The sequence below is a fragment of the Poecilia mexicana genome, unplaced genomic scaffold (assembly GCF_051168715.1).
Source record: "Poecilia mexicana isolate PSO_F unplaced genomic scaffold, ASM5116871v1 scaffold_13, whole genome shotgun sequence".
Lineage (NCBI taxonomy): Eukaryota > Metazoa > Chordata > Actinopteri > Cyprinodontiformes > Poeciliidae > Poecilia > Poecilia mexicana.
The window spans coordinates 4200198-4272286 of record NW_028263382.1 but is presented as its reverse complement, the minus strand read 5'-3'; the positions used below and the strand labels follow the sequence as shown (position 1 = coordinate 4272286).

Genomic DNA, 72089 nt, shown 5'->3' with positions numbered 1-72089 from the left:
CAGTGAATTCCGGTCTGAAATTATCACAGTAGCTGTAAACAAGAGTGTAAAGTTGATATCTATTAACAAACTGTCGAGTTGAAAGCCTAAATATCTGTGAAAACCCTCGTTTCTTAATAACTCCGCCACGTTTGTTCGGCGCGGTTCATTTCTATACGCCACCCGTTACTTCCTGTCTCTCCACTGTCCTATCCCTTCCGGATCCTCCGCCAACCACGGACCAGTAAAGTTGCTTTGCTCTACACCACTTCCTCTTACAAAAATCAAACATGGTGAAGATTACTTTTCTATAAAATGGTTTTAAGTACATTTTCCAAATTCTTTTAACTTATCAGGTGTAAAGCAGGGCGTTACGGTCGGGTACTGTGTCCCCCTAAAAGATTTAGCGGGGGTTCGCAGTACCTGCAACAGAGGAGCGGCTGTAAAGAATCAGCAGGTTCACTGTGCAGCCGTGAGTTCAAAATAAGCCTGAAAACCTGATATCATGACGGACTGAATGTTTTTAACCCAATCTCTGCTCAGCTCAGCAGCTCGGCTCATGGCGGTTGCCATGGCAACTTGTGTGCTTAAATGACAAAGACAGACGGAGAGTAAAAAGACTCAATGCTCCATGGTTTAGAGTTGATCACCTGTTCGGGTTATTTTACCTTTGCTGTGGCTCATCACAGCTGCTGTAGTTTCTGAACGTTCAATAAACGACAAACTTGGACTAATGACCTCGTTGTTTGTGAGCATACGTCATTCACAACAAACATCAAACACGGTAAATATGTTTCATTAAGTATTTAACAAACAAATGGCTTCTACCGCGATAATTATGTGAAATTAAATTGTCTAATTTAATATATATATATATATATATATATATATATATATATATATACACAAATGGCAACATCGATGAGGTCACAAGGAAAGGAGCCACAGCCAAATACCTCCAACGAATAAGGCAAGTCCTGAGAAGCCAGCTCAATGGCAAGAACAAGATCCGTGCAATAAACGGCTATGCCTTACCAGTAATCAGATACCCTGCCGGAATAATTAGCTGGCCAAGGGAAGAGATGAAGGCTACGGATGTTAAGACTCGGAAGCTACTAACCATGCATGGAGGGTTCCACCCCAAATCCAGCACCCTGAGACTGTACACAAGCCGTAAGGAAGGAGGCAGAGGACTAGTGAGTGTGAGAGCCACTGTCCAGGATGAAACATCCAAGATCCATAAATACATCAAGGACAAAGCCTCAACGGACGATGTGCTCAGCGAATGTCTCAGGCAATGGGGAACAGAGGACAAGGTGCTGGAGGAACCATCATGGGAGGACAAGCCCCTACATGGGATGTACCACCGACAAATAACTGAAGTGGCTGATATCAGGAAATCCTACCAATGGCTGGAGAAAGCTGGACTCAAGGACAGCACAGAGGCCCTCATCCTGGCCGCCCAGGAACAGGCCCTGAACACCAGAGCAATAGAGGCTCAGATCTACCACACCAGACAAGACCCAAGCTGTAGGTTGTGCAAGGAGGCCCCTGAGACAGTCAAGCACATAACAGCAGGGTGCAAGATGCTGGCAGGGAAAGCGTACATGGAACGACATAACCAAGTGGCGGGCATAGTGTACAGGAACATCTGTGCCGAATATGGACTGGAAGCCCTGAGGTCAAAGTGGGGAACACCCCCAAAGGTGGTGGAGAATGACCGAGCTAAGATCCTGTGGGACTTCCAGATCCAGACAGACAAGATGGTAATGGAGAACCAACCGGACATTGTGGTGGTGGATAAAGAACAGAGGAAAGCCGTTGTGGTGGATGTAGCAATACCAAGTGACCACAACATCAGGAAAAAGGAGAAACTGGAGAAATACCAGGGCCTCAGAGAGGAACTGGAGAAGGCCTGGAAGGTGAAGACCACCGTGGTGCCTGTGGTCATCGGGGCCCTCGGGGCAGTCACCCCCAAACTGGAGCAGTGGCTCAAACAGATCCCAGGAACAACATCAGACATCTCAGTCCAGAAATGTGCAGTTCTAGGCACAGCCAAGATACTGCGCAGAACCCTCAAGCTCCCAGGCCTCTGGTAGAGGACCCGAGCTCAGAGGATGAAAGAGACCACCCGCGGAGGGTGAGAAGGGAATTTTTTTTTTTTTTTTTTTTATATATATAGTTTTATTGTTCTCTGGCATCTTGCTTTGAGCTCAGAGTCTGAGAGGCTTTTCCTGTATCAAACTATTTTTTTCTTCTTATTTAGTGGAAATTAGGGTTGCCACCCGTCCCGTAATTGGCTGTTAAATGTTGCGTCCCGTGTTGAACCGATACATGACGCGACTTGATCCATATTCTATAAATGTAAATGTATAATTCAATAGAGGTGGTCCCCGAGTATTTTAGACTCCCCAGTCATTGTTAGACTCACGGTCCAGGTGTTGATATTGGACCCAACTGCTTTCTGGGTAACAGACCAACCGACAGGCTGCCGCCGCAGTCCCCCTGCCCCCTTCCCTCCTTTACTTATATAAGGACTGGTCCCTTGTTTTAATTTGTGAAAGGTGGCAACCATAGTGGAAATATTGGTGTTGATTAGATTTTCTCCAAAATAACCTTTTTCAACCTTTATAGCTCCACTGTTGAAAATGAGGCTCTAACATTCACAAATGACAGTGAAATAAAATCCAGTCCCACATCTGGTTTGAGGTGTGTTAAGAGAATAAAATAAAAACTTCTGGCTCGTTATATTCTCTTGTGTTCCCAGATTCATTGATTCCATGCGTGGAAACAAAAGCCACACAGAGATGACAGTCAGCGCTCCACATCATACATTTTCAGAGCTTATTCTAACATTTAAAAGCATAAAATCACATTGACAACACAGATACTTCAAACACACTAAAACAGACATTCATTTACCTGAGACACAGAAAGAAAGAAAGAAAGAAAGAAAGAAAGAAAGAAAGAAAGAAAGAAAGAAAGAAGAAAGAAAAGCAAAGACGTCTGGAAAATTGCAAGAGCAAATCTAATTTGTTACTCCTGTGTAGAAGCTTTTATAGTAAAGGCGTATTCTTGTCTTTAATATATTCAGATAAGGCGTATCTTTGTTCATCCAACCTGGAACTGTCTCTGACCCTCTTAAAAGTTAGAAACTCCCTGCAATTTGTTTTCAAGATCAAACTCCAGTTGTCTCCTTTATCTAAACAAAGTGGAAGCAGAGCTTCTCCTGAACTCCTGCTGTTTCATGGCTTTTCACAGATCAGTGTGAAAAACTGGAACTTCTCCTGATTGTTTCCCACACAGACAAAAGGCACTTTCAAAAAGATCTAGCAAACCATCTGCTGGAACTACAGGTAACATAAAGGTCAATAGGGCAGAATAAGTTATTAATCTGAAAACTATAATTAGGCTATTTCAATCAAGACATGTGAAGTTTTAAAACTAGCATATTTTAACCCTCGTATTATGTTCGCTTTTGAGGTACAGCAATAATGTTCGCGGGTCAATTTGACCCGGGAACATCTATCGTGTCAGTAAAAAAAAAAATCCTCCAAATCTTTTTTGTGTCTGATTATTAACTCCTATACTAACCATTTCAATCAATATTTGTGCAATTATGTTTTTTATTCCTCACAAATAAAGGATCAATGACAACAATTTACTCATTCGGACATAAAAAAATGTGATTTACATATTTTTATGGCCACTGAAAAACCTAAACACAAAATAACACTAAGTATCTTTGAAAGTGATTTTTTGTAAATTTTTTTATATTACATTTAGATTTTTTTTTGAAGGGGTCATCTTTATAATTGAACTTGAGACACTATTCTGCCCTGGGTCAAATTGACCCGCTGACTAAAATCAAGACAAATGAGTCCTGAAGATGATCCTCCAGGTGGATTTCCAGTTTAAACCTGCATGTCCAAAACATAACTGGGTGTTTCATCACATGCTGCCCAGATTTTTATGTCACATTTAGCTGGTGTGGAAGGCATATATAGTGTAAATGAGCAGCGACCTCTGAATGCCAGGGGTGATCTTTATGAATGCCACAAATCTTCCATCTACTGTGACATTGGGGCCTGTTTTATAGGACAGGAGAAGTTACAACCCACATGTTCCACACTGATCTATTAGCTGCTAGTTTGTCTTGTCCATCGATTGTCAAATCAGATTACTCTGGAGAAAAGTCTCCAGAAACATTATGGCCCATAATATTACCCTGCCTGTCTCTGCATCCCTTAGACTGGCTGTTGATTCATCCTTTGACTTGAAAACTCTGGTCAGAATGAGGACCCCCCTCAAATATGCATCTAAATGCATCTGGTCCAGCTCCTTCCAGTTCTCTCCAAAAACTCACCTTCCTTTTAGACTTGTCATTTCAACAATGATTTTCTGTTTTGCACTAGGCATGAGTAGCTCAGACTGACTTGATGTTTGTGATGTGAGTTACTGCCATCCTGGCATGATCAACAAGAAGTTTCAGAGCTTCCAGGGTTGTCATCTTTTTATTTCCCTGCTGCTCATTTCCTGATCTCCAACAGTGACAATATTACATGTACCTTCAGTGTGTAATGCGTTTAGGAATCCCTTGCAGAGAGTATTTATGTACCCCCCCCCACTTCTGCTGAGTGTCCACTCAGTGTGGGTGGAGTTTGTCCACAGGAACAGAAAAGGTTCCTGTCAAAAGTTGCATGAACACCTGCTTTCTGGCAGCTTCCTAGTGAAGTAAAGAGACTAGTAGTGAAAGAGTGGGTTTGTGTGCATGCTTAGGTGTGTGTGTGTGTTCATGCATGTGTGGTGTGGTGTTTGTGTGTGTGTGGTGAAATATGTCTCATGGGTGCAAGGAAACAAATAGAATTGGACATTGTTTTAACCTTTTTACCCTTCAACTTGTATGGTGGGTCAAATTGACCCGCAACATAATAGGAGGGTTAAATTTATTTTCTTAACAGGTGATTCCTCTAATATCCCAACTTCAGAAGATGAGCTTTAACCTAACAGAGCTCTGTGCTTCCTCCTGTCAGTGTGAGAGTCAGGGTGAGGAGGCGCCATGTTGGGGAGATGGAGCTGCAGGATCTTCAGAACAAACAGGGCAACTGATTCAGCATATGCATGCTCATCAGTGCGCAATAATGTAAATGGGACTTTTAGATGGAAATCGCTTTAACACAGAAGGTTTATTTCTTTCAATCAAGTTATATTTTGAGATGAATATTGGTTTAGAACACGACTGAACTGTGCTAGTTGATTCATATTTTACTGATTATCCCTCTGTCTGGACACAGGATCAGTAGAACCAGTTTAAAAGATAAAATTAATGGTTATATGCCAGACATGGAAAACTGGGATGACTCCATGATGTTCAGAGTTTAGGTCTCCTGGCGTCTCAAGGTTCAACATGGCAGCCAGTGGGCTGGAGGAGGAAATAAAGCTTTATTTTGTAGCAGTTCAAGAGCTACCAGCTTTTATCACTTTGCAATAAAAAAAAAATCAGCACAGAAACTTTTTGTCATAGTTCCCCCAAAAATTTAAAACTACTTTCACTCCTGCTTATTATACCATATTACTTAAAGTACCGGTAAGTACAGCTTTTTGTTAACACTCATTTATAACAATTTTAACATATTTAAGCAAACATGTTTCACACATTCTAAATTATTACACCTTCCATGAACTTAACCCAGTCCAAAATATCTTTATTTTGGACTGGGTTACACCTGTATAATTTTTACTGAAATGTTTGCAGATTAACGCAGCTTTCTGTTGCTTTCCTTCAGAACATCTTCTGTTTCAGATGGAGGGACAATCATGGAAGGATTAAGTGCTGTCATAGTTATCACTTCCCTGGATAACATTTGAATATTCATACTTGGAAATTTCCAGGTTCTCAGTAAAAAAATAATTTTTGTTACCATTTGCTGTAAAAATGTTTTAAAGTTTGTTCTAAATTTAACATCAACATGCCCTTTAGAAAAGCAGAGAGAATGTTTGTTCTATAAGTTAGGGTTAATTTGTTAGGGTTAGTGACTGGCTAAAGTGGCATAGCTGCTGAATGTCTGTCCCTCTGTGCATGAATCAGAATAGAGACAGATTACTGCATCCTCTGTGTACTGAAGAGCGTTACAATAGATCCTTCCTCTACTGATGGTTTGAGACAGTTTCACCTGAATTTCCCCACTGAGGGACAATGAAGGACATTTCTATCCCAGCTGCTACAGCTTGTAGCTTCTTCAGGTAGTCATGGCAACCCAACATCCTCTCTGTTCTTCAATATGTATAAAATATTCTGACACTCACTTTCCTAGACCAGTTCTTTTGTTCTATTCTTTATTCTTCACACACATGAACTGCAATTCATGTTCAAATTCATAAACAAACCACAAACAGATCCTGTTTAGATTTTCAAGTTTTTTAAATATCTGTGAGACATCAGATGCTTTAACCTTGACCCAATATTTTACAAATAAATACCTAAATTAGAAAAAAATCAAATATTCCCAGTTTGCCAACTTGAGGTTTGCTTTGCTACATTTCAGAAAACAGTCAAAGCTGCTTTCTGACATTAAAAATAACTCCACCTCTGACAACAAATTCCTCAAACAGGTTTATTTAAAGTGAATACATGGAGGATTATTCCCTGAAACACATCTGACAGCCTTCTTGGCTCGGCATCATTTAAAACAGCCAAGCAGACTGGAACAGCGCCACTCGCAGCCTGATTGGCTAAGTGACAACTTGGCTACGCATGACGGGCGAATGTGTCTTAGTTAAGTCGGGCACAGTCAAAGAATCAATTAAGGCAGTAATGGGAAGAGGCGTTCCCTGACCTTCCTCTAGGGGTAATTTGTCTTTGATGGCGTCCTTCAGGAAAAGTTTCACTATTTTTACTTCTGCCTCCTCCGGTTCGTCCAATCTGCAGGTACAGTAGCGTTCAGCTGTCAGGTAGGAACCGGAGCTGGGCTGGACTGTTGGCCTGCTGTTTCTTTTCCCAACATGTTCTGCAGACTTCAGGATTGGTCAGCCAGCGGGGTAATGAAGAGCTCGTTGGTTAATTAAGTGACAGGAGAGCCTGAATGAGGGCAGCGGTGCAGAACCAGGACTGAACCGCAGAGCGACATGTACATCACAGGTTTGGTGGCGGCAAAATGAAGAACAGTGAGAGACGTGTATTAATCAGAGTTAATAAATGGCTCGTGGCAGACGTGGTGATGTGGCTCTGGACCTGGGCCGGTCCTCCAGGGGCGGACTTCCCTAACCCCTCTATTTCTGCTTGTGTTGTGGATTTCTGCAATCAACAGTCAGCCAAGTAGATCATTCGTACACCTGCTATAAACTCATTGCATGCCAGGATTTGGTTTTCTCTGTGTTAGTTAGTTCCTGTGTTGTCCATCTACGCCTTGACTGCTTACAGCTGTCCCTCGTTTCCCCTATTTTCTCCCTGTGCATTTAATCCCACCTGTGTCCCGTGCTCCCTGTTGGATCCTTGTTATGTCTCTGTCATTGTTGGCTAATTCTGTTCCAGTTGCTACCAGTGTTTGAGTTCCTGACCTTAGTGCTCACCTGTGCTGCCTGGGCTTTCTGCACTCTTTGTTGTCACCATTAAAACTCCCATTTTCTCCAGAACCTGGGTCCACCGCATCCGTCCTCACCCGCAACAAACCACAACTCATGACACTGCATCTTTGACTGCTCTAGATCTAGAGTCATAACAGCTTCAGTTCTTCCAGCTGTAAACTAGACATCAGGCTGACCTCTGACCTCTGACCTGAGCCTCCAGAGCCACATGAAGCCGGTTCCTCAGTGGTCCTTCTAGCAGCTGCAGAACATTTCAGGACCAGAGGACTAAAGTCTGAGACCAGAGAAACTCATCCAGGTGTTTCTCTCTAGTGGCTTTGATTACTGCAGCAGAAAGAAAGGGGGAGGGTCTGAGCAGCATGTACATGAGCATAATTGACAGCACTAAGACCCTAATCCTGACTGTTTCTGCAGATGCAGCAAGAGAGGATCAGATCAATCTTTTACAGATGGATATTCTGTCATAACAGTTTCAACAAATATGTGAAAAACATTTCATAACTTATACCGCTACTAAAAGAGGCACCTCATCTCATGTCGGGGGAAGCACTGCCACCTTATGGTAGACCTCGGCATTCCATCTAAATTTAATATACTTCAATACTTTCATCCTTATTAGTTCAGTCAAAAGTTAATCCATGTTAAATTATCAGTATAACAAAACAATGTGATCACACCTTTGTGTCACTCCTATTAGTTTTTACCTGTTAGATTCATGTTAAAGTGTATTTAAAAACATAAACTCATGCCGACCTGGGTTGACTTAACTTTAGTCTCATTTGGATTTATTTTCCCAGTTTCTATACTCTTCCTCACTTATAATGCCACACACACCCACACTCTCTTTCTCTCTCGCCCCTCACACCTGCAGCCCGTTAGCTAATCAGTCTGGTCTACTGTTGCAGGATTTAGTCTCCCAGTGTTTAAACACCTCTCTCCATCGCTGGGTTTTTGTTATAACCCAACACATTCTCACTCCTACTCGTCATATATGGAGGCTTGGTCAGGTACCCTTTGTGTCGCATGTTGATGCATTGGAACCTCCTTCTTGGTACCAATGCATCTCGGAACCCTGAATTGGCGTTCAGGGTTCTCTTGTTGAATGCCTTATTGCTTTGTAAGACTCATCCTCTTCGTTCCGAGGTTACGGAGCACTATAGCATTCAACAAGAAAACCCTGAACACCAATTTGGGGTTCCGAGATGCATCATTACTGAGAAGGGGGTACCGATGCATCAACATGCGACGCAGAGGGAACCTGACCAGGCCGAGTGAGAGTCGTCTCTGGATCCTGTTGGTTCCTGCAGACTTCCTGAGGCCTCCCTGTTTTTCATTTTTGTTTACTTACCGTTTTCATAAATTCTCATCATCTTACCTGCTGCCTCAGTCGGCTCTGCATTTGGCTCCTCCATCTCAACAAAGACGTCTGCTATAAACCTTTAAAGTGAAGCTTTTTAGGCCAGTAAAAAGCTGGCCTAAACTTTCAAATCAGCTCCAGGCTGCAGAGCTTTTTCACAGAAAATGCCTTTAAAAATTGTTTGAATAAATGTGAATTTATTTTCATTAAAACTCAAACTGACATGTCGTCCCCCAGCAGAGTTCAGCAGCTTTTCAACCTGCAACATGTAGGTTGCTGGTTCCATTCCCTCTGCCTCTCAGTGCAACTTAGTTTCACATATTTGTTCACATGTAATCCTTCGTATTTACCGTATTTTCCGCACTATAAGGTGCACCTAAAAACCTTCAATTTCCTCAAAAGCCGACAGTGCACCTTATAATCCGGTCCTTATATATGGACCAAAATTGAGCCACAACAGGTCTAGCATCTACAGTAAGCAGCCCCCGACTTCATTTTCACCTGTAGAAGAAGATGCGCGCGGTGCATGCTGGGATAGTTGTCAGAGCGCTGGTTTGTTAATAAAGTCTGACTGACCTATCTTTTTTTTATCATCTTCACATACAACAAACATGGTATCGGCATCAGATGTATAGAAATCTAAAGAGCCTGAGGAAACGACCCAGGCTGCTTCCATACATACAGAAGAAACGAAGCAAACCAACAAAAAGCCATCAGGGTTTTCCAGCAGTTCCAGATTGTTTGTCATATGATCCAGTTCTGCATCTTGATGTTTGTCCATGAATGTTAGAGATGAGAAGAGGTGGCAGAGCTCCTTGTTAAAAGTGGGGAAAGATGGTTTGGCTTTAAGAAAACGACATTTGTGAATGAAAGACTTGCCCATAATAATGATTACATTTAATAACCTTTTGAATTTATTTTCTCAGAGTCCCATAAATAACATCTTTCTTAGAAAATTCAGGTAAGTTTGGAGTTTTAGGGAAAAGCCAGTGGTGCACATCATGACAGGTTTACACATTCACATAAAGATGTTCAGTCGATCCAATGTCACAAAGTGAACAAGTTTTATCATCGACAGCAGATCCAAGTCTCAGGAAAAACACCTGGAAACATTTTGAAGTGGACTCCTTGGCTTTGGAGGAACAAGATTTAAATCATTTGTTCTGATTTTTTCCCTTTGAACCTGTGAAAATAAATGTGATATAAAATTTGGATTTGGTACAAAAGGAAACCAAGCACTAGTAAAGCATTCCCTAATTTTTGAGTTCTTTAGTTTGTTACCTGTGACACTGGGCCCATTAACCAGACGTCCAGGCAGATCCGGGTTCTGTAATCTGGGATCTCAGAAAAACATTTAGCTGTACATCAAATATTTGGGGCAATATCTGTAATAACTTTTTGAAATTCACTTTCATTTATTTGCAGGTTGTATTTAACACTGACGTCTTCAAAAGACATAAAACCTCCATGATTTAATATCACAGACGAGGCACCTGAGTGAAGTTGGCCCCCCACCTTCTTCAAATCAGACAAAATGGGTGTCAATCAACTCGGCTACGTTTGTGCTTGTTAAAGATATTAATAGTAGTTTATAGAGGTCAACCAGCACAAATGTAACACAAACGTTTGACACCAATTTTGTTTGATTTCATAAAAGTGGGGGGGCTGGTTGACCTTTTGACCTTTACACTTTCATTAATATCTTCAAAGCCAAACCAGCACAAACGTAGCCGAGTGATTGACACCCATTTTGTCTGATTTGACGAAGGTGGGGGGCCAACTTCACTCAACTAGACCAAACGCCTTGTTCTGGCCAGTTATGTGCAAAGATGGATTATTAATTTTTCTGTACCATCAGTTCCTTAGCAGTGCTGTGTGGGCTGCAGTTATAGATTCATGTCCAATATAATAAAACTTGCTGCTGAGAGAAGGAAAGTTTCACAGGCAGTTTAACGTCAAAGTCACATATAAGGAAACTAACTCCGCCCAGATTAGAGAATATCTCACCTGGAATATGGAACCATAATTCATTTTGATTTGATAAAAAGACTGAAGCCAGTTTATTTTCATGCTGTCAAATTCAACAGCTGCAGTCGTCCATCTTCAGACTGTTTGATTAAATGACCTTTTCTGATAGTTTTCTGTTTCCATATAAAGTCAAAATTCATCCTGTTGATAGATTTGATTGCTGATATTCTTCATGTATATGCAGGACAGATAAATCTGGAAATATTTCCATCTTGGTGAGAAATATTCTTCCCAGAATAGATAAATCTCTCTGTGTCCATTTATTTAAATGAGTTTTACATTTTTGAAGTTTCTCCCAAATATTCAGATTTATGTTTATTAATATGCACCCAGATATTTGACGTTGGATTTTACAGGAATATTAAAAGCAGTAGATGAAGGACAGTCTTCTAGAGGCAAGATTTCACATTTGTTTAAATTTAATTTAAGCCCTGAGGCCTTTGAAGACGTTTCAAACTGAGAATTTGGGGAATTTCATTAGGTTATTTAGCACCACGTTCTCCACCAACATGCTGTGGGCGAACGGAGAAGGGTGACCATCATGTGGCCCCGGCCCAGGAAGGCTCTCCTCACCGACCGGAGTCGGACTGTTTGGTTGACATTCTTTATGTCAACAGAGTACAGGGTTTCCCCCAGAAAACTTGTTAAGCCCGGTGGTCGGGGCATCAAGGCGGTCCACCGTGTTTTTATATTAAAAGATGTTAAGTTGACAGAAAATATTAAAGTATTACTGTGTAATTATATGTTACAGGAAAATATCTCCAGTGAAATGCTATTTAAACCCACAACTAGTCTAAAAACAACAAATTTGCTCTTCTGTTTAATCCAAATTAAGTCAGCAGCTCAGTCGGGCCCCCAAGAGCTTCAGGGGCCCCATAAACGCTAATATTTTAAAACAGACCACAGATACTTAAATGTCACACTTATTTATTGAGATTATCAATGCTGTTAAACTTGATTCAATTTCAGCATACATAAATTAAAAGATTTTAAATTGTTTAATATTTAAATCAGGCACGTGCAGAGGGGGGGCCTAGGGGGACTTGAGCACCTGCCCCTCTTGCTCCTTGCCCCCAAGGGCCCTTTTGGTCAAATTTATTTATCTTTTGTATTATTATTTCTTAAGCCCTCTTCTGACACATAACAACATGTACTAAAATTATTAGTTTTTTGTTGGGGTTTTTGTACAACATAATAAGCCCTCCGGTCACCTTGTTACCTTTGACCTTTTGCCTGTGACCCAGTTGCCTCTCCACAGTGAGATCAGGCGGCTAACTGGAGCTGAACAAAATTATTCTGATCAAATATTTGTCTGGCAGAAGTTCAGACAGACTGTCACTGTTATTCGAATGCATCATTTAACATATAGTTTCAGGCGCATGAATGCATCTTTTTACTTAATGAGTATTCTAAATTATTTCTAACCAGATACTCTAACTTAGGGTTGTTTGTAAGAAGCTTATTAATAAATAAATAGATTTAACACCAGTTTTCGTTGTCTAAAACGTAACTTAACTCAGCTGGTGAATGTTGATTCCTGCTCCCCATTCCCCACTTACCTGGCTGTCCCACCCCACTTCACATGGTGAAAATATTAACACAATAACGACTTACCTAATTTTCTTGGGGAATATTTCATCTGCTTCTTTCTCTTTGGTCAAATAGGAACTTCTTTCTCTGGTGGCTGGTCCTTATTATCATCCTCCACACTCGTAGCATGTCTTCATTAGCCAACTTTGTCCCCCCACCATGTGTCCTTAGGCTAGCCTGGGTCTTCATGTGGCTAAACTTGCCAAAGCAAAGAACACAAACTCTGTGTCACATCAGCCAAGTCGCTAAATAATGCACATGAAGGATAACTTTGACTAATATATTAGCTTTTAATTTGCTAGATTAAAATTGGAGGGAAAAAACAATTTGCCTGTCTTTAAAATATATTTAATATTAAGGGCTAACGTTACAGTAATTGTGTTTAATAACTTTAGCTAACATTAACTTACAGCAAGGTAGGTTTGGCTTGAATTGCTTATAGCTAACATTACAGAGAAAGAGAACATAGTCAATGTTATTTTCTCAAAGAAAATGTAAAGTTAATAAGACACATACCTCATATTAGGTATCAAACTTCGGCTTCTTTTTAAACAGGAGGTCTGGCCGTTATAACTTGTTAGGTTTGCCCCACAATATGGAAGATTTCTTCTTCACCAACACACTGCACGCCTGTTCGTGCACTGCTGCCTCTCACTGGTGGAGATGGTGTATTGCACTACTTAGCCCTTGTGTTTAGAAATGGGGTCCATACCAACTGACCCCACACACGTAAAACTTTTATCATTTGCCACAGTTCTCTACGTTTGCCTCAGTCCTCGCACGCACAAGGGTTAAAACAGCCTTAAATAATGTTTCAAATGCAAAGTTCATAAGTGCTTTTGTGGCCTATGTGGTTTTGGTGGCTTCTATCGGTGTGGTAATGAGTGACAAGGAGCTGCTCAAGTTGCCATCAGCTGTTTCTTTAATTCTCCATCTGCATTTCACAGAACGGGCATGGAGGTAAGGTCAGTCTCTGGCATAAAACAAGCTCCTCGTCAGTGATCCTCATGGCTCTGAGGATTACCCATAATACAGTAACCACAATAAAATAATTTAAAATTACAGTGATCGTATAGTGGATTTTGTTTTACAATAAAAGGACAACCAGTGAGTCTCCTTTTTAGAGAAAATAAAGTAACTAATTAAAATGTTCTGAAAAATAAAATAAAATGCTGACATTTTATTTACTGGATGCCATTTTTATGTTTTAGTTTATATAACCTTGCATTTTAGAACAGTGCAGAAACATAAATTAACCACATCATTGTATAAAACTGTTAATATAAAACTCAGTGTCATGCTAACCATCTGCTACAGGAGATTTGGTAAAACATACCTGCATTTCACAGAACGGGCATGGAGGTAAGGTCAGTCTCTGGCATAAAACAAGCTCCTGCAAGGAGGAGCCATAATGTTACCACGTGGGAAATTCCCACTGCACTTTCCCACGAACTAAACATTCTCAAACACGACAAAAACGACATAATAACAGAACTAGCGTGACCCCGACCGAACATATTTCAGCAATATGCAAAAACGACAACCACAACCGCACTTCACAAAATGCATTAATAATATTTCTTTAACACATGACAGAGACACGTTACCTCGTCAGTGATCCTCATGGCTCTGAGGATTACCCATAATACCTCGCTCTTTCTAGGGTGAATGCAATACAACTTTTTACCAGCAGATGGTGCATTTTAGCAGGATTTAACCTCAACCATTTTAACTATGTTACACTTTGTAGACATCTTGCTGTAAAACTTTAGGATCGATTAAATTAAGAAAATTAAGACTAAACAACATGGCAGAGCTTTATACTATTACCACATAAAGCTAATTTTTAAAGTTTAATCGGTAATACTTTTATAACAGATTTATGTCAGATCATGATTTCTTGGTTAATGACAAGTTGTCATAAGGAAGACATTTTGAATAATGTCAACTTTGTATTAAAAGTGTCATAATTTACCGAATGACACTTTATGACAACAGTCATAAATATTCATGAAGACTTATTGATGTTCATGACAGGTGTTATGACATGTTTATGACAGTGTCATGACAGTCTTATTCAACCCCCTTCAAATAAAGTGTTACCATAAAATGTCTTGCATATGCATAGTTGTATGATCTATATAGAGATTTTCCTTAGCTTTGATTGTATATGTCACAATTTTGTAATTTATCATTGTTTATTAAACTCTGAAAGCTGTGTGGCTTTAATATTCTGTCCTAGAAGGCGGTTAGATGGGCCCTTTTTTTGAGCACCTGGCCTTTAGTGGTCTCTGTACTGACCTGATTTAAATGTAAGATTTTAAGGAGCTTTCAAGTTTACTGTGTAAAACTTCAAAGAACAATATTCATAGTGTCGTGAAACCTGGTTGGGACTGATTGAGATCTTTCCAGAACACACAGAAAACGGGTCGGAGGCCGAGAAGCAACAAGTTATGAGTTATGTGATTAGATTAGATGTGGAAAAGCAGAGATCATAAATGAATAAAAGTAATGACTGTGGATTAGATGAAACTTAGAAGTGTCTTTTACTCTGTCGCAACAAGAGGCTGGGTGGAGGCAGAACTGTTAGCATGGAAGAAAAGGAAGTTCAAGAGTTGGAAAGGTCGGCAGTTAATCGAAAACGCCCAACGCCCAGGAAAAAGGGGAAGTTGGGTGGGGAGGATTGTGCAAGCCGCTGAGGCGTTCATCCATCACTAAATTAAGAAGAGCATAAAATACATGAGAAGGAAGAACTGGTGTTCTTTGTTCTGCAGCGTTCGAGTCAAGATCACACGAAGATGCAGAATCAACTGAGGGCTGCGTACTGATACCCCGGGATGGTGAAGACTGTGCGCTGCTCAAGAAAGGAACAAGATCCATTTACCCACAACCCGGGATTCTGATTTGACAAAGGCCCTACACTCAACCCAAAAGATTTCAACTATGCTGCAGTGGACATGGGGGATAGACAAAGATCGCTTATGGATAAAGAACTGAGTTTATGGAGGATACTCATCAGTTCAACTTTGGATCTATTCTAAAAAGGATACTGCCATGACAAGACAGGACTCCAACCATGGATATTAAAGTTTTCTGCTGCCAAGACCATCGGGGGACGAGTGGGTCTGCATCCCAAAGCCTCTCTTTTAGATCAGTGACACAGTATAGGGACTGGAGGGAAGTGTGATTATTAAATTTCTTACATATATTAATCTCTTAATTCTTAATTAAAGAAGCTGTATGTCATTTTCCCCTGCTAAAGCTTGCTATTAAAATATTAAAGTCTAATTGATGATGTGGACAGTAAAATTAATTGAGTCAATTGAAAATTAATCCTTCTGATTAGTATAAAACCAATGTACATGATCCTAGTAATCTGGTGGCTTCAGACGTTTCTTTGGTGAGGGTAAAATAATGACCTTGGGATTCATGCCGAGTCTCTAAAATGATCTAGACTGTAACAAGTGCACGTTATTAATAGAGAATGAGCTACCGTTAACAGGAGTGGTTTCTGAAAGTAGGCAACTACAGGCTACTTAGATGTCTGTTTCATTAACTGAAAAGGGTCATACCTTCTGGATCTGAAGGTAGTTAGAGTCTAGACGCATCATTTTCGCTTCCAGCTTAAATAGAATGTCCTCTTTATTCTCGTCTGTAGTAATACTCAGGAGTTAGGGGCTTCTCGAACCCGTTAGGCGGAGAGCTGGACAGTAGTCAGTCTGCTAGAGTCAGAGGGGTGGTAAGGGCGCAGCTGACTATTGGGTAATAACAATAGTTAGATTGTTTCGTTACCATAGTAACAATCTGATGCTGTGAATTTAATCTTTGAATTTAGAAATACAAATGAGTAAACTGCGATTATAACTTATTGCTTTTTAGGCTGGTCAGTTAAACTTCTGCCATATTTCACTAAATCTAACACAGAAGCTGTTAGAGGTGCTGATGAATGTAGCAGCTAGAGGGGCCCCTAAATCAAAGACTGCACAAGGCCTCATGCAGCCTTGGACCGGCCCTGCATGATGAGTAAATCCCCTGCACTGCGTAGAGATGTGCAACAAACAGGAGATTTGGCTTTACTAGTTGTTCCATTTCATATCTGTTGAGTTTTTAATTGTCACAGAAACTATTCTGGTTGGTCGAGTTTATGGGACTCAACCGTGTCTGACGTCACCAGTTTCTCAGATCTCCGCGCGCATTAACTCTAAGTAGACGACGCATTTGATAAGGTTTGATGCATGGTGTAACCGGAAAAATAATACTAAAAATAATAATAAAACAATATAAAATCTGTGTGATGCGTGACTCCGAGGAGAGCGTTAAAGCTCCTCACCGGGCTGAACCTGCATGATCAGGTTAGCGCTGCTCGTTATCCACAAACGCTCCGGCCAACAGGGACCAGACATGAACTCTACAGGGAAGACAGACACAGAGCCACACGCTGGGCAGCGTGTTGAGATGGAAACGCCGCATACAATTGTTCGTTCACAAAGATAAATCATTCTCACCGCTCCACAACGCGCCTCTGAATTCACTACAACTTATTCCTGTGGTTCACATTGAGCTGCAACCAGAGCTACGCGGCGGGTTTTAGACTCCTACCTAGAGTTTCTCCAGAGGATCATAATTCCTCACAGTAAGTTGATGTAAATATCCTTACAGGTCAGCCTGAGTCCAGTTTGAGTGAAAGGAGGCGCCAGCGGTGTGATTGGTCCACGCTGTCGGCTTTTAAATGCTTAAACTACAAACCTGTCTATTATAAACCTAAACTTAAGGATAAATCTGCTCTGTTAGTGAAATACTCAGAGCAACAGATATGCTTGCAGCCCGGCTTTAAAAAAAAAAAGCGATTTTTTTTTATTTTCCTTGAAACGTAAACAAGCAACGTTTAGCCTGGCGGCGAGGCTAGTAAAGCATGGCGGGCTGCCAGGCTTATAATACACGGGGAAACCCTAGAGTGGGTTTAGATATTCATCCGGGGAGCTTTGACTAGGGTTACCAAGGGACCAGCCCCTATACATTTAAAGCCGGGGGAGGGGTGGGGAAGAACTGCGGCGGCAGCGTGTCGGTTGGTCTGTGTTACCCAGAAAGCAGTTGGGCACACAGGGACCACTTTATTATTACACATCCACATTTGTAGAGTACGGAACAAATCGCGTCCCGTATCGGTTCAATGAGGGTAGGATAGCAACCCTAACTGTAGCATCTATTCTATGTGCCTTATAATGCGGTGCCCCTTATATATGAAAAAGTTTTAAAATAGGCCATTCATTGAAGGTGCACCTTATAGTGCGGAAAATACGGTACATGGGAAATGTTTCATTTTCACAGGTTTCACTTTTTTAACCATGAAAATATTTCAGATTCATTCATAAAGCATGTTCAAAATGCAGATGGCCACTTTTGTTTAAACACATTTTACGTTTTTGACAAGTTATCGAATATTAAATTTCACAGGGCTGCAGATCTTTCACATGTCAAATCTGGTTTTGTGTTGGTTCCTCTCACATTCCTACAATATTCAGCCACTCTGACAAACTGACCAAACCCGTAGACTGACCCAACCCCCAGACCGACCCAACCCGCAGACCGACCCAATACCCACATTGACCCAACCCCCAGACCGACCCAACCCGCAGACCGACCCAATACCCAGACCGACCCAACCCCCAGACCGACCCAATACCCACATTGACCCAACCCCCAGACCGACCCAACCCGCAGACCGACCCAATACCCACATTGACCCAACCCCCAGACCGACCCAACCCGTAGACGGGGGCAGAGTCATGTATGGTGTAGTCAGGTGAAAACCAATCGGTTTCGTATTTGTTGTGTTGCTATTAACCTGTTTCCACTTTCATACATTCTGCAGTAAAATGAAACATGAAAGCTTTTTTGTTCCTGTGCAGCTCAGCGTCACATGAAGCTCTGTTAGAGGGTGTTGCAATGACATATTTAATGAGCACCTTGGCTTCCAGCGAGCTCTGCATTTGGCTCCGCTCTGAGGAGTGTTGCTCCAGATGTGACAGCTCTGCACAATGCCTCATTTATAAAAGCCTCATGCATAACAGACAATTGGCTGCTATTCCTGGTTCCCTCATATTAACATGGAGGGGAATTTATTCTGTTATTTCTCTCTCTAATAACGTCCAGCCTGGAACACATCTGCAGAAAACTGCAGAATCAAATCCAAGACCCAAAGTGTTCAAATCTGTTCAAATGAATCATGAGGCGTCTTAGAAATACATCAGCATGCAAGTAAATTGTTCAAAAAGAACAAGGCAATAAAAGCACAGCAGGCAGAATGTCTGATCTGCTCAGGATGTAAATATTAAGATGAAAAAGCCTCCAGAGAAGCAGATGATAGAAACTCTTAAGTTAAAACAGGTTATGGATAACCCAAGCCTCTATAAATGGCTGGTTGCCTTTGCATTTAGCACCCCTTTACCATGTTGCCCTGGAATGAAACAGACTGAGCAGAGACTTTCAGACGAGCAGGGCACTAAAAGTCCATTTCACCCTGTTCATTTTTTGTCGCCAACAGTTTCCAGTTTCACTCAGATTCTCCTATGAAGCTGAATCCTGATGATAAATATTCCTCCTTTGAACTTGTGTCTCATAGAAGTGGCATCTAATCACAGACCTCCTCCCCCCTCACACACACACACACACACTTGTTACCTCAGTCTGTTTGCTAAATTTAAATGCAGCTAGCTGCACAGCTTGTGAATCTCTAGTGGATGTGACTCATTGTTTTTCCGGTTTCTCCAGAAATGACTGGTTGCTATCTGGGTCACTCAGGTTCTGCCACACAGAACCTGAGTGGGTAATTAAAACGGCTCCTTATCTGTAAAGTACTGCAGAAAAACAGTTTGACTTCACCCTAACAAGCCATTCATGTTGTAATATTAAACGGCAGGTGTCCAGAAATGGAGGAGATTAAATGTGAGCCAATCGGAGCGATTTGTATCACGGGTTTAGACCCGGGGCAGTCAGTCCAGATCCAGCAGAACCGATTCCTAAAGCTCCAAGCAGAACAAGGAGCTCAGCAGACAACTCTGCAAAAGAACAGCTCCTTATTTTATTCTCCATCAACTGGTCCTTCACACGTCGTCTGTAGTCAATTTTTCACAACATTCAAACTGTTTGTGGGTTTTACTTCTTGCCTGAGTTGTCATGGGAACCAGTAGTTCAGCAGCCCCCTAAACTCAGAGAGGCCAAATTAAGGAACAGAGTCTCTTGGAGGAATGACCTAACATGTAGCAGGAGGCGGGGAGAGAAGAGGAAGACAGCCGGTAAACGGATCAGAACCAATCAGGACGGCTGCGCCTGCTCTGCCACCGAGTCACCAGGAGCTGGAGGAAGAATCGGTTTGTAAACGAAACAAGAAGAGGAGACGCTCTGGACGTTGGGAAGTCAGAAACATGCCTGTGTTGGGACGGCTGCAGCCTGATGGCAGCTGTCAGGTTAGATGATGTGATGAAGAGCGAAGCGTCCAGCCTGTCAGAAGTCAGGGACTCTGCTCAGCTGAGATAAACTAAAGCAGAAGGACTGACGGTCAGCGCTTCCTGCTCAGAGCCACTTACGCTCCAAAACATTGACCATAGGAAAACCTGACCCATCACCTACGATGCAGTATTTACTCATCTTACACTGCCTGATACGTAGACATGTATTCCCTCCATTCAGTTTTCCATATGTTTATTTATAAATATGTAAATTACATCAAATACGAAATATGAAATACGAAACCAAAGAAGCAAACTCTGGTCAATCCTAAAACCCCTAAAATCTGACGCCTCCATCTTGTTTCCACCTGGTGAAGAAGGAAGTTGCCCTCAGTGTCTTCAGAGGATTTTGTGTCGTTTCCTTCAGTGGTTCTTGGTGCAGCGCCCCCACAGGCCAGGAGGGGAACAGGCTGGTTTGACTCAGAGCAGCTGGAGGTGGAGCAGATGATGAATCTACCAGAAAATCAGGTGAAAACAGTTTGAAATGTGATTCTGTTTATTCTGATTCATGACCTCAGAAGAATCGGAGCTATGATTTAGTCAAGGTTATGAATGTGGTTAGACAGTGGAGTACTCAGAAGAATGTGGACATGAACTACTACTTGTGCTTATTTCATGACTTCAATGGGGATATGAATGGATTATCCGAATTATAGTGGCTGATTATTCACCAGCATAATCAGAATCTTGACCTTAGAAAACGAGCAGCAATCAAATTACTGTGTTTGACAGAATTTGGGATTTTAAAGTGAAGCACTTTGAAGAGCAAAATGAAAGTTTCAGAACGTCACTGAGGACAGTATGTCAATGTTAATTTTATTTATAAAGCACTTTGAAATCAGATATTAACTGCACCAAAGTGCTGTACAGTATTTATAAAAAAGACAAAACACAAAATAAAACAGGGTAAGTGAACTACAATGTCAGGCTTTATGGAAAAGCTAAATACCACCCAGCTTCTTTGTACTCATGGTAGTATTTGGTAATCTCTGGACTCACTTGCAGAACACTCAGGAGACGAGGAAAATCAGTGAATAAAGCTTATTGTACCGATGATAAAGAACGTGTGTCTTTGTCCAGGAACCAGGGATAATCAGGACTGGTGGGCCACTGGAGAGGAGGAAGACGAGGTGAGGAACGGGTTGGTGAAGAAGTTTCCACCAACCCGTGGAGTAAGATGTCCAACTCACCAGTAAGAGTTGGACATCTTACTGGTGAGGTGGGAGACATCCACCAGGGGGCTAAGGCAGGAACAGGATCTACGTGGGGATTTGCGTCCAGAGAGGCTTGGTTCTGTGATTGGAGCTCCGGATGGAGAACGGTGGAGCCTCCCTGGGTGGCTTGTTGGAGGGAGGGCAGGTAACAGCTCCGCTTTGGAGTAGAAGGTCAGAGAACGTGAATCTTTACAGGAAGCTTTGACACGAGAAGAGGAACCCAGACAACAACAGGGTAACACCCAGCGCCACTGAAGAAACCTGCAAGGAGATCACAGCAACGGTGAGTAGCAGAACACAGAAGCTCAGGAGACAAGAACCTGGAGAGGCTCAGAGTATCAAGAAAGGTAAACCCTTAGGCCCAGACGGACCGGCGCCGAGTCCTCTGAAGTCTGACTGACCAGAGTAACGATCGGTCCAGAAGCTGCTGCTGGAGTTCTGACTAAACCCAGGAATATAGAGACACCACCCAGATCTACACCACCTAGATCTACACCACCTAGATCTACACCACCCAGATCTACACCACCCGGTTCTACACCACCCAGATCTACACCACCTAGATCTACACCACCTAGATCTACACCACCCAGATCTACACCACCTAGATCTACACCACCTAGATCTACACCACCCAGATCTACACCACCCAGGTCTACACCACCCAGATCTACACCACCTAGTTTTACACCACCTAGATCTACACCACCCAGATCTACACCACCCAGATCTACACCACCTGCTTCTGGATCAGCCTGCTGGTTCTGGTTCTGCTCTTCATCAGAACCAAACATGGAGAAGCAGCTTTCAGCTTCTATGCACCACAGATCTTCAGATTTTAGTGTGATGGGTTTCAGTGTTCGTTCCTGGTGGGGATTGAACCTGGAGCCTTTTTGCTGCATTACCTGCCTGGGTCGGAAATCTGGAAATATTAAAATATTCTGTGAAGAATAAACGGCCTGATCTGTTTTTCTCGCTGAAGTTGGTGTTCTAAAACACTATTATGACAAAATCTCTGCATAAATTTTAGGCCAAAACATTTTAAACAAGACTAAAGCAGATATTTCTGGTCCACAAATATCTGCAGGTTGATCCCAGATCCTGGTTCACTGAATTTCTCTGGCCACGTTTTGCACTCGAAGACCTTCTTTAATCTTTGAAGCATCAACAAAATCTAAACAAGGGCATGAACTATTGGACCCAAAATCAAAATAATGGCATTTCCGTGGCACACACTGCTTGTATCACAATACAGAAGAAATTAATGCCTGTTTGCCAGTTGAAATTCTTGTAGAATTAGTTGAAAACAGCTGGGGAAAAATATTTTAAGTTGTAACTTGAAAAGTGTATCAACAGCTTCATAATTTGTGTTGCTACCAGCAACATGAGCAGCTGTTGTCTCACCGCGTCTGGCTAGGGTTAGCCTGCATTCCCGAGCCCCGAGAAGAAGGCAGAAGGCTTTGGAGACTATCCACTGCATGTGCGCAGGCATGGCTGAGCTAATCCCGCTTGCAGAGACGACTAAGTGTCTTGGCATGAGTTAATAAAGCCACATGGAGCCAGGCTGACACATCTCCACCCAGAATCCACCTCCCAGCTGCACCACTTGGTGCCAAACGTGTCCATCACGTTCCTCCCAGCTGTACTGTCCAGGGCCAAAGTCATCACAATCTAATATGAGCCTTCTGGATGAAGCAGTCCATGCCAAGCATTATCAAATCACAGTTTGTGGTTCCAACTATTTTCAGTGGACTGACTTGCTCTGGTCGTCCCTTCATGGACCAACACAAAGAGCGTTTTCTCTTCCTGCAGAGACAGAATGATCAAATAATGAAGCAGCTCATTTTTACATTCATACATAAAAATAAATTGGTGGTTTATACTGGATGTCGTCTTTCCCCCATGTCCAATTCTTCTGTGTTTCTGTTGAATACTGATTTTATTTCTTGCAACAAGAGAACATTTTACCCTCTGGACAAATAAAACATCTGTCTCCAACTGTAGGTCAGTTATCTGAACATCTTTGTCCCACAGGAGCCCGGAGGCACTCGGATGTGGAGCCAAATGGAAAAGAGGCCTGAGAGTCGGAGCTAATAAAAGACTGGAATAACGCACATTGTTGCAGGAACAACTGAAGCGATCATTTTTAAAACACTTTACTGGAAATGTGACTAAAACAAGCAGCAAATGACCAAGAGATGCTTCATTTTCCAACAGCCCTTCGGCTCACTAAGCTGCTGTATTAAGTTTAGTTTTGATGTGTTGATGAACTCCTCCTGTCTGAAACACACAGATCCTATTGGCTGACAGGTTTGTTGTTTCCTTTGACTCTCATCATTTTATTTTGGTCTCTTGACGATAAAGAAAAAAAATCAATTGGCATTTACATGACATTGAGTGTTGGCAATCGTCTGGGGAAATAAAGCATGTAATGTAAACTAAACTAATTGCAGTCTGGTGAGTAATGGCACTGGGATGCTGCCTTATTGCCAGAAAATGTCTCTGAGCCTCCAGGGACAGACGGACGCCTTCAGTGTTACCTCAGGGCAGAATAACAATCAGGCCCTGACCATAAGCCTTGTGTTTAAACATGTTGGTTCTTATTTTATTTCTTGTTTCTCTGATGAATAATTACAACTCTCTATCAGCGGCTAAAGCTGGAAAGACTCGGAGATGTGCCGGGACTTTTTTCCTCTTTACATTTCTTAGCCTGACCTCAACAATGAAAAGCTAATATCTGAACATTAGCAGCTTATCTCCTAACAGTGACCTTTGCTCTTTTGATAAATAGGCAAGATAAAAACCCTTAGCAGAGAAAGAGCCGGGCCTGCCGATGGAGGCAAAAGTCTTCTAAATACTTGGTTTATATTTAAGTGTTTGTCATTCCAGCAATTCCTGTTGCCTCGTTCACGTCGACGTTCCCACAAAGGGAATGATCTCTACCTGAAGAACGAAGTCCAGGTGGCTCACAGCTGAGCAGACAACAACGTCGACCCTGAAGCCGTTAAATGTATTTAAAGCATTTTAACTGAATCTGTGGATCCAACACAGGCAGGTTGACTTCAACCCCCTCACTGCACTGACTCCCTGCTTCAATCCTGCTTCGTTTAGTGAAAAGGTTCTGAAATGATTTATCCTCATTCACCATAATCACCCAACAAACCAGTTACAGGCCAAAGTTATCTGCTGAAAAGAAAACATGTTGACTTGATCTGTGGAAACTTATTAGCAACAGAGTGAGCCCTCTCACCTGACACTAAGACCATCTATGTGTGGCACAACGGCCCTTTTGATGAAATAGTCGATGTAAATTAATGCCGTTTGTATTTTTGGTGTGTGTGTGTGTGTGTTATTTACTAGTTCTGTTGCAGTTTGACGCGGAGGCGGACAGCATCACTCCACCGTTGCTTGGAGGGATGTCTCTTTCCAACAGCTGTGTAGCGATACCGCTAACGAGTTACTTTCTAACAGTTATTAAATTAAAATGCTGCGGATTCAATCATCTCACATGATTGTTTGTCACCGTTACATACGCAGAAGACCAGAATGAGTTTGGTGAAAATAAACGGATTTCCCTTCGTACTCAAACCGTTTCATTACCTTAAGATTGGATGGGAAATGACTGACGGCTGGGAGCCGAACTATGGAGACAAACCAGGCGCTGAACTTAAAGCTCTGAAGTGGCTAACATGAAGGCTACCTGCCCTCTGCTCAGGTTTCCTGAAGATATTTGACGCCATGCAAACCGACTGCAGCCTCTTTACTGGACCTTAAGTTGCTCTGGCTAATGGGACTAGTTGGAAAGATTTCACCAACCAAACACGAACCGGGCTGACCCAGAACCTCCTGCAGCTCCAAACACGCGGCCTGGAAACCTCGTCTGCTCGTCCTGCCTGGTTGTTCAGGTTGTAGAGGAATAAAAAGAGAAAAACCTGTTTAATTATTATTTCATCTTTTCTTGTTTTAAATGTGTCTGCAGATTAGGATGTGTAAAAAAATTGCTCTGAATGCTGGTACAACATAAACTTACGTCACATTACTTATTCATTATAACATGTGCTGTAGATAAAAAATACAACTAAAATAAACACTACGTAGATATCAAAATGAAGAAAGATGCATTTAGCAGCCAGCAGAACTACTGCAGTATGAGAGGAATTGCATTTTATCATTGGTAACCAAGGCAACTGCACAGAAATTGCCTGTGATATTCGGGAATTAGCAGGAAATGCATAATAAAGCTTAACAGAAAGGACGGCCAAGTTTCAGTCCAAACATCAAATAACTGGAAAGTTTCAGGAAGCTGCAGAAAATAACTGAAGGGGGAAGATTAGAGACTTAAAGGCAAACTTTATATGCAAGTAGGTCAACCGTCTATTAATGAGGAACATTAAAATAAGAACAGAAACAACCTCTGTTTGTCTGGGAATCACAAATACCCTGCAGTCAACCAGCAACCTCTTCCCAAGCTGCAGCTTCCCGTCTGCTCTCTGGACTTTTATCATAGAAACGAAAACATGTTTTGGTCAGAAGAGTCAGAATGAAGAGTAGCTGGGACAGAAAAAACCTTTTAATAATAGAAAACCTTTCATTCAGACACACACAAATAATAAGACAATAAAAATATCCACACAAACTACAGATCCAGAGAACCGAGTTTAAATGATGACATGAAAAAAGCCTGATGTGGCAGCCTGCGGAGGATTCTCCTTTTCTGACAGTCGATTATGTTACATCTATCATCAGTTTGCAATGAGAGAAGGAAACCAACAACGCCACCTGGAGGACAAAAGTTTGTTCTGCTGGAAGAACGAGATTTAAATATGTTCAAATTACTGGAAGGTCAAAAACATTTCATTTTTTAGGTTCCCGATATCCTAAAGCTGCTGTGATTCTGGCCCGTCTGCCTGCCTCTCCAACCAAACTCTGGTTCACCTGCATGCTGCTGCTGCGCTGCAGCACAATCAGGCTCATGCCATCATCTGTCCTTCAGCAGTTAAATCAGACAGTGCCAGATTTTTGAAAGCCTTTTGTGAGTAAATCTCCAGCATTACCTCCTTTGCCTGATCTCGATCATGACCCCGTTTCTGCCTCGTCCCTGGATTTGTCTGCCTGAGATCGTCTTCACATCCCTGTCCCGTTTCTGTGCCCATACTCACCTGACCCTCAGAGAAGTTTGCTTCCTTCTGCCTCCCTGGTTCTGACCCCTGCCTTGGCCTTTGACCTCTGAATTCTGATTTTCCTTGGGTTTCTAACCTCCATCTTGCAGAGCTTTTCTGTCCTCTACAACCAACGACGACCCCTCACCACTTTGTAGAGGAACCAAGAATCTGCCCCCGTTTTCCACGGCACTTTGAGAAGGTTGGTGGCTTTTCTTATTGAGCCTTGACCCCAAGATTACAAGCCACTAACCCGCTTCTCTGTCCTCAGAGGTTCCTGTCCCGTATCCTTATTCTCAATAAACTATTTGAGTCTGGCTAAAGTTCCTCTGTCCTGAGTATTACAAAAACAAAATGGTTATGAGAAACTTGGAGAGAGAAACTTTATTCAACAGACTCGTGGTCCACAAAGACATAACACATACAAAACTTTAAAAAATAGATAAATCTTATAAGAGACTTTCATACCAATGATTCCACAGAGCCGACTGGTATCTTAGCTCACTGACAGAGGGATGTGAAAACAATACGACTGTTCAATAAACTTGTATATCAAGTTTCTCATGAGTGCCTGAAACATGTGGATTACAGAACATCTGTAACCTGAACCGCTGAACCTGCGTTTCTTAAGCAGAATTCTCAGGGAGTCATAAGCAACCTTAAGCTTCTGCATGCTAGATTTTTTAAATTTACACCACAAGGAGCTGCACACAAAGATGTACAATAAGCTTTAAACAGGCTTATTATTACCTCATCAGTGCACAGGTGAAACTTCCTCCCCAGAATGTTAGCCTGGGCGTACAACATGCCGATAAATGTCGTCATCATCACAGAGCTGGTCTGGGATGAAGTGACCCAGATATTTAGTTTTGGAACAAACATTTAACTTTTGTCCCGACAGAAAAAAATCAGGGAAACGGGGTCGTTTGTCTGCTTTAGTTCTGTTAGTACAACAGTTTTCTTAGCATTTTACTGCACATCAAATCTCAACTCATAGACAGCCAGGTCATCAGCACACATAAATAAACTGAAAACCAGCGATCAGCCCGGAACCTGGGAGTAGTGATGACCTCTGACCTGAACCTTCAGAGCCACATTAAGACAGTCACAAAGTCGGCCTTCTATCACCTGAAGAACATCTCCAGGATCAGAGGACTGATGTCTCAGTGAGATCCAGAGAAACTCATCCAGGCGTTTATCTTCAGCCGCATTGATTCCTGCAGCAGCGTCTTCACAGGTCTGACTAATAAATCAATCAAACAGCTGCAGCTGATCCAGAAGCTGCTGCTGCTGTTCTCACTAAAACCAGGAAGATGGAGACATAACACCAGTTTTAAAGTCCCTACACTTTAAAATACTGTTAGTTTATAAATCACTGAACGGTTTAGCACCACAACACATTAAAGATCTGTTATTGCTGTACCAACCGTCTAGACCCCTCAGATCTTCTGGTTCTGCTCTGCATCCCCAGAACCAGAACCAAATGAGGAGAAGCAGCATTCAGTTTCTATGCACCACAGATTTGGAACAAACTTCCAGAAAACTGTAAAACAGCTGAAACACTGGGAGCCTTTAAATCTCAACTTAAAACCTGTTTAGAGTTGCTTATGGCAATTGATGCCTTCAATGTATTTGCGAGTGACTGGGAGTCATTGCGCGTATATAAAACCCTGTAAATTCTATAACAGGTAACTAATTAATGCACAAAATCCGCGTAGGACAGCGAAAGTCCTAGCGCAAAATTTTCGCGAAACAGGCGGACGGAGCCTGGTGCTGCAAGGCTGGAGGCCTTGTCCTGTTAGGCTGCGGGGCCTGGCTAATACCCGTGTTAAACAGACTGCGGAGTCCGGCGACGACAGGCGCTTAATTTCCGTGACAAAAAGTGTGGCGCGTATATAAAACCCTGTAAATTCTAGACTTTAACAGGTAACCAATTAATGCACAAAATCCGCGTAGGACAGCGAAAGTCCTAGCGCAAAATCAAAGTCCCAGGCTGATGTTTCAGTGAGTGACATTACAGTTGGAAGGCTAATCTGGGAGCTAAAATACAGTTTAGTGTCTTATGGCTGAGCTGCTGCAGGTCAGTGGATTAATGAAGCTGGTGATGGCATAGCCATGCTAGCCTTTACCTTCCAGCCATAACGCTTGCAGGACGGATGGGTCCCCAAACCCGCAGACTCAGCAGAGCTGGACTGAACGTCTGACCACCTCAGTGACCGCAGCCATAAAATGTTAGCCACATTTAGCCAACGATGGCTAGCAGCATCATGGCAGGTGGAGACGGGCTTTCATATAGAAAATGGCCGTGTTTGGCAGCACCACATTTATGCTGCTACTCTGATTATGTTTAAAAGCTTGAAAGTTTCCACATTAAAGTGAGGATTTTGCTTCCTTCTGCTCTGGAGACATAGTGGGTCTGAAACTGATGGGCTTCTTGTCACCACATCGGTCCCAATTTCTCTTCTGCTGGAAAGAACAGATTATTGTTTTTATTGTTTATTTTTTTTATATTGTTCCAGCTGTTTCTGCTTCAACAGTAACTTTGGATTTGACCGTTTAGCCTGAGTTTTGTGTCTGACTTTCACATGTTTCCACAACAGATGAGTGAAAAAAATGAGCATGAGATAAATATTGGCCTGACAGCTTTCCATGCATAACCTCAGTCGGTGTAAAGCTTCTGTAACTCCTGCAGACACCCAGGTGTTAAAAGTCACTGTCACCTTCACATCAGGTGACAGTGATATTGGATTACTGCCGACGACATATTCGCGTTTGTAGATAGATTTTTACCCAGAATGCAAATGGAAAAAAACCGTGAGCGAAACGGTGACTGGTACTGACTAGTATATATTCCATTGAGGGAAACTAAGTTTCATATCTGCTCAAGAGCCCCCCCTGGTGGTTGAAGAAAAATCCACATATATATGAAAAAAAACACTGAATGCTCTCTGGTATTGTTCAGGGGGCCGGACCAAATGAGGAGGCGGGCCGGATCCAGCCCACAGGCCACAGCTTGGGGACCCCTGGTTTAAGGTATCACTAGTGATTTCACAGGCATGCGCCACTGTTTCTCTGTAGAGAACGTGGGAGAAACGTGCTACTGATCAACTCATGGACTGAGACAACACTGTGGAATTCCCAGTACCAGTATGGTTGTGAGTTTTTGGCCGTCCTGATCCAGACGGTAAAGGCCAGGTGCTCAAAAAAAAGGGCCCATCTAACCGCCTTCTAGGACTGAATATGAACAGATTTCAGAGTTTAATAAACAATGATAAATTATAAAATAATCAAAGCTAAGGAAAATCTCTATATAGATCAGACAACTATGCATATGTAAGATATTTTATCAGTAATTTCTTTCTGCAGGTCTATTTTGTTATAGGAAAGTATTGAAATATTCAAACCTGCAGTTTAGCAACATATTTAATCAGAGCTGGACCACCAGACATATTTAGTCTTTACAGAATTACACTATTAAAACTATAAACAAGGGCAGAATGCAGCCTTTTAGTGACTGTAATCTATAAAACAGCTGCCTGGTTGCTGCAGTGGAGATGAAGATGGTCCATTCAGGAAAGCAGAGCTGCAGCAAACTTTAACTGGAGCTGCAGGAAAAAGAAACAACAGCAAAAATGTAATTGTTAATGCATGTCACCATGAGAAAAGCTGCTGAGTTTAGCTAAAAAAACTTTTTTTTATTAAAATCACACATTTTTGTCTCATGAAGTGAACATTTTGTTTTGCTAAACAAACTTATTTGTGCATGTCATAAATCTTTTCTTGCTATTCTAAGTTTTGGTTTGACTCAAAGTTTTGCTGTGATTCTCACATGACGTTGTGGGCGGGGCCTAAAATCACAACAAAAGATTTCTGATGTGTGCAAATAAAAGTTTGTTTGACAAATAACTTTAAGTTCACCAGACAAAAATGAGTTATTTAATTAAAAAAAGTTTTAAACTAAATGTTTTGTTTTTTAAAAAAAGAGATCATTACAGTTTCGAAAGTTTTGATTTCAATTTTATTTTTCTTAACTGAGGTTAGTTTTTTTTTTTCATTGAATTATTGGGGGGAAATTTACTCCATACTCTGTGAACCAGACCCTAAACTTAAAGTCTGGTTGAGTTTTTTCCTTCATTAATGACTTTTATTACACACATTTTATCTATCATGGTAGTTCAGGTGAGTTATTTTTAATTCTAAATGAATATCCTTGTTGGATTTTATTTAAGTGCTATTCTCCTTCAAGGTACATTTACCTAACGCCAGAATAAATGTACATTATGCAGCAAAGGAAATTAGACATAAATCCATTATGGAGATGATCGGTTCTGGACGGGCGATGTTCCCCTATATCATAAGCGATACTGAAGAATGACTGATATCATTAACATACAGGGAAGAAGCTTTTTGTTATCTAGCTTTGCTAGCAAAGTCGTTAGCTAGCAGCTAGCTAATAGCACAACAACAGCAGCCTAATGTCTGTATGATAAAAATCCTGAATGATGGATCAGAACAGTTTCTCCTCACCTGGCTGTCTCCTCCCCTCAGTAGTTCTTCAGAGAAAGGCAGACAGAGGCCTGTCAGTGTCTGTTGTATCTCATTACCTCTCTGCTTAAACCGCTGAAGCAGAAACGAGACTTCAACGTTTTCCGTCATCTGACAAGCAGCAGGTCTGCTCCACTTTATTCACCAAAAACATTTTAATTCACCAAAAACTGATCTGTGATCTGAACGTTCGCTACGTTCAGCTCCAGTTAGCCGCCTGGTCTCACTGTGGAGAGGCAACTGGGTCACAGGCAAAAGGTCAAAGGTAACAGGGTGACCAGAGGGCTTATTATGTTGTACAAAAACCCCAACAAAAAACTAATAATTTTAGTACATGTTATGTGTTAACCCATAACAGTAAATTCACTCCATGATGTGTTCAAAACAACGTCAGTGAAACTGTTAGGATTTATTTTCTTTGTGTTCATTACTCCCTGTGTCGCCGTCTACCTTCGTTTCCCCTGACGACTCTCCACACACACAGGTGTGTATTTATACTCACCTGTGTGTGTGTGTGTGCTTCGCTGTCGGATCATTGTCTTTCGTCCCGTTTTGTCCCGTCTCGTCTCCCTGCCTTTGTCCCAGTTGCTGCCGGAGTCTGAGCTCCTTGCCTTACTGCTCAGCTGTGCTGCCTGGACTTCTGTCCTCTGTAATCTTCATTAAAACCATCATTTTTGCTCCATACCTGGATCTTACTGCGTCCATCCTCACCTCCAATACTACACAATTCATGACAGAAACAAATAATGACAAATCCTAGTGGTTGACCAACAATTGTTTTAATAAAGAAAAATAAGTATTTACATGAAGAATATGAGATTAATCCTGCTCACAGTTTTCTATTAATAGGATTAAATGAAAAGTTTATTTTTAGGTTAGAAAATAGTAAGAGATAAAAGTGAGTCTTGTTAGAGAACTTTGTTTATTTCTGATTTTTCTTTCATTATGAAGTAATTTTTAACACAAGACAAAATAAACAGGGTTTCCCTTGTTTAGATGTGAAATGATGCAGGATCCAAACTTTTTTATTCATGAGTGAAAAATGATTTGCATTTTGTGCCTCATGAAAACTTGGCTCCATCTTTTTTCTCATTAAAGGAATTTAGGTTGGAAGAAAATAGTTTTCCTCACGCCAGCTAACTGTGTTTGCTCAAAGCAAAGATTTTTGTCTTGTTGATCTTGTTTCAACAACGGCAGGAGCAAAACTGCTTCATCAAACTTCACAGTCTGATTAGTTGAGTGCAGAGAGAGAGAGAGTCCCTGTGGACCAAAACAACATAAGAATAAATGCAGACATAAATAAGCAAATGATTAATTGGTTTCTTTAATCATCTTTGCAATAATTACATTTATAATTTATTGTTTCTCTCATTCTATTATTTCTGCTTTTCTGTACTTTTCTGCCTCATTATGCAAATGAGGAGGCGGTGCCTCCAGGCTTTGACTGCTGCTGATTGGTTGGTGAGCATCACACTACTGACTTCAGTAAAGATAGCAAGGAGTTTATCAGTGAGCTGAAGCTTAGCAGCCTTATTATGAAATAATGCTATAGCTTTGTCATTCCTGGTGCGAATGCTCAGACAGATCATGTTTCTGTTCGCGGCTCTGATGGACTCAGAAATTCACAGTTTCATAGTTTGGACGAAGCAGATGCTGAAGCTGGCTTGCGATTGGCGGTCCCCTGAAGCTTCCAGCTGTGGTGCAGCGGTGAGGTGCAGACCACCGCAAAGGAACTGATCAGAGGAAAGTATACAGGAACGAAGAAAGAGCTGTTTTTGTTCAGGTCAGAGAATGAGAACGGCGTCGGCGGCCATCTTTCCACCACCTTCCACAGATGGACATCCAAACCCCTGCTGTCCAGCCAGCAACGCCACATCTGGATTTATTGAATAACACATTTGTCCACAAATGGAGGCTCAGAAAGTTTGTCTTTACTGAGCCAAGAAAACTCAGAAAACGGTGTGACAGTTCAGGAAGGTGAAGGAATGAGAGGAACCGGACCGCGCCGGGTTCTGGTCCCAAAGCGAAGGCCAGAAGAAAGAAGATCAAAGTCTCTACAGAGTGGATGTTCAGGTTGCAAATCAGGTTAGCCTCAGCTCAGTGAACCTCATCCAGGTCACAGGTTCAATGAAACACTGATAAAATAGTCAATAATAAATGATAAACTTTAAAATGGCACCCTGAGTCTGTTTGATTTGTTCTGTTACAGTTTCGACTTCCGAGTTGTGAACGATTGTGGCAGAAGTGAAACTGTCAGGATTTCTGAAATCAACAAACATTTCTTTAGTTAAGTGACCAGAAGGATGCAAAGTCCTCCACTACAGCACCAGGCTTGGTTTCATCGTCACCTGAGAGACTAAACCTCCCTGTCCACATGGCTGCTAACAGAGACCAAAGGACACAGATCTGACGTGGACCTGTGGACGGGGTCACATTGTGACCAATTCCATAAAAAATCTAACAACCAGCCCACAAAGTTTGGATTCAGATCAAACTCTGATAGAAGTTATCTTTAGGAAGAGATGGCTGGACAGAATTAAACGGAGGAAAAGTCGATCCGTAGCTTTGTATGTGTTAGCATGGAGCTCCTTCCTCCTGCTGGCCTGATCAGAAACTGAAGAGCATCTCAGCGTCATCATGTCCTGCTGGTCTGAGCTCATGAAGACTCTCAGCAACAGGAACAATGTAGCACGTTTGCACACCTTGGGAACAATCTGATTGATTAGAAACAGTTTAAAAATCCACTCAGCAACAAAGTGCTTAAGAACTCGCCCACTGAAGTTGTTTGGGAAAAGTTGTAAAAGTTGATTTGACTTCTTGAAAACATCCAAGTTGAATCTCAAATAAAAAAGAATTTAATTCCTCTGCATGATCAGAGGTGAAGCCTTCTCAGGAGACAGTTACTCACTGATTCAATACCATGCCGCACAAACCATTTACATGATGTTTACATTCAATTTTGCATTTATTGATAATTTTGGTTTTTGCAATTTCAACTCTGTTTTTATTTGCAGACTTGTTACCACTGTTGAATGAATCCAAGGTCGATTTGGATAAAAGGAACATTTTGTAGAGAATCACACTTTCAGTGCAAAAAGTTCTGCATCTCCTAATTCATCATTACTTCAGGATTCATGGAATATGGACCATATTATACATTCAAAGCAGTCCTGAATGCTACATCCTCTCCTCATCCCAGACTTGTACATAGTGAATCCTCACCAAGGCTTTTTAGGGAGCAGCTGCACACTGCTATGATCAGAGGAACCAATCAGGCAACAGCGATAGAGCAACAGCCATAACACAGGACCAACATCCCACTGCTTCAAGTAGCATAAGTAAGATCTTGCTTAAAACCATGCCAAGCTTTCTTGCAGTCTTCAAGAAAACATCTTGGAGCCTCGTAGACCGGAGTCTATGGAGGAAACCCTGACCCTAGGGACTCAAAGCCACGAGGGAATGGATGCTGGGATTTCTGTCTGCAGCGTATCGTCCCGCAGACTGACAGAACAGGGGATCCAGTGGATCTAGTGGGAAAAACTGGAGCTGAACCTCCTTCCATGAGATTGATGGTCAACAAGTAGTGGCCTCCAATCAGGAAGTTCAGCTGAGTAACCATGAAACCTTCCTCCTTAAAGTCACACAGCAGACCAAGGAGCGATAAAAGCTGCGCTGCTTGTGTTTCTGCTGCAGCGTCTCAGCCGTCTGCATCTCTGACTGTCACCTAAAAAACAAACTTAAGAGTTCAGACGGCCTTCTCAACTGAATCCAGCAGTTTATGTGAAATACTTTATTTATCGTTGAGGCTTAGCTGGCAGCCAGACAGAGCACAGCTGACAGCATCACTTTAGGAAACGGATTGAAGTGTCACTGAGGTTTAAATGGGGAGAAGAGAGAACGTTTTCCAGGCTGCATTGGCTCACAATCAACCAAACGGTTTGTCAGGAAATTAGAAACTGCTTCATTTACTAAGTCAAACTGTTATTTTTCAGTTCTCATTTTTTTAATAATAGAACATATTAATATTTTGAACTAAAACAATTTTAATTTCAATTTTCTTCACTTCAAATATTAATAGTTAAGAACCGGCACCTTCCTCTTTTATTTTTGTGTTTTTCTCTGCAGTTTGACCCAAACCTGACTCACTGCAGCGAAACTGTCGAAGTGGCTTCATTATGCGCCAGAATGAGAGGAAGACATCACAAGGAATCAAAGTGACGCCAACCAGAGTCAAACTGGGGTTACCACAACTTGTCCTGTTTCCCTGGTTCATACAGTACAAAGCTGAACCTCATGGACTCTGTTCTTCTGTGGCAGCAGATTGTTGTTCTGTCAGTCAGATATGTTTAAAGATCTGTCCCTCTTTTCTTAAATAAAATGTTAAATCAAACCCATGTTGTCATATTTAACCTTTTGTACACAGTTTACCCATCATCTGCCTATAATAGTGTTTAACTCCAGTGAAGAAACTTTTAGTGGCATGTTATGATGTAGACCTATCAGACCTAAAATGTACATAAATCCTTAGCTTTCATTCAATATAAAAACAACCCAAATCTGCATGTAGATCCACGTTCAGATGACGGTTGAATCAACGTTGATGTCAGTTATGGTTGAAACCCTAACGTTGATTCAATGTTGTTTCAATCATTCTGTGCTATCTGGGTACACCTTGAATACACCTGGTGGCTGTTGATTGTATTTCAGATAGTGTGAGCATGTGTGTGTGTGTGTGTGTGTGGGGGGAGGGTCTCCGGCGTTAACTATTATCTCACCAGGAACCAAAATGTCTGCCGGAAAAAAATTCGATTTTTACCTGATTTCCTTCATGAAGAACAAATATTTCTTCTCTATTCTGCCTTTTATCTCTTTTTGCTTTGCTTAATTATAATTTGCTAAATGAATTGTGGGTTTTATGTGTTTTATAGCCCTAATCAACTTGATTCACTAATTCCATGTAAAACTGACATGCTATTGGTATTTTTGAACTGATCACTCCTGTTATCGTTCAGTTTTCCTGTCAATGTTCGTTTATTCTCCATTTTTCCCTCTTTGTGATAAATTGAGGCCAGATGACATCACACCAATCTTTACATTTATTCTTCTTCCTATTTCTTTCAAAATCCAAATTAACCCATAAACTGCATATGACCCAGAAAAAGCTTTTAGAGCTTTACTCTAAAAAGGTGAAAATGAGAAAAATGAGTCCTTCATTTGCTCTAGTTATTTTTACACAAATCATGTCTGCAACATTTTTCACAAAGGTTGAGACGCATCTGAGCCTCTGTGCTTTCAAAAGCAAGACAACAAAAGAAAAAAGATTGAGTCCAGATCATTAGAAACAAAGAATAAACTGACAGAAGAAAAATGCAGGAGATAATGGCTGAAAGTCAGGAAAGTGAGACATGAGCAGGTGACAGACGGAAGACGGCGAGCCGCATCGACCATCTGTCTGTCCGACTGGCGGATGAAGGGAGGCTGAGTGACGGCGACAGGAGGAGCAAAACACCAGGCTCATTTCCAGCTGATGATCTGTGTGACGCTTTGCTTTCACTTTTCTTTCAAAAAGTCTCTCCTCTGGACGGACAAACGGAGGAAACGCTCCATTACAAGTTCACTCTGTTCTCAGAGACTTGAGATAATTATTGGCAATGCATTTAAAAAAGATCTGCATCATTGTCTATCGGCTCCTTCCACGTCCTGCATGTAGAGAGCAGACCTGCTCACACTAAATTAGACGTTTATTGAGAGCAGATAAATTTGTAAAGCTCCAGATGATTCAAAAGATTACAGAAAACTGCTCACCTGTAATTCTGCCAACAGGCTGCAGAGACCGCACTTCTTTGTTTCTAAATCCGAACTTCGTTCCTCTGCATTCGACATTTCTGACCATTAGAAGCTTCTTGCTGTCCAGCCAATCTGAGCCTTTCGGTGGATTTATTCATGGCAGCATGGTTGGATATGAAACGTTCTCCGACGGCTGATCCAGATCTTCAGCCTCCTTCAGGCTGCACAGAAGTCTGGTAATGACTAGAAGTGACTGTAATGATGCATACATTTAAAAACCTGAAATAACGTTATCAATCTTTTTGGAATAGACACTTTTTATTTCCTCCAAAAGAGTAGATCCTTCACACCACACAAACTGTTTTAACTTGAACTTTTATCAGCAATGTATTTCATTTTTATATTAATAACATATTAAAAACACCCTTTTCAGTTTCCTGTTCCTCTGGCTCAGACTGCTGCACAAACTGCAGCAGGATGTCAAACCCAACACCAGGACGGAGGACGAAGACACCAGCAAGGAGAGACTAAAGTGTGAGGATTTTGTCTTTCTGTGTTCATTTAGGTTTCTGTGTTCAGTTGAGTCTCTGTGTTGTCCTGCCTTCCCCTTGATTGTCTCCAGCTGTCTCTTGTTTCCGATTGATTGCTCCCTGGTGTATTTAACCCCACCAGTGTCTGTTTCCCTGTCGGATCCTTGTCGTGTCTTCACTGTCGCTTGTCTGTTGTCTCTCGTCTGATCCAGTCGCTACCAGTGTTAGTTATTGCTGTTACTCACCTGTGCTGCCTGGATATCCGTTTGTTGACCATTAAACCATCATTAACTCTTCATACCTGGGTCCACCATGTCTACCTCACCACCTCATAACCGCTGCTTAAGACAGATGGAGAGGAGCTCAAGTACTGGGAGGCTGACTGCTGAGACGAAGCAACCAGTCGATTGGCAAACTGATCACAGGTGTGAGAGACAGAGGAAAAGAAGAGAGGGGACAAACAATCTGACACTAAAGAACTAGACTGAAGAAAAATAATAGAACTAGAGTAACAAAGAATAACTGGAAAAAGAAAAACTGAAGTGAAGCAGAAACAAGACAGATCTAATAAAATAGAGTAATTATGGTGGTGGGAAGTACATAAGTACATTTTTCATGTATCTGTACTTAAGTAGATTTAATAATGGATACTTTCTACTTTTACTTACTCCACTACATTTTACAGTAAGTATCTGTACTTACTTCACTACATTTTGTCGCGTTACTCGTTACATCCAAGTCGCGTTGAGCTTTTTGTCCGTTAAAATGTGAAGTTCAGGGTCTTAAGGTGGCGCCTTAAAATCCAAGCAATAACGTGACTTAGTGCCTGTTGTCACCCATCGCCTCCACCTTTACTCGCACGCGGAGCTCCAGACATGTGCAGTGGTTTCCTCTGAGCGGGAGAAGATATCTGTCTGATCGTCAGTAATATAATAGCGCTGCATAAATCATAAGATATGGCGACATGTAAAACCAGCAGCGCTTCGCTTTCACAGACGGTGGGGACTTTGTCCAACTTTTAGCGTCACTGGGAAGGAAAGCTTAAAGAAAGGTAAGATCTGTGGACGTGATGCTAGCAAAGCTAGCTGTACTGAGATACATGTTGTATCTGCGATGAAAAAAAGTTGCCACTCATGCGCTGAATTATTGTGTGGAGGTGTTGACTGAGGTGTCGCATATATGGGACAACGCTGTGACCAAAGTCTGCATTGATATGACATTCAGGAACGATCCGATTCTTCTGGACGGATCTTTACTAAGGTTTATGGGACTGAAGCCTCACTGAGAGCCGTTGTTTGTTCTTGTGATGCTCTGCGTACACTGCAGTAGCTATTATTTTATTTCATTAAAATATATGTAGATTTATTTAATTGGCGAATAAATAAAATAAGAACATAAGAATGCAGAGCATGCTCATTGCTCTTTGATAGTTTTCATCTCCTGTCATGGTGGCAGACGTTGCAGCAGGAGGGAGGGTGAGAACAGTCATGGTGCTCCTTCTGCTTTCTTCTTGCTTGTTGCGCCTTGGACAGTGTTCATAGTTGAGTGTTGTTTACCGTTAATTGCTATGTTTAATGGTGCAGACAGTTGTGGTTTCTGACATGGGCAATATGGGCAACCGCCCAGGGCGTTATCTTTTTAGGGATGGCAGGAGACCTCTGCGGATTGTAGCACAGAGATGAAAGCAAAACAGAATTAAGAAGCTTTTGAATTGATACTGGTTAAATTTATTTCAGCTCTAAGTATTTAATATCTAGGTGTTTTTATGGGATTGTGGATCTTTCAGGTCAATTTGAGAAGCAATTTTGATAGGTGCACTTAATTTTATTGTGTCATGTAGCACGGGGTGCTGGTCTTGGTCTTGATTTGGTCTCGGGTTCGGTGGTCTAGACTACAACTCTGCTATGTGGCTCCTTGGTTGCATGTCCTCTCCCACCTTTCTGTTGGTTTTCTTTCAAAATAAAAGCCACTAGTGGCAAAAAAGTGAAGTTCATGCTATGTTAGGACAGGAGACCAGATGTTTCCATCCCTGAAATTATGATGCGTAGAATCACATGTCTAAGTCTAAACCATGTTACAGAGAATAAACACAATAAAACATGGTTTATCTGTGGCATTGTTCATTAAAATGGGACATTACTGATGTATTAAACTTAAATACAATCGGTTCACTTAATGATATTAGCGATGAGGTATTATTCAGCAAGTACTTTTACTTTTAATACTTCAGTATTTTTAAAAGTTTTTACTTTTACTTAAGTAAAATGTTAATGTGGTACTTTTACTTTTACTTGAGTACATTTGTCTGTGTATTTGTACTTTTACTTAAGTACATTCTTTTGAGTACTTTCTCCACCTCTGCAGAGAACAACCTGCGAGAGGATCTCAGATGGAGATGCAACAACTTTGTCCGACATTCGAAGTTACACCAAGAGGTGGCGCTACTTCTCCTCTGCTGTCAGAGAGCTGGCTGTAGCTGACTTCTGTCATCAGTGAACTCCGTAGCTTTCACTTGTATGAATGTTTGGTCATAAATGTGGTTCTTCAAACACATCAGAACAGTGGATCTGAGCAGGTCCAGAGCAGAAAACAGGTTCTGGACCTGAACTCTGTTGGTCTGAACCGGGTCCAGCACAGGATGGATGGTGAACCTGAAGGTTGCGTCTGAAATTAAACTGACAATAAGCAGATTGTTTACTGCAGTCAGTTTATTCAGTCATGACGGCATTTTGGTCACTTTTCCATGTGGTTTAGTTTTGCTAGAAAAACAAAATAAAATCCACTTATTTTGTTATCCTTCAGACATAAATGTAAAAATAAAAACTACTGAACATAACAGTCAGTGGGTTAGTTAACCCTCATTATTTTGAGTCCTGGTTACATGGAGATGTGAGCATTTTGTGTGAACATTAATGTAAAATGATCATCGCAGCCATTATTTTATTTGTTCTGGTTTTTACTTTTTGTCTGTTCAAAATAAATAAATAAACTGTCAGGACATAGAAAGTGAAGTGGTCATTCTGCCAGCCATATACAGGAACAAATTGAATAGTTATTAAATTATTTGTGTTTAGACTATGCTGTGAGTTAAAATGTGCTGATTTTCTTTGTGTTTATGCCTATGCCCTATCCTGACCCATCTCTGTCCCAACAGGCTGGCTGCAAGTGAGAGCAACTCAAATGTCACTGCAAAAAGCCAAAAATGATCCTATTTATTGTCATGATGTGACAATATTGTCATGATGTGAAGACTCTGCCTTCATTAAGGCAGAGTCTCTGTCTGCCTTAATGAAGACTGACTCAGCTCAGCATGACAAATGCTTCACTTCAGATTCTGTTCAATTTTCACAACAAACCTGCATAAAAACCTGCTTAGGGCATAAATCAAGACAACTTGTGCTTTTGCACTGAGGACTCTTCATCTTATTCTGATAATATTGTTACAGAAAAATTTGCATATTATGATTTGAGAAGAAAGAAAAAATCCTGATTATTTTCCTTGTAGTCATTGGGAGCAGAGGTTTTATAAGATGCAGCAGAGCAAATGTTTACTCGTCTCTTTCTTCATATTATCAAACATCTTTAATGAATGAACATTGTTCTCAGATTCTGTACCACTGAAGATGAAATCCAACTCACTGAACAACCTACAAGGTTTTACCGACACCACAGGGGCTACCGCAGCAAAAACGTCCAAAAATGAAAAATGTAACTTCATCAAGACCCAATTCAACTCTACATGGTTTTGGTTGGAAGACACACTGTTTCTGAAAGTCCATCATTTTCAATATGAAAAGTCTTCTCAGCTAGAATAAGAGCTTTTAAAGGAAACAACTTAACTGATGATAATCCTTCATCCAAGCCTGATGACCGAAACTTTCTCAGCTTCCACATCTGAAATCTTTCAGCTCAAAGACAAGTTTTTATCCAGTGCTCCCATTTTAACATGTAGCTAAACAGCTGGTCTGTCAAATGTAATTAATGTCATTTAAAGTGAAAACCAGAGCTGAAATCAGTTTTCCCAGCAGCTCCACTCCACTGGTCCAAGTTTTCCTCTCGCCCAACCAGCTGTCCTGGAAACTGCAGGATTGATTTTGACTAAATCATCATGTAGAAACACTGCGTATGCACAAAAACCGTTGTAGCACAATGTTTCATGCACAAGTCGACATGTGAAGATGACCAAAAGTGTGAATAAAAAATATGCAAACGTTTATGGAAAATCTGTGGCAGCAAAACAAAAATATCAGTCTATTCATTTATAGGCCAAATTGAGAAATCTGCACAGTTTTACACCTGAGGACCCGGATCTGTTGCTGCCAAGCTCCTGTTATCGCCGCCTCCTTCCTTCTTCAATCAGCCCATCGGCACAGATTCACATCAAGGTGTCCTTCTTTCTCTGAATCACCACTGCAGGTAAGATCCTAAATGTGATCCTCTTTTAGGGTCATTTGGTTGCAACCAGTAAATTATTCTGAAGAAGTGAAGCGTCAAACTGCCAGACCTTAAAGGCATTGGGAGAATGTACGTCTAAACCAGCTTCACATGAGGCCTTAGAAGACTATATGAACACCCTTCTGTCAAATTTTAATCGGAGTTTGATGGATTAATTGATATTAATTGATATCAAACCCCCCTCCCCCCATGGGAACTATGTGACCTATTGACCTCCCCCCTCCCCCCAGACATATGTCACATATATCATATGATGGGAAATTTGTGACCTTGTGACCCTAAAAAAAAGAAAAGAATATTGAATTAATAAATATAAGTGAATAAATAAATATAGTATATTCTAAACCATGTTGAATTAGATTAGGAATTTTGTAACTACCTCTGGTTTTAAACAGATTGTCTTCTTGATACACAGTGTTGGAATTAAATGCCTTTAAGTCTTGTTCCAAAAGAGAGACACAGGCTGACAGAGAAACCAGAGACCTGCTGCGTGTGGGTGCGTGTGTATCTGTCTTTAAAGAGGAGGGGGGCCTTGCAGAGCCGTTCTGCGTGTGCGTGCATGTGTATGCGTGTGTATCTATCCTCAAGTAGGAGAGTCTTACTGCTGCGTGTGTGCGCATGCATGTCTGTCCTCAACTATGCGAAATCCTAGATAGAACTGATCTTTGCAGTTATTTGGTATCAGACTATAGATAAGTGCTGGCTCATACTCTTTAACAGGATATAATATAACGTATAGCTAGGTAAGAGGGGATGACCTCTGACATCACAACCGGTAGTGCCTGTCTCATGAAAAAACTTAGAGCATCTGTTCTTTGAGTCAACATACGGTGAAACCTGCCTCATACTCTTTAACAGGATATAAGATAACCCGTGGCTAGGTAAGAGGGGATGACCTCTGACCCTGCAACCGTTGATGACTGCCTCAGGCAATTCTTCTGAAGGAAAACAACAGTTTAACTGTTTTACTGCAATATTTATGGCAGCACGACTAGTCGGTGCTGACTGAGTTTGTAATTTCCTTCCTCCGTTCCGAAAACAGTCACTTAAATTTTAAACTCTACAGATACTTTCTGTAACACCTGCTAGTGTGATACATTTCAGTAAAAGTTCCTCATCTGTAACTGTATTTCTTAAGGATATGTGTCAGGTACTAAACAGGCCTACATGAGGCTATTCAAATTTTACTTTTAGCTTTTCTACAGTTAAAGTGAAAGACAAACTAACATCGATCCCTTTCCAGAATTTGTCCTCACCTCATTGTGAATGCTACTTTGCTTCAGTCTTTTTTTTTTCTGTTGTTGAATCAACACTGATCTTCTCAGTGCTTCATGGTTTCTCCAAAATAGTAAAGGTTGGTACATTTGAAACTCACAGATATTTTTTTTTTTTTTTTATGCAACACTTGCTAGTGTGACACATTTCAGTAAAAGTTTCTCATCTGTAAATGTATTTCTTAAGAATATGTGACAGGGACTAAACAGGCCTCGGTGAGGCTACTGCTCATATTTATCTTTCAGTTTTCCCCAAACTTTAAAGTTTTTTACACTGTACAACCTCACTCCAAGAGTTGCTCCAACATGGTAAATTGTTTTGTTACCTTTAAAATTATCTACAGCTTTTGTCTCTGACTTATACGCTTGATCTGGTATTTTGTATTTTTTATCTTTTTATTATCTTTTTATTTTATGTTCTTTGATAATCATTATTCATTTTATTATCTTTTTATTATCTTTTAACTTGTTCTTTGCTTTATAATTAGATATAAAACTTATTCTGCTCAATGTATTATGCAAATTGAACATGCTCATGCAGATCACGTGAACAGGGCGTGCTTGGCTCTGGTTGACTTGGGTTGGGCTCTGATTGGTCTGCTGGTTCGCGCTCTCGGCCCATGATTGGCTCATGGTCGGAGAGCGGCTACCTCTGATTGGATGGCTCGCCTGCAAGGATGGAGATGGCCACTCCCCCTTTGCACGCATGCAGACATCCCTTTGTTTAAGAGATAAAATACGAAAAAGCCCGCGGTTTGGGGCAGAGTCTGCTGTGGATCGCGTTCGAATGCCCAGCTACGTTGATGCTACTGCTCTATCTCTAGGCCGAAGGCTCTCCGGCCAAGTTTCACGAGGTAAGCGCTGGTAACTTGAATGAATCGAGCATCACGTGTTTAGTCATAGAGTGTTTTGTACTGTATTCTGTGGGGAATAAATCGAGCATATTTGTTCTAGCAGTAACAGTGTTTGATGCATGTTATTCTGCTGTATTCTGTGGGGAAATAAATCGAGCACATTTAATTCTAGCAGGAACAGCGTTTGGTTTCGTTATTGCTGCCGATCTCCTTCGACCCTGATTTAAAATTTCATAAAACATTTTGGCGTCACGAACAGGATTTTAAAGGGGACTGCGGCAAATATGTTTAACATGTTTAAGAGAAAGAATAAAAATAAGAGTAAGTATGACGTTGGGAAAAAAGTTGAAATAATCCCTGGCTGGGATCAACCTCACCAAGATGTAGCGCAGTGTTTGCGCGAGGGGGGAGGGCGACCCGAGCCGTGGGGAGATGCGCTGCGGGAAGCCGAGCCGCCGGAGTTGTTAGCTGTTTTGCAAAGCATTGAGGTGGAGGCCAAAAGCCCTGTTGCCGGATTGCAAAGGCGTATGTGGGCTTGCGCAGCCGCTTGGAAAAAGCAGCATGAGATTAATAAAGAAGCACAGGCGCAGCAGTTGAAAGACAGACAGGCCTTAGCCGATGCATTAGCTGCAGAATCGTCACATAAGCAACACGTGCAGCTGTTAAATAACCGGTTACAGCAAATGACTGAGTTAGCTGAGAGAACTGTGGTTCAGGTAGCTGCACTGAAGAAGCAACAGAAACTTAGAAGGAAGCCCCGGCAGCCTTCGCCAAAAAATGTTTGTGCGTTTGTTGCTGGTTTAACTGCAGAATGGGACCCAGAAAAATGGGATGGAAATATTTCAGGAGATGAGACAGATTATATTTGGGAGGAGGGGGAAGATGCTTGTGGGGGAACACCGAACACCCCCCTTCGCTCTCTGCTGGACCTGAAACCTGTTCGTCGCAGGAGGCAGGAGCAACGACACCTGCCGGATGTGCGACAACAGCGCAGGGACAATGCGGGGCAGCTTGTAGTTGATGCTCAGGGAAATCCAGTGTATGACATGGTGCCGGCTCCTCAGCCTGATCCCATTTATCGTACCATTGTAGAAGATTACACACAAGAAGAAGTGTCTCATTTAACGCGCAGACTGCGGCAGCAGAATGGGGAGCCGACAGATTTGTGGTTAGCACGGATGTTGGATGAAGGGGCCTCGCAAGTGGAAATAGATGCAGTTGATGGGATGTCTTTTGCAGGATTGTCTACCGAGGGAGTAATAAATTCTAATTATCGCCAAGAGGTAAGACAAATGCCAGATGCAGCATCATTGTTTGTGGTATGGGCGACCGCCATACAAAACCAATACGCCGCATTTACTGACTGGCCAGAAATCACTGGAGCTTGGATAACGCTAAGAGAATGTACACAGCGTTTGACTCGATTGTGTGTGAGAGATGCGTTGGTAGTGGGCATGGCTGATCAATATCAAGCCTTAGCAGTTCCAAAAGCCGTGCGGGATCAGCTGATTCGTACTGCACCCCCCCATTACCGAGCAGCAATGCTAACTGTGATGCTAGGCGATCCAGGTGCTTCCATGTCTGACATTAAGAATCGTATAGGGGAGTTAGGAGCCCTGGGGAATTGGGAGGAGCCACGAAGAAGGGATGACCATCAGCAAGGATCCCGTGGCCCACACAGGGATGGGCTGAGACCAGGACAGGGACCGTCCAGATCTGTGTACTGGAGAGCACTGATCCAGGCAGGGGTCTCTCCCTCTGAAATAGATGGACTTCCCACAGAGGAATTAAAGAAGAAATGCCATAAAAAAGGATTGAAGGTAAGTTGCACAAGATATTCTGAATTTCCAGGACTGCATACTTTGGCACAAAGTCTCCGCGACGTCGTCCAGGAGTCCATGAGCGAAGCACGTGGATCTGAGTCGGTAGGACAAATACAGTCGGGTGGGCCCTTTAAGAAAAAGATCATCGCTGAAATTTCGGACCCAGAATCAGGATCATCTGAAGAAGGGGAAATACACCTGCGGACTGTTAAAAAGAAAAAGAAGGGCAAAAAAGGTAGGAATAAGGATAGGAGACATTCAGCCCTGTATCCTGACCTTGCACACCTGGAAGAACGGATGAATGGATTGTTGAAAGAGTCACTCCGGAAGATGAGTGATAAACATGACTTGACCAATTGGAAACCAAATCTAGCGCAAGCGGTGGCCCAATTGAATGACAGGCCAATCGCACCAGGGGTAACACCACTAAACCAAATGAACACTGTCCATAACACCCCAGATAAAGAACCTATTAAAATGTGGAAGATTGATGAAAGGGCAGAACTTCCTATCAGAGCTACCCCAGGCTCCGCAGGGTTGGACTTGAGAACACTGGAACCCATGACCCTAATACCTAATCAGGTTCAAGTTGTAAAAACAGGGCTCGGGTTACATATTCTACCGCGGTCAGGATTGTCCTTAAAAGGATTGACCATTCAGGCTGGGGTTATTGACAGTGATTATCAGGGAGAATTGGGTGTAGTGTGTCGCCACCAAGGCGAAAGTCCCCTGGTATTACAAAAAGGAGACAAGATTGCACAATTGCTACTGCAACCATGTGACATGTCAGAAGTTCAGGAAATCTCTCCACCCACTGAGATAACAGTAAGGAGAAAAGGGGGTTTTGGCTCCACAGATAAACTTGGGGCAAAGGTTTGGGTGAGACAGGAAAATGGTCCACCAGAAGCCGCATAAATCATTGCCCAAGGCAACGATGCAACTGTATATATTTAGGAGAAGAGAAGTGGTTGAATGTGCCTGTGTCAAAATGTTATTTAAAAGAAAACTAATCAGTATTTTTCTATTTTGTGTTATAGCAGTGCTAATTGTCATTTCAGCTCCATACTCCCGTGACGCCGGCTGTGACGACGTCCGCCATCATGGGAGGCGCCGAGGAGGATGTACTGGCTGCGAAGTCATCGTGTGCCGTGCCTTGGTCGCCTTGGTACTGCTGACGACGTCCCGCTTATTCGACTGTGGTGGGAAAGCAGTACCCATGACCGGAGCCAGGATAATTTCACTTGTGCAGCACATACCAGATGTCTGATTATGTGAACAGTGTTATTCAAGGTCACCCATGCCTATTGTCACCAAAGGATGTACACTACGGATTCAATCGTGTGTACCGATGTGTCAGTATCATTCTGACACCGACAGACGACTCATGTGCACGGAGAGGACGTGAGTGGTATGACACAATTTTAGGTGGAGCTGGAACACTGATGGGAGTATCCAATGCGGTGGATAATGAGATTACCCGCACGATGCTGTCCAACACCGGACAACATGCAGCTAGAGCTGTTCACCAAATAGGGGTCTGGATGCCATCGACAGTTATGACTCAGGAAGAAGCAGCGAAGATCTTCCGGCAACAACTGACATGGGACCTAAGTATGTGGAATGCCACATCCGTGGTGTTGAGAAACATCTCACAAGCTTTAAAATGGACGGCATGTAACATGAAAACAATACATGCCCACATACAAAGAGAACAATTTGCGTATATATTAGACGAGTAAAAAGGTCTTTGGTTGATAGAATTTATAACACAGCCTTAAGATGAAAGTTACTTTGCGAATTCGGGATACAAGACTAAAGTGATTATCAAAGACCAAGGGGTGGAATGATCTGGTATTTTGTATTTTTTATCTTTTTATTATCTTTTTATTTTATGTTCTTTGATAATCATTATTCATTTTATTATCTTTTTATTATCTTTTAACTTGTTCTTTGCTTTATAATTAGATATAAAACTTATTCTGCTCAATGTATTATGCAAATTGAACATGCTCATGCAGATCACGTGAACAGGGCGTGCTTGGCTCTGGTTGACTTGGGTTGGGCTCTGATTGGTCTGCTGGTTCGCGCTCTCGGCCCATGATTGGCTCATGGTCGGAGAGCGGCTACCTCTGATTGGATGGCTCGCCTGCAAGGATGGAGATGGCCACTCCCCCTTTGCACGCACGCAGACATCCCTTTGTTTAAGAGATAAAATACGAAAAAGCCCGCGGTTTGAGTCAGAGTCTGCTGTGGATCGCGTTCGAATGCCCAGCTACGTTGATGCTACTGCTCTATCTCTAGGCCGAAGGCTCTCCGGCCAAGTTTCACGAGGTAAGCGCTGGTAACTTGAATGAATCGAGCATCACGTGTTTAGTCATAGAGTGTTTTGTACTGTATTCTGTGGGGAATAAATCGAGCATATTTGTTCTAGCAGTAACAGTGTTTGATGCATGTTATTCTGCTGTATTCTGTGGGGAAATAAATCGAGCACATTTAATTCTAGCAGGAACAGCGTTTGGTTTCGTTATTGCTGCCGATCTCCTTCGACCCTGATTTAAAATTTCATAAAACAACGCTCTTTGTTTTTTTTTCTTTTTTGTTTTTTTTGGCCCTAATGATTCTTTTACTCCATCCGTTATCTTACATGCTTAAGTGCACTAACAAAATATAGTTCACCTGTAGTTGTTAAGGTTCCATTACTAAAATGTATAAATGATCAATGTGAACCATCAGTCTTAAAATATTTAGTACGATTTCTATTTATTTAGATTTGATGTTTTGATGTCAGCACTTGGATTTCTATCGATTTATTGAATGATGCTCTATGTAAATATTTATCAAACTGAATGATCATTCAGGATTTATATAGTTTTTTGCTTTCCTTTCAATGTCTGTTGCAGAAATTCAAATATATGCTGGCTATCGACCAACAACTCAATCAGTGAATCTTTGCTTTTTTTTCTCAAGTAGCCCCTCTCACAGAGACTTACTCACATCTTCTGACACCTGGCCCAACTTATAATAACATTAGCCAAGTTTGCTGTTGGTACACTTACCTAAAGAATAAAACATCCTCGCTACACAGCCAAGCTCCAAGAGTTGGTCACAACATGGTAAATTGTTTTGTTACCTTTAAAATTATCTACAACTTTATTTTTTCCTTGGTCCTAATGATGCTACCTGTTCATTAATGTTCACTAACAGACAGGTCACCTCTTGTAACTGATAAGTGTATAAATGTGAAGCATCAGGATGCGTTCAAGAAGATCATATCAGTCAGATTTCGTAAAATAACATGAAACTCAAAGGAATCAAAATTATAGTTCACAGAAAGGTAATCTATCCTTTTTAGGGAGCTTTGACTGTGAAAGGAATGAATAAAATATACTATGAAAAAATTCAATTTGCAGAATCCTGATGATTAAACTTCAATTGTGAACTGAATGATCAGATTGTATCTAGACACAAAAGAATCGACTGTTAATTAGTAACCATACTGTGGAAATGACCACCAAGATCTGAACAAACAAGAAACTTGACTACCTCAAGAGATTTCACTCGTTGGAGAACGAACCGTCTGACTTTCTTTAGTCGACTAAATTTAATCTTACCAAATTTTCGCCGTAGAGCAAACAGGTACTGAGTTTGAAGTGGATCAGATGCCTCCAGCCGTCTGCTAAAGCTCCGGCCTTCCTCACTGTAAAATAAAACATTCTGCTTAATAAAAGAGTTCAAGTGAACATCACTTCATTCTCAACAACTTGTTTGTACTCATCTTAAACAAGCGGCAGAAACTCTTGAATTTAAAAAAGAAAAAAAGATGCTTTATAAGTGAATCTATTTAAGTTGAGTCTGCAACAACTAGAATAAAATAAAAAGTGAACTATTTGAAAGTAGTGAGGATTTTGGGTGGTAAATGTTTAACATTTTAACATTCACAGACATTACTCCATTTCTACTCAAGCAAACCAAAAGGTTTGGAACAGAACCACTATGTCAAGTAACGACATGCAGTAAACACATGCTGCTGCTGGCAGAAAGTAAAATACATTTTGCATTGAATAATATTTTGGATGCGTTTAAGAATATTGTTTGCCAAAATCACACAATGTAACTACACTTGTCTTTTACACGTTGCAGTAATTGAATCTTTTGGGGCAATTGGTTTGCATAAATTTAAGTAACTACAACCTATTTTCCTGCTCCACATACTTGGCTAGCAATTTTCCAGTTAGCTTCCCATTCTGAACTTCTGCACAACGTCTCGATTCAGTCAAATCTTCTATCCTGTGTCTCCTGTACTCTGATATTCTACTACATCCACTCTGTGAATGCTTTGCTTGCTGGTCTTCTTCATGCTTTGAATGCAGCATCAGGTTTCTCTTACTTTAACCCGCCCAACATGCAGCTGATTGGCTTGTTAGCCTTTCCATTCCCTCCCAGTGAGGCGGTGCTTCACAAAGCAAACTGTTTGTCAAACTGTCGATGTCCCTCAGAAGATGAGAAGACACGGTGACTGAGTTTTAGACACTAGTAGCCAGCAGCTCATGCAGCTTTTTACTAAACGGCAGTCCTAAAAGTATATGTCTTTAAATTATGAATAAATATGTACACTTTCATAATTATTCGATCCAGCGGTTATAGAAGTTTGGTAATAATGCAATACAGGGATTGTTGTTTCTTAATGTCAGTGTTTCTGCTACTGGAGTGAGACAGTAAGAAGACAAGGAACAGGGTGAAACGAGGATTTAGAAATAAAACTACAAAGATGATAGTTGTATTTACTGGGCTATGACTAGTTATCAGGACAGAATGAGACCCGTAAAACTGTTGGGTCCATATGATCCAACGAGCGAACCAGTCATCTTCTCCAACAATTTATTACCCTTTAGGAACTATTTTTGGACACCAGGAGCAGGAACATCACAACATCCTCATTTTTCATCCTTATATCAGTGATTTAAAACCATTTCTAATTTCTGATACCATACGGCAGGCTGCAAAGTTGTGCATGAATGTAAAAGTAATTTATTTTCTTCACTGATAGAAAAGTGTAACGTGTTTATTATGAGTAGGATTAACCGAGCTGAAGGAAAACAAAGAAAAAGGAGAAATATTCATTGATACAGAACCGAATCAGCAAATATGAACTTAGGAAACTATTGAAACCTTCAAGAATCTTATGTTGTGTAAGATATTTAAGAAAATAATAGTGAAACCGCACTCATGAGTTACTTTATTTGGCTGTTATCTCTAAAATATGTTACTTTTTATGTTGAACACCAGACACATCTCACCTCTTTCTCCCAGTTTTTCACTTAGTTCCTCGACTGCAGTGGATTTTATAGTCAGTGTTAAAAGCAGCACAGAGTCTGAAGCCATGGAGGAAATTTACGTCAACATGGAACCTGTTGGACAAACTGCATCTAAACACACAGGTAAGAATAAAGTTACAGAGAAATCTAGTATGTATTTAATTAGATTCTGCTAAGGTTCAGGTTTTCGTTAAGGTTCGAACGGCTCCAAAGAGGCTCTGCCTCTGTGTGGCTTTGGGATTCCTGAATGTTTTACTTTTGGCTGAACTCATCGCCATCAGTGTACGCAGTGAGTCTTCTTCTAGTCATCTTAAAGATGAGTAAATTTTAATACAGTAAATTTTATGTTTCTGTGATAAAAATGTCATCGGCTCTTCTGAAATCAAACTGACCAAATAACAAGGGTTTGAAAAGTATAAAGCTTGGTGTCTCAAAGTGTTACAGAGGTGAATCTGTGTTACATGTGTTTGATTCTTTTTCAGCAACGGTTGCATTTGTTGCCATTTAGGTTAGCATGTCTTTAATATCTCCTCTTTTTCCACTATTTACCCAACAATTTATTGTTCAGTGTTGCCTCAGTTTAAGTTCTACAGCCATAACCAAAATCATAAAACTATTTTATAAGTCTTAAGTGAAAATTCGATGCGACTTTTATTTTTGCAAACATGCTTGTTGATTTTTTTTCCAGCTCATGACATGACAGCAGATTTTTCTGACATTAGTGACTTTCTGACTGAGCAGAACAGCGACAGCAAGTTTCCCTCCACAAACGCTAACGTCACTGAAACGACTCCACGAGCTGAAGAGACTTCAAGGTTTGTCAAAACTTTGAAACAATTTGGATCTCATTAAAATGTCTAAAACCTTTTCCCCTCTGAATTGTAGAGTATAGCTAATAACTTTCCTTTTGTGGCTAAATGAATATAATGTAAATGAACAACTTTTATTTTAATTTATTAAGTACTGTATCATTTGTGTGCTCTAAAAAACAACAATGTAAAAGAAGCAAAACTTTTTTTTTTCTTACAGAACGGACAAACATCAGTTGTTCCTGTTAATCCAGGGGCTGCAGAAGAAAAAAGGAGCAGATCCAGTAGAGATTTATGATTAGGATTTGTGTTCGGTGTGATATTATTTACCAACAATCATGTAGCTTATTAGTATGGTGTTACATAAAACCTAGAGATAAAATGTACACTTGTTGTGACTTATAAAGCAACAATTTTACCGGTTATACTCTTTCTTGTTAAAAACTCTGACTTGATAAACAAACGTTGGAGGATGGTTGGTTGTGGGGAGAATCGGTTCAGCATGAGGCTTTCTGATTGTGTCTTAATGTGACTTTTACTACGAGACTTTATGGAACTCCATTGGTGCCCAGTAATAAAGAAACAAAGAAAGAAGGTAGCATACGTACATGTTGGTTCCCCTGAAAATATGGATAAAATCAGTCATTACAGGGTAAAAGTAATTTGGAGAGGGGGGAAGCATATAAACAAGTCAAGTCAATAACATGATGCAATCCACATTTTTAACTCGGATAACTTAACTTTTTTTTTTACTGTCTTAAATAATACATTTAAATTGCTGCACTGATAAGTAGAATGGAAATGACTTTTTTGTAAATTGTCTTAAGATTACCTATTGTAAATTAGTGTTATATAAATCAAATTGTATTATGAAAGGTTTTAATTTGCCCAACGGACTGGACTGAAGAAAAATGATGAGCAATGGTTGATGAAAGCAAAAATTGGTATTTTTTGGTAACATCAAAAGTTCATTTTTGAGGTCAAACTAAAAATATGTACATTACTTTCCAATACATTTTTTCCACATACCATGGCCTGGTGTCTGAGCAGATGAAGGTCATCCCTATTGTCAGAAACCGTGATGTTAAGTTTGACTTACAAACCAATTTTCAAACACACTAGTCATAATATCCTGTTCGGCATAATTCACAGTACACAAAGTCTAAACAGTCTAAAAACAAGCATAAGAATCACCATAAAGTCATGACCTAAAAACGCTTGTGAAAACATTCTTGCTCCTGAATCTGGCTCAGGAAAATTAAAATGTGGGGGAAAAAAAAAAAAAAAATCAGCTAAAGTGGGTGGTGCTTTAAGGTACAGAGTGACACAGCCAAGTGTTGGGGTAGATGGAGAGGAGTTAACCAAGGCTTTAGTAAGCGCTGTTACCAACTCGGTACTTTATTGTTATAGTTTTCTCCAAGTCCTGCTTGAAGAGAGCATCAACATGTGCAAAACTGAGAAACTCTATCGATCAACCAGCTGGACATTGAAGTATATCACTGGAGATTTGTTCTCCTGCCCGAGGGATGAATCCTTGGCCCACTGCATCAGTGAAGACTGTCGCATGGGAGCAGGCATAGCGGTGATGTTCAAGAAGAAGTTTGGCCGAGTCTCAGAGTTAAAGGATCAGAGGGAGTCAGACTAGTTACTCAAGTCTTTGTTTGGGAAAAAAGTGTTTCATGTTTATGCACTTCGTTGAAATGTCTGATTTCAACAGTAGGTACTAAATCATATCCTTTTTTTAATTTTATTTAAAAAAAATTTATTATGTTACCAGATTGAATAATGAACCAACTCTGGTCCTATGCAGTATAATTAACCATGGTATGTTTACCAGATAGTAGATGAAACGTTGATCATGTGCCAGTACAGCACACTGCCCTGGCAGCTTCTCTGTTAGGACATACATAATAAAACATTTTTAAATAAAATTAAAAAAAAGGGTATGATTTAGCACCTACTGTTGAAATCATACATTTCAACATGTGCATAAACATGTTGAAACATATTTTCAGGGGAACCAACATGTACGTATGCTACCTTCTTTCTTTGTTTCTTTATTACTGGGCACCAATGGAGTTCCATAAAGTCTCGTAGTAAAAGTCACATTAAGACACAATCAGAAAGCCTCATGCTGAACCGATTCTCCCCACAACCAACCATCCTCCAACGTTTGTTTATCAAGTCAGAGTTTTTAACAAGAAAGAGTATAACCGGTAAAATTGTTGCTTTATAAGTCACAACAAGTGTACATTTTATCTCTAGGTTTTATGTAACACCATACTAATAAGCTACATGATTGTTGGTAAATAATATCACACCGAACACAAATCCTAATCATAAATCTCTACTGGATTTGCTCCTTTTTTCTTCTGCAGCCCCTGGATTAACAGGAACAACTGATGTTTGTCCGTTCTGTAAGAAAAAAAAAAGTTTTGCTTCTTTTACATTGTTGTTTTTTAGAGCACACAAATGATACAGTACTTAATAAATTAAAATAAAAGTTGTTCATTTACATTATATTCATTTAGCCACAAAAGGAAAGTTATTAGCTATACTCTACAATTCAGAGGGGAAAAGGTTTTAGACATTTTAATGAGATCCAAATTGTTTCAAAGTTTTGACAAACCTTGAAGTCTCTTCAGCTCGTGGAGTCGTTTCAGTGACGTTAGCGTTTGTGGAGGGAAACTTGCTGTCGCTGTTCTGCTCAGTCAGAAAGTCACTAATGTCAGAAAAATCTGCTGTCATGTCATGAGCTGGAAAAAAAATCAACAAGCATGTTTGCAAAAATAAAAGTCGCATCGAATTTTCACTTAAGACTTATAAAATAGTTTTATGATTTTGGTTATGGCTGTAGAACTTAAACTGAGGCAACACTGAACAATAAATTGTTGGGTAAATAGTGGAAAAAGAGGAGATATTAAAGACATGCTAACCTAAATGGCAACAAATGCAACCGTTGCTGAAAAAGAATCAAACACATGTAACACAGATTCACCTCTGTAACACTTTGAGACACCAAGCTTTATACTTTTCAAACCCTTGTTATTTGGTCAGTTTGATTTCAGAAGAGCCGATGACATTTTTATCACAGAAACATAAAATTTACTGTATTAAAATTTACTCATCTTTAAGATGACTAGAAGAAGACTCACTGCGTACACTGATGGCGATGAGTTCAGCCAAAAGTAAAACATTCAGGAATCCCAAAGCCACACAGAGGCAGAGCCTCTTTGGAGCCGTTCGAACCTTAACGAAAACCTGAACCTTAGCAGAATCTAATTAAATACATACTAGATTTCTCTGTAACTTTATTCTTACCTGTGTGTTTAGATGCAGTTTGTCCAACAGGTTCCATGTTGACGTAAATTTCCTCCATGGCTTCAGACTCTGTGCTGCTTTTAACACTGACTATAAAATCCACTGCAGTCGAGGAACTAAGTGAAAAACTGGGAGAAAGAGGTGAGATGTGTCTGGTGTTCAACATAAAAAGTAACATATTTTAGAGATAACAGCCAAATAAAGTAACTCATGAGTGCGGTTTCACTATTATTTTCTTAAATATCTTACACAACATAAGATTCTTGAAGGTTTCAATAGTTTCCTAAGTTCATATTTGCTGATTCGGTTCTGTATCAATGAATATTTCTCCTTTTTCTTTGTTTTCCTTCAGCTCGGTTAATCCTACTCATAATAAACACGTTACACTTTTCTATCAGTGAAGAAAATAAATTACTTTTACATTCATGCACAACTTTGCAGCCTGCCGTATGGTATCAGAAATTAGAAATGGTTTTAAATCACTGATATAAGGATGAAAAATGAGGATGTTGTGATGTTCCTGCTCCTGGTGTCCAAAAATAGTTCCTAAAGGGTAATAAATTGTTGGAGAAGATGACTGGTTCGCTCGTTGGATCATATGGACCCAACAGTTTTACGGGTCTCATTCTGTCCTGATAACTAGTCATAGCCCAGTAAATACAACTATCATCTTTGTAGTTTTATTTCTAAATCCTCGTTTCACCCTGTTCCTTGTCTTCTTACTGTCTCACTCCAGTAGCAGAAACACTGACATTAAGAAACAACAATCCCTGTATTGCATTATTACCAAACTTCTATAACCGCTGGATCGAATAATTATGAAAGTGTACATATTTATTCATAATTTAAAGACATATACTTTTAGGACTGCCGTTTAGTAAAAAGCTGCATGAGCTGCTGGCTACTAGTGTCTAAAACTCAGTCACCGTGTCTTCTCATCTTCTGAGGGACATCGACAGTTTGACAAACAGTTTGCTTTGTGAAGCACCGCCTCACTGGGAGGGAATGGAAAGGCTAACAAGCCAATCAGCTGCATGTTGGGCGGGTTAAAGTAAGAGAAACCTGATGCTGCATTCAAAGCATGAAGAAGACCAGCAAGCAAAGCATTCACAGAGTGGATGTAGTAGAATATCAGAGTACAGGAGACACAGGATAGAAGATTTGACTGAATCGAGACGTTGTGCAGAAGTTCAGAATGGGAAGCTAACTGGAAAATTGCTAGCCAAGTATGTGGAGCAGGAAAATAGGTTGTAGTTACTTAAATTTATGCAAACCAATTGCCCCAAAAGATTCAATTACTGCAACGTGTAAAAGACAAGTGTAGTTACATTGTGTGATTTTGGCAAACAATATTCTTAAACGCATCCAAAATATTATTCAATGCAAAATGTATTTTACTTTCTGCCAGCAGCAGCATGTGTTTACTGCATGTCGTTACTTGACATAGTGGTTCTGTTCCAAACCTTTTGGTTTGCTTGAGTAGAAATGGAGTAATGTCTGTGAATGTTAAAATGTTAAACATTTACCACCCAAAATCCTCACTACTTTCAAATAGTTCACTTTTTATTTTATTCTAGTTGTTGCAGACTCAACTTAAATAGATTCACTTATAAAGCATCTTTTTTTCTTTTTTAAATTCAAGAGTTTCTGCCGCTTGTTTAAGATGAGTACAAACAAGTTGTTGAGAATGAAGTGATGTTCACTTGAACTCTTTTATTAAGCAGAATGTTTTATTTTACAGTGAGGAAGGCCGGAGCTTTAGCAGACGGCTGGAGGCATCTGATCCACTTCAAACTCAGTACCTGTTTGCTCTACGGCGAAAATTTGGTAAGATTAAATTTAGTCGACTAAAGAAAGGCAGACGGTTCGTTCTCCAACGAGTGAAATCTCTTGAGGTAGTCAAGTTTCTTGTTTGTTCAGATCTTGGTGGTCATTTCCACAGTATGGTTACTAATTAACAGTCGATTCTTTTGTGTCTAGATACAATCTGATCATTCAGTTCACAATTGAAGTTTAATCATCAGGATTCTGCAAATTGAATTTTTTCATAGTATATTTTATTCATTCCTTTCACAGTCAAAGCTCCCTAAAAAGGATAGATTACCTTTCTGTGAACTATAATTTTGATTCCTTTGAGTTTCATGTTATTTTACGAAATCTGACTGATATGATCTTCTTGAACGCATCCTGATGCTTCACATTTATACACTTATCAGTTACAAGAGGTGACCTGTCTGTTAGTGAACATTAATGAACAGGTAGCATCATTAGGACCAAGGAAAAAATAAAGTTGTAGATAATTTTAAAGGTAACAAAACAATTTACCATGTTGTGACCAACTCTTGGAGCTTGGCTGTGTAGCGAGGATGTTTTATTCTTTAGGTAAGTGTACCAACAGCAAACTTGGCTAATGTTATTATAAGTTGGGCCAGGTGTCAGAAGATGTGAGTAAGTCTCTGTGAGAAGGGCTACTTGAGAAAAAAAAGCAAAGATTCACTGATTGAGTTGTTGGTCGATAGCCAGCATATATTTGAATTTCTGCAACAGACATTGAAAGGAAAGCAAAAAACTATATAAATCCTGAATGATCATTCAGTTTGATAAATATTTACATAGAGCATCATTCAATAAATCGATAGAAATCCAAGTGCTGACATCAAAACATCAAATCTAAATAAATAGAAATCGTACTAAATATTTTAAGACTGATGGTTCACATTGATCATTTATACATTTTAGTAATGGAACCTTAACAACTACAGGTGAACTATATTTTGTTAGTGCACTTAAGCATGTAAGATAACGGATGGAGTAAAAGAATCATTAGGGCCAAAAAAAACAAAAAAGAAAAAAAAACAAAGAGCGTATAAGTCAGAGACAAAAGCTGTAGATAATTTTAAAGGTAACAAAACAATTTACCATGTTGGAGCAACTCTTGGAGTGAGGTTGTACAGTGTAAAAAACTTTAAAGTTTGGGGAAAACTGAAAGATAAATATGAGCAGTAGCCTCACCGAGGCCTGTTTAGTCCCTGTCACATATTCTTAAGAAATACATTTACAGATGAGAAACTTTTACTGAAATGTGTCACACTAGCAAGTGTTGCATAAAAAAAAAAAAAAAATCTATGAGTTTCAAATGTACCAACCTTTACTATTTTGGAGAAACCATGAAGCACTGAGAAGATCAGTGTTGATTCAACAACAGAAAAAAAAAAGACTGAAGCAAAGTAGCATTCACAATGAGGTGAGGACAAATTCTGGAAAGGGATCGATGTTAGTTTGTCTTTCACTTTAACTGTAGAAAAGCTAAAAGTAAAATTTGAATAGCCTCATGTAGGCCTGTTTAGTACCTGACACATATCCTTAAGAAATACAGTTACAGATGAGGAACTTTTACTGAAATGTATCACACTAGCAGGTGTTACAGAAAGTATCTGTAGAGTTTAAAATTTAAGTGACTGTTTTCGGAACGGAGGAAGGAAATTACAAACTCAGTCAGCACCGACTAGTCGTGCTGCCATAAATATTGCAGTAAAACAGTTAAACTGTCGTTTTCCTTCAGAAGAATTGCCTGAGGCAGTCATCAACGGTTGCAGGGTCAGAGGTCATCCCCTCTTACCTAGCCACGGGTTATCTTATATCCTGTTAAAGAGTATGAGGCAGGTTTCACCGTATGTTGACTCAAAGAACAGATGCTCTAAGTTTTTTCATGAGACAGGCACTACCGGTTGTGATGTCAGAGGTCATCCCCTCTTACCTAGCTATACGTTATATTATATCCTGTTAAAGAGTATGAGCCAGCACTTATCTATAGTCTGATACCAAATAACTGCAAAGATCAGTTCTATCTAGGATTTCGCATAGTTGAGGACATACATGCATGCGCACACACGCAGCAGTAAGACTCTCCTCCTTGAGGATAGATACACACGCATACACATGCACGCACACGCAGAACGGCTCTGCAAGGCCCCCCTCCTCTTTAAAGACAGATACACACGCACCCACACGCAGCAGGTCTCTGGTTTCTCTGTCAGCCTGTGTCTCTCTTTTGGAACAAGACTTAAAGGCATTTAATTCCAACACTGTGTATCAAGAAGACAATCTGTTTAAAACCAGAGGTAGTTACAAAATTCCTAATCTAATTCAACATGGTTTAGAATATACTATATTTATTTATTCACTTATATTTATTAATTCAATATTCTTTTCTTTTTTTTAGGGTCACAAGTTCACAAATTTCCCATCATATGATATATGTGACATATGTCTGGGGGGAGGGGGGAGGTCAAGAGGTCACATAGTTCCCATGGGGGGAGGGGGTTTGATATCAATTAATATCAATTAATCCATCAAACTCCGATTAAAATTTGACAGAAGGGTGTTCATATAGTCTTCTGGCCTTGACCATGGCCTCAGATAATGATGAGCCTTACACTAAGGCTCACCAGATTTCAGTTAGTGAAAAGTATTTAAAATAATAAATTTCCTCCAATTTACAATTATGTCCCATTTTGTATTGCTCTGTCAGATAAAATCCCAGCCGTTAACGACACTTCAGAGGTATGAATAAGAATTATGCAGGGCGCTTTATGCTAGCTCCCACTGAATGAACTGCAGCAAGGTTGACTTTTGTATTATTTTTATGAATGTAAAACTTTTAACTTGAGCATATTGTCAGTATGAATTGTTTGATCTATGAGATGTTGACTGTGTTTCACACAGCCTGAGGAAAAAACAATTCTTATTTAAAGTATGACCCTTTGTAGAGCGTAAACTGCATAATGAATAAATGAAGAGGAGCACAGAGGAAAGGATGGAAGTGTAATTGTGTTCCTGCTCTGTTCTGTCACCCGTTCATTTCTATTTATAGGTTGACATTTTACCACCCAGGCTGGTCTCAGACTGTGATAGATGGAGAGTCTGTTACAGATTTTCACAACACAGATCCAGACCGGACATGTTTGTGTTTCAGATTTATGAAGTCAATTTGTAACTTCACTGTTGGAGTTTCACAAGACAAATCAGATTCAAGATCTGTTTTTTATGGTCTCATAACTCAAGAAGCAGTGATGACCGTGCATGACAAAAGAGCAAAAGAGTGGTTATTTTTTGACTAAAATGAATGCCTCTATGAATATATTAAAACAATGAATTCCTGCAGTATCGACTCCAGATTCCACTCAGATAGGACTGATCCTGTCAGGATTCAGTGGTTATTGGTTGCTTGAGTTCAGAGTTGTCGAGAAAAGTCGAACTCAGCCCACTTCCCCATGCTGGAGATTTTAGTTTAATAATAACAATAAATAAAGTTATCTTTAAAACTGATTATACAGGTGACATCAAGACCCAACAGTAGAGTCAGATGCTAATAAAATTAATCTGGTTGTGTGTGTTGTTATTGTGTCCTGCTTTAATTCTACTGTTTTCTATTTAATCATAAAATCATAGTCAGACAGAAGGAGAGTTATGAAACAGGAAAAGCAGGTTTCCTGGAAAAAGAGGAAGTTTCCAGCCTGCAGTGATTAAAAATAGTTCAGACTGCTCATTTTGAGCACTAAAGGTTTAAGGAATAAAATCTAGACGTTTTGAGTAATTGGATAAAACCCAGAGTAAAATCCTTGAATTAATAATGATAACTTATAATTAAGCCAATAATTAATATTGGTTGATGTTGGTTTGATTATAAGAATATTCACACTTACTCTTATACTTATGGAAGTACTTAAAGGTGAAAGAAGTAACTGTAACATGGTGTCAAATAATTAGAATAATGAATTATTATTGGTTTCTTTTCAGAAATGTCTGTAATAACACATCATGATTATAAGAGTAACTAATAAGTAATGGTTATAAAATTATAAGTGAATGCTAAATCAGAGAAACTAAAAGATTATAAATGTGATTTTGACATTGAACTTCAAATGGTGTAAAGTGTGTAACTGTAACTAAAGGTCACTGATGTTGTGTTGGAGGTAGATGGTAGGTGAAATGTCAGGAGAAAGAGGAACTGATGGGAGAGCGAAGGTGTCTTAAGGCCTTATTGCTAAACTTTAAACATACCTAAGAGAAGGTTAGACACAAGAGAGCTGTTGAGCAACTCGGGGACATTAGAACAGACATCAGGTCATGTCCAAAGATGGTGATGGATATGAGATTATCGGTCCAAGCAGTCAGCCAATGAAACAGGCACAGCAACAAAGCTAGCCAATGCAAATGCACTAAAAGGGTGGATAAACCCTATATAAGGTGAGTGCAAAAGAGGAGTCTTTGGTTGGATCCTTCAGGCAGCTTCGAGCCAAGATGGAGATGGACAAAGAACTCTGCAGCTGAAGAAGAGCCGGGGCCACAGAACCGAAGACTGTTCTGCACATGGGGACCAACCCGTTAGCCCCGCAACATGTGGCTTCAAATTGCACTTCTCTCACCAGCTGGGTTTGGGACCCCAAAGACAAAGACCAAGGCAAAGATGAAGATAAAGACAAAGGCAAAGAACAAAGGCAAAGAGGAAGAACTGGTGTGTTCCTTCCGTGAGACCAGCCCTTCTACATCTCAAAGGACCAGAAAGATCGTGAGACGAAGAGAAAGGAGCTACAGAGCTGCAAGACAAGAAGGAGAGGACCGCTACTCGCATGAGGACGTCACCCTGAGGCCCGAGACCTGCCGCTCTGACTCAGTACTCTTCCTGTACTGGGAGCCTCCTGCTGCTACAACACCTTTTTCATCATCAGGCCAGTTCTGGGGTTCAAAATGCCAAACTCCGTTCATCTCTCTCAAAGTTTTCCTTTTTTAGTTCACAGTGTCAGCATTAGGGAAAGATAGGCTAGATTATTGATTTTACCTATTTGATTATTTCTGTTACTGATTTAAGCTGTACTGACCCTTGCAAAATTGCCTTACTAATAAAATAATTAGCATTAAGAAAATCTAAAAGATGTTGTGGACATTCAGTTAATGAGTCACCTTAAAGTTCTTTGATGGTTGTAAAATAGCTATGAAGTTTGATTCTGGGAGGGAAAAGTGGAAAATGTTTTATAGGTTGCTTTTAGCCAAAACTAAAACAACACCCTTGGGACTCGCCCGAGTCACTAAAACCAACCTGGTTCAGTAACAAGTGCAAGTTGTAATAAGAGAAAGAGCGACCGTTAACAGGTGTGCTCTGTGAAACTAGCTGATTCCGGGCTGCTCTATCTGGCTGGTTCACAGGGTGAAAAAGGGTGGGACATCTGGATGAAGGTCGTTAGAAACCAGGCTAGTCTTTCTCGCACCCAGCTTAAACAGAGTTTACTTCAGTTCTGGGTAGGGTAAATCTCGGCAGATTTAGGAAACTCAATTCACCCGTTAGACGGAGAGCTGGGAGCAACATCTCCCTCCTCTCAGAAGAGGAAGTAGAGAGAGAGAGAGAAGCGGGGGGGGGGGGAGGTGTTGTGCAACAACAGAGTGTAGATGGACCAGAACCAGAACCTCTTGGGGAACATCAGGTAAATAGTTGACATGAAGCTAAGCTACATGGTTGAAGTAAACACCATGTTTGAGGCATCACTGAGCTTTATATGATAAATATAATCCAGTCTGAACTTCATACAGCATCAGCTCTTTCTATGTGTTCATACATTATAAACCTTTAACAACAATGTGTGAAATATGTAAGCTTTCATAAATAAGTTAAACAGCTGCTTGTAAGGAGAAACTGTCATGATTTGGAGAATTGAGAGGTGGAGAGGGTGAATGCAGGAACCCAGGTTATAGAGGAAATGATGAATTTAATGATGAAAGCTCAAACAGTCCAACACAGGCGGCACTGCAGAGAGATTAGCACACAGCTAATTACCGGTAGCTACTGATGCACAGAGGACTGAAAAACGAGAGCTAACGCTAACCAGGACTTAACAGTTCTACTGGAGAGCCGAGACGTGAGACGACAACAACTGACATTAGACGAGGACCCGGACAAGAGACAAAGGACACAGGTGGACTTAAATACACAGGGAGGGTAATCAGGAAAACTAGACACAGCTGGGATCAATCAACAGAGACTTACAGGGAACAAGGACACAGAAAAAAACCAAGAAATAAATACACAAAAACACAGATCGTCACGGAAACAAGCACATAAAGAGGTTTTAAACTTGTGGTATAAATTGGCAAATAAAACTATTGTCCTTGAGAATTTCTTTAAACTTTCTGTTTTTGATTGAGACAAGGACTGGTGAGTGGAGCATCTTCACAAATCCCTAACAAAAAAGCCCTGCTATTTTCTCAGATATAAGGCTAAGAAGAAAGAAAAGCATTCACGAGTTTCTTTAGATGCAAACAGCTACCGTTCGTACCTTGTTCCTCAGTTCAGAGCATTTAAACTGAGATGGTCTGACGAAGTGCTCTAATATATATATATATTTTGCGGCAACTGCTGTCACAACTTGAGATTGACGAGATACAACACAAATGCCACGGCAAGGAGGAGGAGCCAGGACGCCGGGTCAGAGGGGAGATAAATACAACTCCCCGTCCAGAGACTGGGTCACAGTAATGAATGAACCATCAAAGCTGAACGAGGCAGCAACTGACCTGAGAGAGAGAATCGTTGCCCGAATGAACACCAGGCAAACCCGACGCCAATTACAACGGCTGAGTGTAGTACCATCAGAAAGTCTCATTGAGGATGTGAATTCAGCATTAAGATCTATCCCTACCAATACAATAACAGAAATTAACGAGCTGATATACAACTCAGCATCAGTGATCCTTGAGATGCTTGGCCATAAGAGCAACCATGAGACCCAATATCCACCATGGAAAAGACTAATAACAGAGCAGACCCACCAAGGCTGGAGACTGAACAATACTGGAAAGGCATATGGCATATGACATGATCCATGCCTTCTGGCTGAAGAAACTCGCTGCCCTCCATGAGCGACTGGCAGTTCAAATGAAGCAGCTGCTACAAAATGGGACTCACCCTGAATGGTTAACTGAAGGGCGCACAATCCTGATCCACAAGGACCCCTCAAAGGGTTCAGTCCCATCCAACTATCGGCCAATAACCTGTCTCTCTACAACATGGAAGCTCATATGAGGCATCATAGTGGCTAAGATAAGCGGACACATGGATAAATACATGAGCATGGCACAGAAGGGCATCGGCATAAAATAGCAGAGGAGCCAAACACCAACTCCTTGTAGACCACACAGTCGCCCGAGACTGCAAAACCCGACACAATAACTTGTGTACGGCTTGGATTGATTACAAGAAAGCCTATGACTCAATGCCACATACCTGGATCATTGAATGCTTAGAGATGTACAACATCAATAGGACTCTAAGAGCCTTCATTGCAAACTCGATGGGGCCGTGGAAAACCACCCTTGAAGCCAACTGCAAACCACAAGTGTCCATCAAATGCGGCATATACCAAGGAGATGCTCTTTCCCCACTGCTGTTCTGCATAGGCCTGAACCCCCTTAGCCAAATCATCAACAAGACTGGCTACGGATACCGACTCAAGAATGGGGCCACAATCAGTCACCTCCTCTACATGGATGACATCAAGCTGTACGCCAAGAGCGAGCGAGACATCGACTCACTGATCCACACCACCAGGATCTACAGCACTGACATTGGGATGTCATTCGGACTAGAGAAGTGTGGTCGGATGGTTACAAAGAGAGGGAAGGTCGTCCACACAGAAGGGGTCTGTTTTATGAAATTTTAAATCAGGGTCGAAGGAGATCGGCGGCAATAACGAAACCAAACGCTGTTACTGCTAGAACAAATATGCTCGATTTATTCCCCACAGAATACAGTACAAAACACTCTATGACTAAACATGTGATGCTCGATTCATTCAGGTTACCAGCGGTTACCTCGTGAAACTTGGCCGGAGAGCCTTCGGCCTAGAGACAAAGCAGCATCAACGTAGCTGGGCATTCGAACACGATCCACAGCAGACTCTGACCAAAAACCGCGGGCTTTTTCATATTTTATCTCTTAAACAAAGGGATGCCTGCGTGCAAAGGGGGAATGGCCATTTCCATTCTTGCAGGCGAGCCATCCAATCAGAGGTAGCCGCTCTCTGCCCATGAGCCAATCATGGGCTGAGAGCGTGAACCAGCAGACCAATCAGAGCCCAACCCAAGTCAACCAGAGCCAAGCACGCCCTGTTCACGTGATCTGCATGAGCATGCAGCATGATCAATTTGTATCAAACACTTAGCAGAATAAGTTTTATCAAACAAAGAAAGATCAAATTATAAAGAACAATAATCAAATTATAAAGAACAATACCCTGAGCAGTTTTATCAAAGAACAATAATAATGAATGATTGTCAAAGAACATAAAAGATAATAAAAAGATAATAAAAAGATAAAAATACAAAATACCATATCAGGGTCTCACCCCCAGATGGAACAATAGCAGACATAGAGCACAGCTACAAGTACCTGGGAATACCACAAGCAAATGGCAACCTCAATGAGGTCACAAGGAAAGGAGCCACAGCCAAATACCTCCAACAAATAAGGCAAGTCCTGAGAAGCCAGCTCAATGGCAAGAACAAGATCCGTGCAATAAACAGCTATGCCTTGCCAGTAATCAGATACCCTGCCGGAATAATTAGCTGGCCAATGGAAGAGATGAAGGCCACGGATGTTAAGACTCAGAAGCTACTAACCATGCATGGAGGGTTCCACCCCAAATCCAGCACCCTGAGACTGTACACAAGCCGTAAGGAAGGAGGCAGAGGACTAGTGAGTGTGAGAGCCACTGTCCAGGATGAAACATCCAAGATCCATAAATACATCAAGGACAAAGCCTCAACGGACGATGTGCTCAGCGAATGTCTCAGGCAATGGGGAACAGAGGACGAGGTGCTGGAGGAACCATCATGGGAGGACAAGCCCCTACATGGGATGTACCACCGACAAATAACTGAAGTGGCTGATATCAGGAAATCCTACCAATGGCTGGAGAAAGCTGGACTCAAGGACAGCACAGAGGCCCTCATCCTGGCTGCCCAGGAACAGGCCCTAAACACCAGAGCAATAGAGGCTCAGATCTACCACACCAGACAAGACCCAAGCTGTAGGTTGTGCAAGGAGGCCCCTGAGACAGTCAAGCACATAACAGCAGGGTGCAAGATGCTGGCAGGGAAAGCGTACATGGAACGACATAACCAAGTGGCGGGCATAGTGTACAGGAACATCTGTGCAGAATATGGACTGGAAGCCCCGAGGTCAAAGTGGGGAACACCCCCAAAGGTGGTGGAGAATGACCAAGCTAAGATCCTGTGGGACTTCCAGATCCAGACAGACGAGATGTATAGGTTGATTGAAGGGATAACCAATCCCTTCAATCAACCTTATCAACCTACAAAGTCACAAAAATCAGCCACTGTCCACCATGAGAGGCTGATGGACGGCCCTGCCCACCAGGTCGTCTCCTCATGCAAGTTTTACATCGGTCACCTCATGTTGCCAAGTGACTTTTTTACTATATTTTGCGCGCACACACACACACACACAAACACACTTTACTTTTTGGTGACTTTCGCTGTTTTCTTGCTCTTTGAATTGTTCTAATAAAGTGGCCGGTGTCTGTATATTCAGTGCCATCAGTTCTGCATCGTCTTCTCTGTACTGGTTCTGCTGGAGGTTTCTTCCTGTTAAAGGAGTTTTCCTCTTCACTGCCTTTATATGCCTGCTCAGCATGAGAGATTGCTGGAAAATCAACACAGTGCAAGCGAATGCTGCACCCTGCTGGTCCAGCAGTGAATGCAACCTGCTGAGTTTCCTCAGATAGAAACCTCCTAATTTACTTGACTTACTAAATGAGCGTACTGTACTGCGTGATAACTGGGATCATTCATTGCTCAAAAACAGGATGTATTAATTGTCTTTCTGTTCTTAAATTGCTATATTTCCTATTTAAATCAATGAGAAGAAACAAAGTTTCCCATTGTTTCCTTTTTGGTGCTATTTTCAAAATTAAACTTAGATCTGTACCAAACATTGACTTATGCAGAGATGGATGGATGGATGGCATATCATATTTTACATCTCCAGTGTCTCAATTTCATTTTCTTCTAAAAGGCATCTAAGTTCTTGTTTAAATTAAACTTCAATGTCATTTAAAACCCATAAAATTACTTTTCAGTGTCTGCCTGTCGCCTCCCCTCTGCATTCAGATGCAGATTCACGACCAAGTGAAGTGATTGTCAGTGATGTATTCCCATGATGCACCCTGAAGCATCACCTTAAATCCTGAATAATGCATGTTGTCAGTCTCACCAAACGCTGCTCCTCCAGACAACAGGCATGTAGACTGATGGTGAGTAAGAGCTTTGCCTCCCAGTGATCTGGGATATACTCGTCCACCATGTAGTGCTTCTGAATCCACAGCCTCATGCTATCAGAATCTTGCTGCATTCTGCCTCTAAATATTTTTGAGGGTAGCTTGGACCCTCCAGTTTTGTTTGACAGCTGACTGGACCAATGCTGTTGAGGAACGGCCTTCCCTTACAGGGAGCATAATGTATCTAACCCAGTGACGGCCTGGCAACGGTCCAGGTGACCGTGTCTCATCTGTTGACCAATGGACAGAGGTGAATACCAGGAATCTGTTCCAGATTGTTCACTGGCTCAGTCTGTCACCTGCAAACCTCAAGCAATTCCTTGGATCAAATTAGCCTTGGCTGGCAGACCCTCTCTCCCCTCCCCATTGGTGCTACATTCAAACCAGTTTTGCCCTCCACCAGGATCCTGGCCGTCAAATAAAACCCTCTCCCGGTCTCATCTGCACTCAGTGCCACATGGACCATATCTCGAACACTCATTCTTCAGATCCCGCTCACTTCTCCCTTGCAGACTTTCCTCATTCACACCATAAGCATCATCTGCAGGATTTGGTTAAGCTCCTCTCATTTTACTCACCTCTCCTCCGTCTCCCTCCAGAGCTCTTATCTTCCTGCGTCCTCCTCTGATCCCAGATCTGATCTCCTTTATTATTCTACTTAATTTTGGTAAATAAACCTTTACAGAGCTTTCCCATTTTGTTGGGTATCAACGAGTCAGCAGCGTTCCACCGGATTGTTGGGTCTTTACCCACCATCAATATGTTTGCTGAGACGCTGAATTTTGGGTTGCCTTTCTTATACGCAAAATTACAAGTCTTGAAATAATGAACTCTGAGTGTAATAGATCTATGAATTCCAATTGTGACAGAATGGACGTTAGAAATAATTACATCCCCTCCCTTTTTCTTACTTTATTTAAAGACTTCTGTCTATACTCTTAAGCTGCACTTTTCCTACTCCAGAGGTGTCAGACTCCAGTCCTCTGCTGTCCTGCAGGTTTTAGATCTGCCACAGGGACAAAACACTGGAATGAAACGGCTTCATTTCCTCCTCCTTGTGTAGATCAGATCTCCAGAGCCTGTTCAGGTGGCAGCGGCCCTCCAGGACTGGAGTTTACACCTGTGTCCTCCTCGAACTGAGATGCATTAAACTGCAGTTACAGCAGTTCGCCACAAGTGGGCACATAGAGCACGGTGAGCACTCCTGACTCAGCGAGCCAACGGTAATTTAGCGCAGTAACGGCTGGTCAGCGGAGGCGTTCACTGTGTTCATCAAATAAAAGAACCTGCGAAAATCACAGTGATTTATCAGTAAATGTGCAACACACCCTTTGCCAATTCATTATAAACTATCAAGCAAACAGAGATACAAACTGCAGCTCAGATTAACTACATTTTGTTCTAACATGACTTTTTTCTTAACATCAATATCAAACATGATTACAGTGAAATCTCCTTATTCTCCAACATGAGTATTTATCAGCAATACTAGCAGCTTTAAACCCAGAGAGTCACACCATGCATGGTTTTTGGGGTGTGAAGCAGGAGAGAACATGGAAATGCCATGGAGAAAGACCCAAAGCTGTCAAAACACACAGCCCAAAATGACTACAAAGAAACTGAAATAAGACAAACTAAACCCACAGTGGCATGGTGCCTTCCTGTCCCTTCAGGTCTGATCAAACTATCCCTGTTATTTCTTCTGCCTATTTTCATCTAAACTACAGCATGACCTTAATGATGCTAATTTATGTCTCTCCTTGACAGAATTTAGAAATGTTCTTTGTGTTTTGATGTTTGCTCTACAGCCTGCAGTGCCTTGGCAGAACAAATAGGTTATTTTATGGCTTCTATCAGCCAGTAATCAAACCTTTATTTCAGCCTGAATGGCCCCATTAACCTTGGTGAGCCCAAGTGCTCAGCATTAACACCAAGATTTAATGAACTGTCAAACTTTACATCGGGATGATTGGAAAACCTCAGTGGGAATGCGTGTAATGAGATATGTGTGGTATTACTGAAGCTGTTAAGATAAGGCAGAGAAGGTGCACCTGTTTGAATCCACCTGCAGAATATCAGCAAATGGATAACCCGGATTTAACACTAAAGCCTCATTCAGAGCAGCTCTTTGCTTCATATCTTCATAGCTGCTCCTGTCTGCTTGTTTTATTTTGAGTTTTTATATGTCCAAATCATGTTAATGATCAAGATGAATGAAGAAACTCGATTAATACATTTAAAAATATGTTAGTATTTTTTGTCTCCCTCTAATAAAATGCCGTTATTAAGAAATCATATATTTTCTCCTGCGACCACTAATGTTGGCTACAGAGTTTGGCATGAGAGGCATTTGTACAATGAAAGATCTCTACAAAGACGGCCTATTTCTTAGTTTTTCAGAGTTGTCCTCAAAATTTAAACTACCTACTTCTCATTTGTTTCTCTATTTCCAAATTAGACATTGTGTTTCTTCATTGTTCCCAAATTTTCCAACCCTTCCTGCTGACCCACCATGGGTTGACCTTTTAGTTTTGAAACCCAATCTGAAATCACCCCTTTCCAATATTTATGGAAAGCTTATGGCAATTGAGCCTGATTCATCTGGTAAAACCAGAACTCTTTGGGAACGTGAATTGGGTGTTGATCTGTCTGAATCATGGTGGGATAAAGTTATTCTCAGCATACGCCAAAGCACACCGTGTGCCAGGTTACAGCTTGTACAGTTTAAAGTAATAAATAGAGTCCACTTCTCAAAATCCCGTCTATCTAAAATTTTTCCTTCGATTTTGGACCAGTGTGACAGATGCCAGACCTCTCCCTGCAACTTAAGTCATATGTTTTTCTTCTGCCCGAGCTTACAAAAATTTTGGAACTATGTCTTTTCCATACTCTCAGGGGTTTTTGGAATCCAGATCCAAAGCGATCCACTAATTGCCATTTTTGGAGTTCCAGGGATCTCACTTAACCTGTCACCCCTGCAGGGAGAGGTCTTAGCTTTTTCTTTTCTCTCCTTGCCAGGCGCTGCATTTTACTTTGCTGGAAATCTCCTATACCTCCATCTACTTCACAATGGCTTAATACTGTAAGATCATCCTTAAAGATAGAAAAAATTTTATGGACAGTGAAGGGTAGTTCAGCAAAATTTACTTACAAGTGGGCACCTTTTGTGACATACATAAAATCTCTGCCTTTATAATGCATAGATTGATGTGACTGACTCATGTCATGTGACTAAAATCTACAGAATAAATGGGTGGAGTGTTGTTGCCTTTTAGCTTCTCAATGCCATCCGACCCTCTCTCCCGTTTTTTTTTTTGTTTTTTTTTATGTACTTATACTTATTTTATCTCATTTTTGTTATGTCTGTACAGTGATTTATGTTCATTATGGGAAAAAATAAGAAATCGGAGAAGTCATGTAAGTTTTGCAAAATGTATGTAATATCAATGAATGTATGATCTCCTGATAAACAAATTTAAAAAAAAAATTAAAAAAAAAAATATATGTTAGTTATAGCTAATGCCTTATTCTATAGTAGGAAGATTTAATTTGTCTTTCCCTAAATGATTTTACAAAATGTCCATCTGCATCAGCCTCCGGTGTTTGCAGGCCACATCTGAACCATTCTAGAGTTGTTTTGAACAAAATCATTCAGAGGGCCACAAATAGTTTAATTCTGGAGATGACATAAATACTTTTTGATTTTGTACAGAACGAACATTAAATATAAATATTATTAATAGCCTAATTTGCTTCACTTATGAAGAATAGAAAGACTCTCTGCATGCCGTCACATTTCAGCTTCACAACATTCACATCCAAAATAAAATGAACTGCCTGGTCTTAAGGAGCGCTCTGGGAGCTCCTTAAGACCAAAATACTGTTAGTTTATAAATCACAGAACGGTTTAGCACCACAACACATTAAAGATCTGTTATTGCTGTACCAACCGTCTAGACCCCTCAGATCTTCTGGTTCTGGTTCTGCTCTGCATCCAGAACCAGAACCAAACGAGGAGAAGCAGCATTCAGTTTCTATGCACCACAGATTTGGAACAAACTTCCAGAAAACTGTAAAACAGCTGAAACACTGAGAGCCTTTAAATCTCAACTTAAAACCCACCTGGTTAGAGCTGCTTATGGCTAAATTAGGGTTAGAGTGGGTTTTGATGTCTTTAATGTTTTTATCTTTACTTTAGATCTACTTATTAACTTATGTTTATTTCTCTTTCACACTGTCTATGTAAAGCCCCCCGGAAAACGTCCCAGTTCAACGAATCTATATCTAGGCGTGTGAGAATCCTTGTTAAATGACGTTTAACTAAAGTCCTTCGGGGTTTAGAGTCCCAGTTGACGGCGTTTCAACTAAATCCTAGAGGTTGGAGTCCTTGTCAAACGGTGTTTTTGACTAAAGTCCCAGAGGGTTGGAGCCCCAGTTAAACGACATTTAACTGAAGTCCTAAAAGGGGTTTTAATGTTTTTACCTTTTTTAATCTTTTTCAAAATCTCTTTCTCACTGTTTATTCAATGTCACATGCTGTTTTTATTTTAATTATGTAAAGCTCTTTGAAATGCCTTGCTGCTGAAATGTGCTATGCAAATAAAATT

At 40.9% G+C, this 72089-nt stretch overlaps 1 protein-coding gene and 1 long non-coding RNA gene across 2 annotated transcripts; both read left to right on the top strand.

The window, feature by feature from the left end:
* The first annotated feature begins 42422 nt into the window (after window positions 1-42422).
* LOC148155680 (uncharacterized) lies at window positions 42423-48189 on the top strand. The gene is made up of 2 exons (XR_015765014.1): window positions 42423-43864; window positions 46746-48189. It is a non-coding gene; the product is annotated as an uncharacterized LOC148155680 (long non-coding RNA).
* On the top strand, window positions 43862-46739 carry LOC148155681 (uncharacterized). Its single transcript, XM_088011487.1, has one exon. It carries the CDS (start codon window positions 44149-44151, stop codon window positions 46600-46602), a length of 2454 nt encoding a protein of 817 aa, XP_087867613.1. The 5' UTR covers window positions 43862-44148; the 3' UTR covers window positions 46603-46739.
* Window positions 48190-72089: the final 23900 nt, after the last annotated feature.

Excerpts from the sequence above, each read along its gene's own strand:
- LOC148155681 (XM_088011487.1), top strand. The coding sequence starts at position 44,149 with ATGTTTAACATGTTTAAGAGAAAGAATAAAAATAAGAGTAAGTATGAC.